Source organism: Helianthus annuus, chromosome 6, assembly GCF_002127325.2.
Source record: "Helianthus annuus cultivar XRQ/B chromosome 6, HanXRQr2.0-SUNRISE, whole genome shotgun sequence".
NCBI lineage: Eukaryota > Viridiplantae > Streptophyta > Magnoliopsida > Asterales > Asteraceae > Helianthus > Helianthus annuus.
The window spans coordinates 122513096-122585184 of NC_035438.2; the positions used below are offsets into that span (position 1 = coordinate 122513096).

A 72089-nucleotide genomic window follows, 5' to 3' on the forward strand; every position below is an offset into this window, starting at 1 on the left:
TGTGTCTGTTCCATGAGTCTGTTGCCCCCCTGCGTGCGCTTCCGATGCGAGTCGGGGTGTGACAGTGTTCAAGTTGGTTGAAATGAATATTGATGAGGTTAACAATAAAGAATTCTTTTCAAAACCTAAAAAATCTTTGGTTACATCTCGTCCTACCAGTTCGGGAAAGAAAGAGTGGGAAGGAAAGGGTAATAACAAGAAAAACAATTTTAAAAACAAAGGGATCGGTTTTGAGAAGAAAACGGCTAAGCAGGTGGTTAAGCCGAAAGAGAAAATGAATGATATCTTTGTTGCTGGACCGAGTGTAGATGATGAAAAGGACTACATCTTTAGTCCAAAGGCCGTGGACGATTTCAATGCAGCGAAAAAGTTGAAAGAGGAGACACTCAAATCAATTTTTGTCGAATATGACAGAAGAGTCTGTTATCGCTGTAATGAAATCGGGCACATGGTAAAACAGTGCTAGAAAGTGTTTGAGAAACCTGTTTTTCAAAAACCAATTGTTCAAAAACAAACTATTCAAAAACCAACTGTTCAAAAACCTCGACCAAAATCACCGATTGATACAAAAGGTAAAAAACCAATGGTTTCTCCGATTCGCATTCTAAAAAGAGGAGAATCTTTGAAGTCCAAGGATAAGCCAAAATCGACCTTCGAGATTGGTGAATCTTCCAAGTCTCATAAGACTTCAAAAATTTATCCTAAAACAAAAATGTTTGAAAACCAATCATGGGTTGCGAAGTCGAAACCATCTGTCAAGGTCAAAAAGATGGAAAATGCGTTAAAAATGAATCAAAGGTTTTAAAAGATGATGTTGTCGAGTTTGAAAATGAACTTGATATATTTCTTGCTAAGTTTCCCCCGATTAACAACAAAGTAAAACCAGTTGTGAAAGATGATGTTCCTAATGTCACATTTAACTTTCCTAAAAATGATGAGAAGTGTGATGTAGTATTTGGCACTGTTTCTGAGGTCAAAAAGTCATGGGCGTCATTGTTTGAATAAATTGATTTGATGTTTGCAGGGGCTGCCCAGGTCTATCCTTTCAAATTGGATCATGGAGTAGTGGTGCATCGAGACATATGACAGGGACGCTAGCTCTTCTTTACGACGTCAAATCAATAAATGGAAGTTATGTGGGCTTCGCCGGAAATCAAGGCGGGAGAATTGTTGGATAGGGAACGTTGACGAATGGTGTCATCTCATTCGAGAAAGTGAATTATATCGTAGAATTGGAAAGCAATTTACTTAGTATTTCGCAAATATGTGATAAATCTTTCAGTGTACATTTCACAAAGAACGAGTGTATGATTTTAAAACCAGGATTTAAAATCCCTGATAAGATGGTGTTGTTGCGCGCCCGCGGGAGAACGACTTATATATTCTTGATATGAGCGTTGCAACACCAACAACTCGTCAAAAACAATGTTTTGTGTCAAAATCAAAAGCAACGGAAAAAGAAACAATTATGTGGCATCGTAAGATGGGCCACAAACATGTTCGTAAAATGAATTTTCTAGTACACAATGATTTGGTAGAAGGTGTAAACTTAAAGAATTTTCAGTTGTCTGATGATTATGTAGCTTGTAAAAAAGGGAAGCAGACTCGGAAGTCACACCCACCGAAGATACTTAATACGATCAGGTTACCTCTTGAGAGATTACACATGGATCTCTTCGGGCCTGTCAATGTAAAGAGCATCAGTGGAGACTTGTACTGCTTGGTGGTGACTGATGACTTTACAAGATTCTCGTGGGTCGTGTGCTTAGAAAGAAAGGATCAAACTTTTGAGCCGTTGATGGTGTTGTTCAAGAAGATGGAAACGGTGTATAAGCTGCCGATCCGAAGAATTCGTAGTGACAACGGAACGGAATTCAAAAACAACAAAATGTACGAGTTTTGCAATGAGAAGGGAATTCTTCATGAATTCAGTGCGCCGTACACACCACAACAGAACGGCGTTGCTGAACGAAGAATCGGACCCTAATAGAGACAGCTCGAACAATGTTAGCCGATTCCAAATTACCAATCTTCTTCTGGAGTGAAGCAGTATTTGCAGCTTGTTATACTCTGAATCCCGTACTCACTGTCAAAAAGTACAAAAAGACATGCTTTGAGTTGCTGCACCGATACAAGCCGAATCTTGAATTTCGGGAGCCATTTGGGTCTCCGTGTATGTTTATTGATGAGAATGGAAAATTTGGTGCTACAAATCAAATGAGGGTTTCTTTGTAGGTTACGCAAGCCCGCTGAAGAGGGTGTTCGTACCGTGCCTGGGGAAAGTGATACAAGTTCAGCATGTGGATTATCAGAAGCACACTCCATCACCATAAGTTCCCGGACAAAGATTCCTGTTCGATTATGACAAGCTCTGGGAGTCGTTTCAACTACCGGTTCAGCCGAGTGACGAGGAACTAGCACTTCTGTACCAGTACCAGCAATATATGTCACAAGAGCAAGTGCCTAGACCGCTAGTGGTTCCTCCACCCACCGAGGGTACTCACAATGATGAAGCAGGACCGAGTGGAACAGCTCACGAACCACCAAAGGAACCAGCTCCAACATTTGACGATTCTGACGACTCAGAGGTGGAACCCGCTCCGACCTTTGACGAGGAACCAAATAATACTTCGACGGATGCTGTGGATCAAACCGTTGATCTTGATATATCGAACTTGCAATCGGAAGTGAATGTGCCTGACACCATGATGCCTAGAACTTTGTCTTACCATCCGTCAGAGCAAATAATTGGTGACCTGCAAAGTGGTGTCAAAACCCAAGACCAAATCAATCGAGCCCTTACATGTTTTTATTCTTCTGTTGCTCATTTGCAAGAAGAATTCTCATTAAAGTGTTTTATTTCGCAGATCGAGCCCAGAACTTACAAAGAGGCGTTAACTGAGGATAGCTGGGTTAATGCTATGCAAGAAGAGTTGTTACAATTTGAAAAGCTGGGTGTTTGGAGACTTGTCGATCTGCCACAGAATCAAAAGTTGATTAAAACAAAGTGGGTTTTCAAGTGCAAAAGGGATGACAGAGGAGTCGTGGTAAGAAACAAAGCACGACTGGTGGTACAAGGCTTTAGTCAGCAAGAAGGAATCGACTACGATGAAGTTTACGCGCCTGTTGCTCGACTCGAGGCAATTCGGATCTTCATGGCGTTTGCGTTATGGAAAGACTTTAAAGTGTACCAGCTGGACGTCAAATCTGCCTAGCTTTACGGAAAAATCAAAGAAGTGGTGTATGTGGGACAACCGCCGGGGTTCACAGATCCACTACACAAAAACAAGGTCTATCTGCGGGACAAAGCGCTTTACGGACTACACCAGGCCTCGAGAGCCTGGTACGAGACGCTTTCCCAATATTTGTTGGCCAACGGGTTTACAAGAGGGACAGTAGATAGTACTTTATTCACAAAGGAAGTGGTAGGACATTTGTTGATCGTGCAGATTTATGTTGACGATATCATTTTCGGTTCCACCAACGACGATCTTTGTAAAGAGTTTGAGAAAGTAATGAAGAAAAAGTTTGAGATGAGTTCGATGGGGGAGATGAAGTTCTTCCTCGGGCTGCAAGTGGAGCAGATGCCCGATGGAATCTTCATCCACCAAACGAAATACGTGAAGGACGTGCTTGACAAGTTCGACATGACTGAATGCAGTCCTGCAGCAACCCCCCTTGCACAGAACCACGGGATTTATCCAGACGAAAGTGGAGTGAAAGTGGACGAGACATTGTACCGGTCAATCATTGGATCTCTGATGTATCTCACTGCTTCCCGTCCAGACATCATGTACCCGACATGTCTCTGTGCCAGATATCAGTCGAGCCCGAAGTAGTCACACCTGACGATTGTCAAACGTATCTTACGGTATTTGAAAGGCTAGCCAAGCATCGGCCTGTGGTATCCTCGCTCGGGTGACTTTTCCCTATCAGGTTTCGCTGATTCTGATTTTGGAAGCTGCAAGCAGAATGCAAAGTCCACCACTGCTGGGTGTCAGTTCTTCGGAACTCGACTCGTTACCTGGCAGTGCAAGAAACAAACCGCAGTGGCGCTTTCTACATGTGAGGCTACGTTTCAGCCTCCAGCTGTTGCTCACAGATCCTATGGATCCAACAGCAAATGCGCGACTTTGGTTTGCAATTCTTGGATACGCCGATATATGTGGACAACGAAGCAGCTATAAACATCACTAAAAACCCGGTTCAGCATTCAAAAACGAAACATATCGAAATCCGTCATCACTTCATCCGTGATTGTCACGAGAAGAAGTTAATCCGGAGTGAGCACATACACACTGATGATCAGAAAGCTAATTTTTATACAAAACCCTTTGACAAAAAGAGTTTTTGCTATCTTCTAAAATTGAATGGGTTAAAGAATCTGAGTTCTGGGAGGGTAGTAGAATGTGAACCCGAGGAGGGCGGCGATCAGACGTGAACCATGTCGTGTTGTCAAATTTCTGTATAGTTTGTTTTCTGCTTTTCGATAAAAACAAAAACACAAAAATATGTTTTTCTTTTTAGGGGGAGAAATTCGTAGAAAAATACAAAAACATGATAAAATACAAAAATCCAAAAACATTAGAAAACTTGAAAAATGAGTTTGTGTAAAATAGGGGAAATGATAGTACATCAGCTAGACGGACACAGTACGCTAAAGAAATGTAACGTTTAAAATGCAATTAAGCAGTCTCGCTAAAGATGTGCCGGTAGGTTTTTGCAAAATCAGTAGATCAGTTTGGGATATAAACCTAAAATTTACTTGCTTTTACATGGGGAACACCTCCAGGATATATGGGTAACCCCTGAAATCTCGTTTGAAAGGTCCTTTATTCTGAGATACTAGGTCTTTATGCTTAGTGATATCTGGGGTATTATCCCGGGACTTCTGCTGTATGGAAATACTGACCTAGTCCCCGGATAATACTTTACGCACATGCTTTACTTGTAAAGCCTCCCCTCAGCATAAAAAATGATTAAACATTGCAAAATGATAATCATGTGCTGTTGTAAAGAAGATCCCCAAAGGGGACCCACCAAAGTCGAAGCCGTCATCTCTCTGCGTATACGGAAGTATCGACCTGAGCTCTCACGGCCCTCGTAATTCACCCCATTACAGATATCATCTAGGTATACTCACCTGTAAGACTGAATATTGGGATCTGGATACGGGAGTATATTCTGAGGTGGGACACATGTAGAGGTTTAAGTCTTAAAACACTAATTTCGTATCCCAGACAGATTGAAAGTTCTGTGAGAATTTAAGAGGATCAGTATATCGGCAATCTACGCGAATTGTTTAAGGCTTAATATGAAATAATAGCTTAATGGTGCTTGTGTCTTGTCAAATGCTGATATGATCCCCTAACACGCTCACAAAAAGATTGTGTGTACATATTTCAGTTTATCCTGTTAAAAAATCCAAAAAGATTTTATTTGTTCATCTTGTTTTCGACAACCGACATTGGGAATCAGACGATCAAAGTCTTGTGCAGATCATGTCTGTTTGATGAGGGTTGGGTAAGCATGAGATACTGAACTGTGAATGGTACATGTGTGACAGATTGTAAAAGTGTTTGAAAGTACAACAAGTTCGAAAGTTCATTAATTTGAACTGTTTTCAGATCAAAAAGAAAGCGTACTTCATAATCAGGTCAACCAAGGTCATTAACTTGGACTTGGTAGGCCAAACAGTTGACCAAGGTCATTAACTTGGACTTGGTTAACTGGGTGTGTAGGTGAACAATCAGAAAAGATTAAAATGTTAAAAGTTTGAAAATAAATTTCTGATTTCGCTCTAAAACACAAGTTTCACAACAACCATCTGATTTCGCTCCTAATCTCATTAAAAACTAATTTCGCTCCTAGATGCTTCAAGATCTGATTCCGCTCGTAGCTTCTAAGTGATTTCGCTTGAGAGACCAAATGGGCCATTTCGAGCGGAATCAGACCACATATAAAAGGGTTGTTGATTCCGCTCCTATGTCACTTATCCTATTTCGCCCCAACTGTTTTCTCTCTCAGGCGACTACGAGCGAAACCCCCAAAACATCATGTTCTAAACGAATTGCTGCCTGTTTTTCTTTAGATTTGTTGTTAATAGTTGGCAATCACAACTATTCAACATGGGCAAGGTAGTTTGAGACCTGATTTGTACTAGATTTACGTGTTTTCATGCCTGTCGGTGTCTGTCATGAACAAAACATAGTTTTAGGGTTTTAAACTGTTAAAATTGAACAAGATTTCATATCATTGTTGTCGGTTTAGTGTGTAGATCATAAACTTGTGTGTTGATTGTTCCAGATCTGAGTGGATCACAAGTTATCGATGAACTGTTGCTACATACTTAGATCTAGGGTGTATTTGTTGATGTAAATGAAATCAAAACATACCCTTTTGGTCGGAATTAACAGATTAAGAGTATAACATGTTCAATTTTATGATCTGATGATGGTTGAGAGGTTAATTGTGATTCCGCTTATAATTAACTTTGAATGTTGATTCCGCCCCAAAGCGGATATTCTGATTCCGCTCCAGATGATGAGATTTTGATGTTCTGATGATTTCGCTTCTAAGTGAACAATCTAATTCCGCTCCTAGAGTAATTTTTGTGATTTTGCTTCTAAGTGTCAACCTGATTCCGCTTCTAAGTGTCAACCTGATTTCGCTTATGAGTAAAAAGTTGATTTCGCTTCTATGTGTATGACCTGATTTCGCTTGTAAAATTTAAGTCATTTCTTGTGATTTTGTTTGTAATTGTTTTGATGCTGAAATTTTCTAAGTGTTTGACTCAGTATGTATTTGGTTGATTTGCAGGGTTCAAGTGTTATATTTAATCCACTTCACAACAGTTGTTGTGACCTTGATGTGGAGAAAAATACAGAATTCGCAAAGTTCAGCAGTATCTTGGAGTTCATGGGTAGAATCCCTATTCAAAAAGCTTTGACTGATCAACGTCCATTGTACAAGTCACATATTAAACGATTCTGGAAGCATTCAAAGTATGATGAAACAAACAAAGCAATTCATTAAATTGTGAAGGTGCATAATGAAACGAAGGAAATTGTTGTTACTGAGGCACTCATTCGTGAGGTTGTGAATTTTCCGGACGATGCAGAATCGCCAACAAAGTTTCCAGAACGGATGGTCAAGGGTTGTATGCTCAGGATGGGATATGTGGGTGCATTGAATGTTGGAAATTATTTGAAGTCAAAATTCCAGAAACCCTACAAGTTTATTATTCATTGTATATTGATGTCACTTAGCCATACCAAGGGAAGTTACGATACAATGCGCGATTATCAGATGAACATGGTCACTGCATTGGTGTTGGACAAGAAATATAATTTCTCACACATTGTCTTTCATTATATGGCCGAAAATATTACTACAAAGAGTCGAACTTGGACTTATCCAAGATTTGTGCAGATGCTGATCGATCATGCATATCCAGAGATTGAATGTGATTTGAAGAATGATTTGTTAGTTCAATCACACATGAGCAATGATTCTCTCAAACAGCTTGGTAGATATCACCCAAACCATCCAGAACCAAAGATAGTTGTTGAATTCTTCGGATTTATAAAGGATGCGAATTATGTTGATCCTGATCCAGTTGATCATCAAAACTGGAGAAATGCAGAAGAGATGAAGGAAGCAGCTTACGGTGATGAGCTAAAGACTCTTGAGGAGTTCAAAACCACCCGAAATGACTGGTTTGTCAAAGAAACTAGGAGGAGAGGTAAGAAGGTTACTCCTAAATCACAGGAGGGTGAGGGGTCTTCATCGCAGCCAAAGAAGAAACAAAAGAAAGTGACAAAGACGTTATTGGTTGATGAACCTGAGGTAGATGAGCCGGTTGTTACTGCGAAAGAAGATCTGTATGCTGATATTGATCAAGTGATGCTTAATGTTGATGATTTAGTGTCTGAGCAAGTAGCTAATGTGGAAGCTGAGAAAGAGAAGGTTCTTGATGATGTTGAAGGTGATGATGTCAATAAAAGTACAACAAGCTCTTCGAGTTCTTCAGATGATGAAGTAGATGAGACTGGACGTCTAACAAGAATTCAAGAGGCTACAGAAAAGAGAAACAATTACGGAAGAGGAAGAGACAGGAGAAAGATGATGATGCCTATGTTCCATCTCCAGAGCACGTTTCTGAATCACAATCACCTTCAAGCGGCAAAAAGAAACCATGTGCAAAGAAAGGGATTGTATCTCCGAAAATCAAGAAAGTTACTACAAAGATTACAAAGCCGAAGATTGTGTTGAAGAAGAAACCAGCCAAAGAACCCAGTAAACCATCAACTCCACCACCTGAACCTACACCAATACAATCACCACCACATCAAACACTTCCACAACAACCAACACCTCCACAACAACTTTCACTAACAAAACAACCTACTCCACCCAGACAACCATCACCATTACATCTTTCATCACTACATCTCTCTCCACCACAACAACAAACCTTGCTCACTTCCCAAGAAATATTTCAAACACCACCACTCACTCAAATTCAACTAACTCCTGGTTCTTCTGGCTACAGAGGTCTTCACATTCCTCCGGATAATCTTGAAGATATTGGAGATTTTGGCTTTGCAAACGATGAACAAGTAAAGAAGTTAGAAAAGAAGATGGATGACGTGTTGAATGAAAACAAAGTAGTTGCAGCAGAAAGCAAGAAAGTTGCTGAACGTGAAAAGATTCTTGAAATAAGCGTGAAGAAATTAGAGTCTGACAACAAAGCCTTGTTAAAGAAGATTGATACCGATCAAACTGAAATTGATTTTCTGAAGGTGCGAGTAGCTGAACTTAAAGAAGAAAAGGCTCGCAGAGATGAGCAGAACAAGTATTTCGAGATGAAAAAACAAAGAGCTTGAGGCTGCAAAAGCATTGAAAGAGCATGATTTCTACATGTTGAACAAAGTTGTTGAGAATATGCTTGGAACGTCAATTGAACAAAGATTCGAAGAGATACAAGTTGAAGAGTTTAGGGCAAACGCCAAGCCGAGATTGACGAACAGATGAAAGATAAGGGTAAGGGTGCTGAAAGCGGTGTGGCAGTTGTTGAGAGATCAATTGTTCCATCTCTAGTCATTGAGAATCCAGTTCCTATATTTTTCATATCAGCAATCTTCGAAGAACCTGTAACACTGGAAGATCTAGCTGCTGATGACGATGAGGAAGATGATGAGGAAGATGATGATGATGATGAGGATGATGGTGAAGAGGGTGATGACGAGGAAGATGACGATGATGAGAAAGTATTTTCTGCTAGCAGTCATGCATTCGACATCAACTACCAACCAGAATACGAGTATAAGTATGTAGAGGATGCTGATATTGTGACAACCCTCACAAAACCAGGTATCCGTACGACTTAATTAACTATTAATTGTTGCCTAATTACTGTGCTTAACTGAGATTTCTGATAAACTGCTACTTGATTGTTGATACTTGTACATATCTGCATCATACTTTGATTTTTCCGTCACTGCATTATTTACTTACTGAACGCTAGTGACAAACATGATGCACAAAAGCACAGTAGCATTTGAACGGATAACCTATGGAACATGCTGATATAGCCAGCATCAGGCAAACACTGCCTCTAAAGGCCTGTATGAGCCAGAAATATTTTACTGCACCCATAGTGTGTGTAAGGATACAAGGGTTGTATAATTGTGTCTCTAGGAATAAGATATAGAGATTGGATGTGCCTAAAACGTACTCTAAGCACAAAACACGGCATTTTTATCAACATACTAGCTTCTAGCTAATTAATAAAGTGCCAAGACATGAGGAATTATTCCTGACACTTTGCAGAATAAATTGTGTCGCTAAAAATATTATTTACAACGCTTAAAGGATTACTTAAGCACTTTAACGGAATACTATCCGACCGAACAACCGGACTATACCCGGAACATAAAAATATTGCCAGAAATATTATTGGTATTTTTCTGAGCCAGTTAGGGTCCCTGATTACCCTAACACCCGCTTTATAACGCATTAAACAACTAACGGGGTTAATCCCTAAAGTTAACCGACTTAACCAAACTAAACTCTAACTGAACGATCAAGATCCAACCGGGTGACCCCACCCCCCTTAGGGCCGGTTTGGTCCCTTTGGAACTAGAGCGTACACTTTTTAATTATTTAATTTGATTTCGTGGATATCTAGACTTGTAAACCGATGGACGATGATCCTAATTTTTCTCTATATAAACACACACTCACACATAGAAATCACATCCACCCAACTTCACTCTCTCTCTTGCTCTCCTCCCTCTTCTCGGCCGTAACCCACCCCCACCACACCTCCATTGTCGGTTTTTGATCTAGCCATTCCAAGTGCACACCAGTGTCGGGGATCACGTACGAGGAAGCTTGAAGCAAGCGGAAGCTAAAGGACCACGTTCATTTGCTTTTATCCACGCCGTTTTCGCCAAAGATCTTCCCTAGCCCCGAGCTAGAGGTATAACATTTAAAACTTGTTCTTGAACGTATCTAAAGTGGTTAAAAGGATTTTTAACGGTTAAAAGTCGGTAATCCATCTTTTGAATCTAAAAAGTCTACTAAAAATCGAATATTGTTGGTTAAAAGCATATAACGCGTGTAAAAGTCGTAGTACTTGAATATGTTGATTGTTGAGGCCCGATCTACGTCGTGGTGGCTCTTATCATCGTTTAACCCGACTTTGTTAAGATCCCGAATCTTGACATACACTTGTTTCTTTTGTACGAGGGTTAAAAGGTGAAACTCCACCACACGGGGAAACATGAACTTGTGTAAAAGTGTTTTGACATGAAAAATAGTATTTAAAACGAGCCGATCTACGTATGTACAAGTGGTACATTCGTAGAACCAAGTGTCGAGAAAATCATGTTTTTATATAAGTTGGATAACATGTTTACAAAGGTGATTTTTATAAACTACAAGTGTATAAACACTTGTGAAACGAAAGATCCGACAAAATAACAATTTTTATAAAAATTGTCGGGAAGTTGTAAAGAGTGATTTGCTCCAAAAACGGGGTTTTTGCAAGACTAAACTATTTTATACATAGATCCACTAAATGTAACGAGATCTACACAATAGTTTTAGAAAAACTACAAGTTCATGTAATAATGTGATTTTACATACTAGTCTACAAGTTTGAAGTGTTGAAACTTGTGTAATGTGTTGGAAATTGATTGGTTGATTTAAAGAAATTGTTGAAGTGATTTTGTAGAAGAAAATGATACGCTTGAAAGCGTGGCCACCTCCAGTTACAGGGGAAACTCTGGCGAAATTTTTCTAAAAATCTAACACTTAGAATTATTTACAAGTGTTAAACTATTTTGAAATGTTTTCAAAATATATTTCGCCATGACTTTATTTATTAAATAATCGGAGGTGGGATTTTCACAAAAACTAAACGTGATAAATATTTATTCGATAAATATATTTTTCATCACACTGTTTATGATTATTTTGTGAAAATATATAAATATTATTTTTAGAGTAAAAATAATATTTACAAACTTTGTCGAACCCAAAATAATACCAACGCCTTCACGACAAACATATAAGTTACAACGGTAATTACTATTACCACTTAAATCGCCAAAACGTAACTTACGCCTTATACGGAAATATTCATAAATGCGGATATTGTCAACGTATTATTTTGGAAAGTATTATGTAAAAAGAAAATATTTTATTTTTGAGAAAAATAATTATATTTTGGAATGAGAAATAAAATATATTAAGTGAGACTTAATATTATAAACACGCATGTATTAACTCCCAAATCCTTGGGAAGGAGATTTTCTACCAAGTATATACACGGAACGGTTGTCTAACTGTTTCCCGAAAATGTAAACTATAAAGCTAAGGCACGGCCATCCGTCTAATAGAATTAGCACATGTAGGTCGTTGCGCAACAGTTGGATATTTGGATTACTTGGTATTGTGACGCACTCACTGTGAGTTCATGTCCCCCTTTTCTCTTAACTGTTTTCAGTTTTATAAACTGCGGGGGTGAAATACATGTTACTATGATTATGAATACTTGATACATGGTATGGTTAGCGTAAGGAGGTTTGTTACTCAGATCATGTGAGTGGGTAGGCACAACTTGAGGCCATTAATCCTCGTAGTAGGACCGAGGGACAGGAGCGGTAGATCTATCTGGGTGTAGCGAGCCCAGCCCCAGGTCCAGCATAACGGACCTCGGGGTGACTTAGTGCCCGACGCATAAATCCGCTAGGTTTTAGTCATCCCTACTTGCACTTCACACATATCAATGGCCTTGCAAACCATTGGTGATCTCTTTTTCCTTATTTGCTACATACCAGGTTTTTGATAAAGATAAAGGTTTGTTTACGCACTTTCGCATGAACTCGCTCAACATTATTGTTGATTTTTCAACTTACATGTATTTCAGGAAATTAACGATCTGGCGCGGTATGGCTTGTTTTCCGCTGCATTAGGCCCGAGGTCATCCAGGGTTCGAGGCTTGTGACTCTTTCCTGGACAAGTCACAGTCCCTGAACCATGTTTACTTTAAGTTTGTATTTGTAATGTTTAGACAAGGTTATGGTTGTTGGGTGTTAACCCATTAAGACAATGTTTTACTATTTTATTTTAATGGATGATCTTGCATATTTTTTTTAATTCATATAGCTTGTTATGATTAAGCTATGGTATTAAGAAGTCACACCAAATTAACCACGCTTCCGCAAAGCCAGGGTGTGACAGCTTGGTATCAGAGCTCTGATCATAGTGAACTAGGATTCCTTCTCGAGTCTAGATATGATCACTAGGGCTCTCACGAAAACATTTTTACTGCATACCACTTAAGTCCAGATCCAAAACCTTTTTATAAACAAATGTTGAGCATATTTTATTTATTATTTTTAGGCTCAGTCTGGGAGGCTGAGGCTCGGTCTGGGAGACTGAGGCTCGGTCTGGGAGGCCGAGGCTCGATCTAATGGATCGAGGTAGTTGGCTAGTGGGACTAGGGAGTCAGTCTGGGAGGCTGGGAGAATTTGCTAGTGGGACTAGGGAGTCAGTCTGGGAGGCTGGGAGAATTTGCTAGTGGGACTAGGGAGTCAGTCTGGGAGGCTGGGAAAGTTTGCTAGTGGGACTAGGGAGTCAGTCTGGGAGGCTGGGAAAGTTGGCTAGTGGGACTAGGAAGGACAGTCTGGGAGGCTGGGAGGCTAGTGGGACTAGGAGAATTATGTGACTATTATTTGGTAACTTATGTGATTACCTGATTTACTGATTATTTGTGCATACTTGTGATTGTGTTACAGACACATGGATACATCAGGCACCGGAGACTCAGATACCACTGGACCTCTACCCATAGTGTCGGATGACATTGTGTCATCGGAGCGTGAGGTGCATACCTCAGACTACACGAGCACGGATGATGATGACTTCCAGCCGTTCGCTCTACCCGACGGCATTGATGAGCATACTGATGACTCCTTGCCCTTCGCTTTACCCGAGGGTGCCTATGAGCCTATTGATGGCGATCCTGCTGAGTATCTTCCCCTTGTTGTGATTCCAGCTCCGATTCCTCTTGCTTCTTACCCAGCACACGAGCTATTACTAGACGCCGAGGCTGACGGCGACATTGATCTCTACGAGGACGAGCCTTTTGAGGACGAGGTTCCTGATGCAGCCCCTTTACCCGCTGGCGGTCCCTTGATGATTGCTGATGCCCCAGCTGGAGACTCGCAGGTTCACTCACCAGTCCCAGACTCTTTTGAGTCTGTGGCTTCTGCTCCGTCTCACGAGGTGAGCATTCAGCATTTTGTTCATGACTCGGACCCTGATCAGGCATCTTCTGCCGCCCCCATTCCGAGCCTTGTATTTGAGCACGACGATATTGAGGATTCCGATCCCGTTTTTCCTCCAGGATTTGATCCTGACCGCGACATTGAGTATATTCCTATGGACCATCATATGGAGGACCCTGTTGATCCCGTCAATCCTATTGATCCCTTTGATCCAGAGTTTGATTTTGACATGGCTTTTGACGACCCGGAGCCTACCGTAGCCCCAGAGCAGGCAGCTGCTTTCGATCCTGTTCATGAGCATGACTTGGTACATGCTGACGTTCCTGTTGAGCCCGTTTTGGCAGACCCGCCTATTGGCGATCTTCCTATTGATGATGCCCCTTTGCTAGTTGCTGATCATGCTGTTGATCCTTTTGTTGACCCACCTTTGATTGCTGACGTCCCTGTTGACCATCATATTGATCATGTTGGTCCTGTCGTTGCTCCTTTTGATCCCGTACCCATTGAGCCTGAGCACGCTCTATTTGTAGAGCATATGGTTCCACCTGATGAGGAGGCTCAGCACGGTTGGATACCGGCTGACGAGGATGTTCCACCGCTTCCACCACATCACACTGAGGCACACCATACCGATTTTTCATTTCAGATCCCACAGTCTGTACCTCCAGCAGGGCCTGGAGAGGGCTCTTCAGCCCACCCTTTTGGTCACATACCGATGCCTATGCCTTTCGTACCTCAGATGACACCTGTTCCATCCACTGTTCATGTAGCACCATTCGATCCCACCAGCATGCCACTGCTTTGGTCATCTTCCTCACCGATGCCACCCACTGATCCATATCATCCATTCCATATGGGACATACCATAGAGGACGTCTTGATGTCCTTTGTCCATCAGCATGATTCCCATACACAGCGACTCCAGGAGCTCGAGAGAGCTCAGCTATCTTTTGGTCCATATCTTGGTCAGACATCTTCATCTTTTCAGCCTTTTCGATCATTACCTCCTGACTATGCTGCCCGACTTATGACCTTGGAGCAGCAGATTGCATCTGTTATTCGCACTCAGCAGGCGATGGAGGAGGACTGGCTTCACTTACGCCGCTTACTCTACGCTCACTTTCCCCCTCCTCCACCCCCATCCGCATAGGGCTCATTGGTGCCATAGTGGTAGGCGATGGTGAGACGACCGCGATTGTGACTGCACAGCCTTTTGGAGACCATCTGACGATACTGATTTTTGTTGATATTTGTTGATGCACTGGATGTATGTGACACTGATGTGATATTGTTTTTGACAGGGGTGATGTAGCCCTATTTGATTTGTGATTGTATGATACAGTGACGTACTGATACCCTTACCACATTATGGTCTCGATATATATAACAATCGCCGTATTCTCACCATATCTGATTCACTTGATTGCTTATTTATGTTTTGGGACATGGGATGTTGTATATATGATATTTGCAACATGGGATGTTGGGACATGGGATGTTGTATGTATGATATTTGCAACATGGGATGTTGGGACATGGGATGTTGTATGTATGATATTTGCAACATGGGATGTTGGGACATGGGATGTTGTATGTATGATATTTGCAACATGGGATGTTGGGACATGGGATGTTGTGTGTATGATATTTGTGACATGGGATGTTGGGACATGGGATGTTGTGTGTGATATATCAATAACATGAGATGTTATATGCTATTACTATTACTATATACGTATGATTATTATGGCCTAATCGACGTACGCATCTTTAGAAGATGGCACCAAGACGTCAACCACAGCCGATGACCACTACTCCTGAAGAACTACAGCAAGTTATTGCTGCCGCCATTGCTCAATATGCTGCCTCGCAAGGAGGACCAAGCGGAAGTAGCTCGAACATCAACGGCAACCAAAATCCTCCTCATGGTAACCCTAAGTCATTAAGACATACCATGGCCTAAATGGATTCCTTTAGCAGATGCTAATGCCGTTCCTATGATGTAATGTATGTGCAGGGTGCACCTACAAACAATTCTTGGACTGCAAGCCCATAAACTTCGACGGCACAGGTGGTGCTGTTGCTTTCGTCCGCTGGGCAGAGAAGACCGAGTCCGTACTTCGCATGAGCAAGTGCGCATTGGATCAGCAAGTCACCTACATCTCAGGGCTATTTGTGGATGGAGCCCTATCCTGGTGGAATCTACAGGTTCAGACCCTTGGCGAAGCCGCAGCTTACGCACTGACCTGGACAGAGTTGAAAGAGCTCATGCGCAAGAAGTACTGTTCTCGCGCTGAAATTCAGAGGTTAGAGACCGAATTCTGGCACCTAAAGATGGAAGGTTCCAAGATAGCTGAGTATGTCCAGAGGTTCCACGATTTGTCGCACGTGGTACCCTACATGGTTACACCGGAGTTCAAGAGGATTGAACGCTTCATCTGGGGATTAGCTCCTCAGATAATCAGCATGGTGACTTCTTCCAAACCTGCAACCATCACGGAAGCCATTGATCTGAGTGTGGCTCTCACCGAAGAGGCGATTCGGTTGAACAAGTTTGATGGGGTTGAGCCCAAGAAGAAAGAGACTCATGTGGAGTCATCTGGTGGTAATAAGCGAAAGTTTTCGAGTTTCAAGCAGAGCACCGGGATGGTGGTTAAGAAGGGAGAATCGAGTGCGCCAGCTCAGGATTCAGCTGGTGGTAGAAAGAAAGGGAAGGGATACATGGGTGCACATCCCAAGTGCAACTCATGCCAAAAACATCACTCTGGTCGTTGCAGCCTGAGAGTTTGTGAATCATGTGGGAAGACTGGTCATACGAAGGATTTCTGTTGGGCTAATGCAGGCCGGGGAGGCCAAGGAGGAAATGGGAATAGGAACAACCGTGGTGGTGCTGGGAACCGCCCACAAGGAAACCTGGGAGGTGATGGAAACCGTGCCAACAATGCTAACCAAGCAGGCGCCATGAATCGGAACCAGGGAAACCATCAAGTTGGAAACAATGGTGGAAACGGGCAGAGGCCCGGATGTTTCAACTGTGGAGATCAAGGGCATTATAAGAGGAATTGCCCAGAATTAAACTAGGCACGCGGAAGAGTGTTTAACATGGAAGCCAGGGAAGCGCGCCAGGATCCCAACGTTGTCACTGGTACGTTCCCTGTAAACCAACGCTATGCATCCGTTTTGTTTGATACTGGTGCCGATTATAGCTTCGTATCGCTAGAATTTAGAAACATGCTTGGTTTAGCCGCTAGTAAGTTAGATATTCCATACTCGATCGAATTAGCGAATGGGAAGTTAGTAGAAGCTAACGAGGTGATTCGAGGTTGTGTAATCGAGCTGGGAGAGCGTGAGTTTGCTCTCGATCTACTACCAGTCCAGTTGGGAAGCTTCGACGTGGTAGTAGGGATGGATTGGTTATCGAGTAACAAGGCAGAGATAGTTTGCCACGAGAAGATTGTTCGTATCCCGACCGATGATGGTGAGACCATTGTTGTTCATGGGGAGAAGCGTGAGACGCCGTTAAGGATGATTAGCTGCCTGAAAGCAAGGAAGTGTTTGAGGAAAGGATGTGTTGCTTTTCTAGCACACATTGTGGATAAGAAGGCTGCTGAGCTAAAGATCGAAGACATCCCTGTCGTGAGGGAATACCCAGAAGTCTTTCCAGAAGACTTGCCTGGCTTGCCACCTCAAAGGCGAGTGGAGTTTCGCATCGACTTAGTTCCAGGCGCTGCGCCTGTGGCTAAGGCACCTTACAGACTTGCTCCGTCTGAGATGCAAGAACTGTCGACACAACTTCAAGAGTTGTTAGACAAGGGATTTATCCGACTAAGCTTCTCGCCTTGGGGAGCTCCAGTTTTGTTTGTGAAGAAGAAGGACGGTAGTTTCCGTATGTGCATCGACTACAGAGAGTTGAACAAGCTGACAATCAAGAATAGGTATCCCCTGCCAAGAATCGATGATCTGTTCGACCAGCTTCAAGGTTCAAGCTTCTATTCAAAAATCGATCTTCGATCTGGATACCATCAGCTACGGATACAGGAAGAGAGTATTCCGAAGACAGCCTTCAGAACTCGATATGGACACTACGAGTTTCTGGTTATGCCGTTTGGTTTGACAAACGCACCTGCAGTGTTCATGGGTTTGATGAATCGAGTTTGTAAGCCGTACTTGGATAAGTTCGTGATTGTATTCATCGACGACATCTTGATTTATTCGAAGACAAAGGCTGAGCACGAGCAGCATCTTAGAGCCATTCTGGAGCTACTAAAGAAGGAACAATTGTACGCCAAGTTCTCTAAGTGTGAGTTTTGGCTACGTGAGGTGCAATTCCTTGGGCACGTGGTGAATGGAGATGGAATCCACGTGGATCCCACAAAGATCGAGGCGATCAAAGATTGGGAAACGCCAAAAACGCCAACCGAGATTCGGCAATTCTTGGGTTTGGCTGGCTATTATCGAAGGTTCATCGAGAACTTTTCAAAGATCGCTCAACCGTTAACACTCCTCACGCAGAAAGATAAGAAGTTTGATTGGGGAATCAAACAGGATGAAGCGTTTCAGACATTGAAGGATAAGCTTTGCAACGCGCCAATCTTAGCTCTACCAGAAGGTACTGACGATTTCGTGGTATACTGCGACGCATCGCGTCAAGGATTGGGTTGTGTGTTGATGCAACGTCAAAAGGTTATCGCCTACGCATCACGCCAACTGAAAGTGCACGAAAAGAACTATACCACTCATGATTTGGAGCTAGGCGCAGTGGTCCTTGCTTTGAAGATCTGGAGACACTACCTTTACGGTACAAAGTGTACAATCTTCACAGATCACAAGAGCCTCCAGCATATATTCAACCAGAAGGAGTTGAACATGAGGCAAAGACGATGGGTCGAGTTGTTGAACGATTACGACTGCGAGATCAAGTATCATCCAGGGAAGGCGAATGTGGTCGCTGATGCCCTAAGTCCTAAAGAGAGAATCAAGCCCATAAGGGTTAGGGCTATGGAAATGATAATTCAGACCGACCTTTCCTCACGCGTTCGTGCAGCACAGAAGGAAGCTTTCAAGGAGGGAAACCGTGAGGAAGAATATCTCCGTGGGATGGAGAAGATATTGGTGCCAAACAAGGAAGGAATGTTGTGTTTTGAGAAAAGGATTTGGGTTCCTCTGTTTGGTGGTTTAAGACAGGTTATCTTTGATGAAGCTCACAAGTCGCGGTACTCTATCCACCCTGGAGCGGATAAAATATACCAGGATCTCAAGGATTATTACTGGTGGCCCAGGATGAAGGGCGATGTTGCTATTTACGTGAGCAAATGTTTAACTTGCGCCAAAGTTAAGGCGGAATACCAGAAGCCTTCAGGACTTCTGCAGCAACCGAAAATTCCCCAGTGGAAGTGGGAAGAAATCTCCATGGATTTTATTACAAAGTTGCCAAGAACGCCAAGAGGCCATGACACTATCTGGGTGATAGTGGATCGCTTAACAAAGTCAGCACACTTCTTACCTCTCCGCGAGAAGGATAATACAAGCAAATTGGCTGAAATCTACATGAGAGAGATTGTTACACGCCATGGAGTACCTCTCTCGATTATTTCTGATAGAGATGGGAGATTCGTATCGAGGATATGGCAATCCTTCCAGGAAGCTTTTGGCTCAAAGCTGAATATGAGCACAGCTTTTCACCCGCATACCGACGGTCAAAGTGAGCGGACGATTCAGACGTTGGAGGACATGCTGAGAGCATGTGTGATGGATTTAGGCGGTAGCTGGGATAAGCATTTACCCCTGGTTGAATTTTCATACAACAACAGCTACCACACCAGTATTGGTGCCGCGCCATTCGAAGCGTTATATGGGCGCAAGTGCAGGTCGCCGCTCTGTTGGTCTGACGCAGGCGATAAACAATTAGTAGGTCCCGATGTAGTTCAGGAAACTACAGATAAGATTGCGCAAATCCGAGATCGCATTAGTGCGGCTCGTGACCGTCAGAAGACCTACGCAGATCTGAAAAGGAAACCTCAGGAGTTTGAGGTTGGGGATATGGTTTTGTTGAAGGTATCACCCTGGAAGGGTGTGGCACGCTTTGGGAAACGTGGTAAGTTGAATCCGCGCTACATTGGTCCTTTCAAGGTTTTGGAAAGAATTGGGACCGTAGCATACAAGTTGGATCTACCTGCCGAACTGAATAATGTTCACGATACATTTCATGTATCCAATCTGAAGAGAAGTCCAACTCAAGTTAACGTTGCCATTCCTACCGACGAAATTCATATTGATGACACGCTCCACTTCGTTGAAGAACCTGTTGAGGTCACGGATTGGAAAGTAAACAAGACCCGCCGGAGCAGTGTCAAGCTCGTCAGAGTTCGCTGGAATGCTAGACATGGTCCTGAGTTCACCTGGGAGCGTGAAGACCGAATGAAGGAGAAATACCCCCACTTATTTCCTGAGAACCCTGCTTCTACAAGCAGAATTTAAAATTTCGGGACGAAATTTATTTAACGGGGGGAGAATGTGACAACCCTCACAAAACCAGGTATCCGTACGACTTAATTAACTATTAATTGTTGCCTAATTACTGTGCTTAACTGAGATTTCTGATAAACTGCTACTTGATTGTTGATACTTGTACATATCTGCATCATACTTTGATTTTTCCGTCACTGCATTATTTACTTACTGAACGCTAGTGACAAACATGATGCACAAAAGCACAGTAGCATTTGAACGGATAACCTATGGAACATGCTGATATAGCCAGCATCAGGCAAACACTGCCTCTAAAGGCCTGTATGAGCCAGAAATATTTTACTGCACCCATAGTGTGTGTAAGGATACAAGGGTTGTATAATTGTGTCTCTAGGAATAAGATATAGAGATTGGATGTGCCTAAAACGTACTCTAAGCACAAAACACGGCATTTTTATCAACATACTAGCTTCTAGCTAATTAATAAAGTGCCAAGACATGAGGAATTATTCCTGGCACTTTGCAGAAGAAATTGTGTCGCTAAAAATATTATTTACAACGCTTAAAGGATTACTTAAGCACTTTAACGGATTACTATCTGACCGAACAACCGGACTATACTCGGAACATAAAAATATTGCCAGAAATATTATTGGTATTTTTCTGAGCCAGTTAGGGTCCCTGATTACCCTAACACCCGCTTTATAACGCATTAAACAACTAACGGGGTTAATCCCTAAAGTTAACCGACTTAACCAAACTAAACTCTAACTGAACGATCAAGATCCAACCGGGTGACCCCACCCCCCTTAGGGCCGGTTTGGTCCCTTTGGAACTAGAGGGTACACTTTTTAATTATTTAATTTGATTTCGTGGATATCTAGACTTGTAAACCGATGGACGATGATCCTAATTTTTCTCTATATAAACACACACTCACACATAGAAATCACATCCACCCAACTTCACTCTCTCTCTTGCTCTCCTCCCTCTTCTCGGCCGTAACCCACCCCCACCACACCTCCATTGTCGGTTTTTGATCTAGCCATTCCAAGTGCACACAAGTGTCGGGGATCACGTACGAGGAAGCTTGAAGCAAGCGGAAGCTAAAGGACCACGTTCATTTGCTTTTATCCACGCCGTTTTCGCCAAAGATCTTCCCTAGCCCCGAGCTAGAGGTATAACATTTAAAACTTGTTCTTGAACGTATCTAAAGTGGTTAAAAGGATTTTTAACGGTTAAAAGTCGGTAACCCATCTTTTGAATCTAAAAAGTCTACTAAAAATCGAATATTGTTGGTTAAAAGCATATAACGCGTGTAAAAGTCGTAGTACTTGAATATGTTGATTGTTGAGGCCCGATCTACGTCGTGGTGGCTCTTATCATCGTTTAACCCGACTTTGTTAAAATCCCGAATCTTGACATACACTTGTTTCTTTTGTACGAGGGTTAAAAGGTGAAACTCCACCACACGGGGAAACATGAACTTGTGTAAAAGTGTTTTGACATGAACAATAGTATTTAAAACGAGCCGATCTACGTATGTACAAGTGGTACATTCGTAGAACCAAGTGTCGAGAAAATCATGTTTTTATATAAGTTGGATAACATGTTTACAAAGGTGATTTTTATAAACTACAAGTGTATAAACACTTGTGAAACGAAAGATCCGACAAAATAACAATTTTTATAAAAATTGTCGGGAAGTTGTAAAGAGTGATTTGCTCCAAAAACGGGGTTTTTGCAAGACTAAACTATTTTATACATAGATCCACTAAATGTAACGAGATCTACACAATAGTTTTAGAAAAACTACAAGTTCATGTAATAATGTGATTTTACATACTAGTCTACAAGTTTGAAGTGTTGAAACTTGTGTAATGTGTTGGAAATTGATTGGTTGATTTAAAGAAATTGTTGAAGTGATTTTGTAAAAGAAAATGATACGCTTGAAAGCGTGGCCACCTCCAGTTACAGGGGAAACTCTGGCGAAATTTTTCTAAAAATCTAACACTTAGAATTATTTACAAGTGTTAAACTATTTTGAAATGTTTTCAAAATATATTTCGCCATGACTTTATTTATTAAATAATCGGAGGTGGGATTTTTACAAAAACTAAACGTGATAAATATTTATTCGATAAATATATTTTTCATCACACTGTTTATGATTATTTTGTGAAAATATATAAATATTATTTTTAGAGTAAAAATAATATTTACAAACTTTGTCGAACCCAAAATAATACCAACGCCTTCACGACAAACATATAAGTTACAACGGTAATTACTATTATCACTTAAATCGCCAAAACGTAACTTACGCCTTATACGGAAATATTCATAAATGCGGATATTGTCAACGTATTATTTTGGAAAGTATTATGTAAAAAGAAAATATATTATTTTTGAGAAAAATAATTATATTTTGGAATGAGAAATAAAATATATTAAGTGAGACTTAATATTATAAACACGCATGTATTAATTCCCCCATCCTTGGGAAGGAGATTTTCTACCAAGTATATACACGGAACGGTTGTCTAACTGTTTCCCGAAAATGTAAACTATAAAGCTAAGGCACGGCCATCCGTCTAATAGAATTAGCACATGTAGGTCGTTGCACAGCAGTTGGATATTTGGATTACTTGGTATTGTGACGCACTCACTGTGAGTTCATGTCCCCCTTTTCTCTTAACTGTTTTCAGTTTTATAAACTGCGGGGGTGAAATACATGTTACTATGATTATGAATACTTGATACATGGTATGGTTAGCGTAAGGAGGTTTGTTACTCAGATCATGTGAGTGGGTAGGCACAACTTGAGGCCATTAATCCTCGTAGTAGGACCGAGGGACAGGAGCGGTAGATCTATCTGGGTGTAGCGAGCCCAGCCCCAGGTCCAGCATAACGGACCTCGGGGTAACTTAGTGCCCGACGCATAAATCCGCTAGGTTTGAGTCATCCCTACTTGCACTTCACACATATCAATGGCCTTGCAAACCATTGGTGATCTCTTTTTCCTTATTTGCTACATACCAGGTTTTTGATAAAGATAAAGGTTTGTTTACGCACTTTCGCATGAACTCGCTCAACATTATTGTTGATTTTTCAACTTACATGTATTTCAGGAAATTAACGATCTGGCGCGGTATGGCTTGTTTTCCGCTGCATTAGGCCCGAGGTCATCCAGGGTTCGAGGCTTGTGACTCTTTCCTGGACAAGTCACAGTCCCTGAACCATGTTTACTTTAAGTTTGTATTTGTAATGTTTAGACAAGGTTATGGTTGTTGGGTGTTAACCCATTAAGACAATGTTTTACTATTTTATTTTAATGGATGATCTTGCATATATTTTTTAATTCATATAGCTTGTTATGATTAAGCTATGGTATTAAGAAGTCACACCAAATTAACCACGCTTCCGCAAAGCCAGGGTGTGACAGATATGTATGATAGGGTTGAGGTTGAGGATTGCACAGATGATGAGAGTGTAAGTGAAGATACTTCTCAGTATCCTACGCTGATGGAGTTCTTTACTGAAGAGAATAGAGATGAGTTAAGACGGAAAGTAGCTGATATCTTAAAAGATAAAAATTTCGATGGTACTCTGAAGGATATGCAGAAGGAAGAACGGCAAAAGTGGTCTAAAAACAGTCACGAGAGAAAATTCAAAAGGCCTTTGAAGTTCTATCAGAGAGATCGAAGCATTTCACTTGGTGACATAATTAGCTGGGGTTTCCTGCCTCATGTTAATGCATATGCGATCAGAAGGGAGTTTGGAGTGCAATACTTTGAACGTTTATATGATATAATGTTGAGGAGCTGTCGAAAGTAAGAACTTTAGAGTATCCAGTACAGAAAAATGATGTCGCAATGTGGGGGTACATAAAGTTTGAATCGTTGAAGGATTTTCGACACTGGAAACCGCATTATCCAAAGAGAGTGCAGAGGATAGATCCGGTAACAGGGGTTGAAGAAACGATACTTAATGTTAAAAAGCCAAAGACGATGAAGAATGTACCAATGCCGAAGATGGAGCAGGAATTTTATAAAGGCTTCATGGGCTGGGTATACAGATGTATCTCTACAGAAGTTGTGATTACATACAGAGCTGGAAGTGAGATAAGAGAGATACATGTGTATGACCCGATGTGGTTAGTGAACTGCTCAGCGAAAGATATTGAATGTTTATTCATTAACAAGATTCACTATCAGGCTAAAGATAAAGAGCAGGCGATGCAGTTTCAAAGAGTTGCTACTCTTTGCTTTCAGAAAGGTATAAATTCTAAAAGTAAATGGAAGTCAACTTGGTGGTCGCTTGAAGAGAAAGTAAAGAGGAAAGCTGAACGTGAACGTAGAAAGCTTGAAGAAAATAGAGGAAAATGGATGAATATTCAAGCTGAGGAAGAAAAGAAAAGGAAGAAAGAGAATGACAGAGTGAGGAATTTGCTTAGGAGGAAGCCTAAGTCAAGGGAAGAAAAGTTTAAGTCACTCTGAAGACCCGAAGACAAGACTGAAGACTGCGGCTGTATCCAAGGGGGAGTTTGTTGGTGCACGAATGTCTAAAGCCTGCGTCTTAGTCTTAGTTGAGCATGTATAGGGTATAGGGGTCAGAAATGATAATTATGTATAGTATAGGGGGCTTTTTGAAAGTTTTGTGGTTTAATGTCCTGATTCCGCTCCTAATGAGATTATGTCATTTGGAGCGAAATCACTTGTTTCTGATTTCGCCCGAAATGACACAATGTCATTTGGAGCGAAATCAGACACCTATATATAGTGGTTTGTGTTTTCTCATTTGTATCTGAATGTCGACCGTGTAGCCGAACTGCTGCCGAATTTTTCTGAGAAAGTTTAATGAGAAAACGTGTTTAAAGTAATCTGCATTCTGTTTCTACTCCATTCTACTTTGATTCAAGTTGTTTGTGTATTTCCGCTGCATAAACAGTGGTGTTTAGCTCAGATTGACTCATTTGATCGTCAATAATGATCCTACAACTTTGAATAAAATTATTCTTGAAAACCAATTACTTATAGAACAAAGTTTAGATCAAAGAGCTAAAATCGAGTTCTATGAAAATGAAAGAAGAGATCTTTACAAGAAAATCAATGATAAAGAAATTAATGTAAGAGGTTTTCAAGAAGCAAAAGAATTTATAAATTTCATTGAGTCCACTCCAAAGAACAAAGGAGAAGGTTTGGGTTATGTGAGAACAAATAATAGGAAACCCATTGTCTTTGTAAAAGCAACTCAACAGATTTCTGATAAATTTTCATCAGAATCTGATTCTGAAACTTGCAAATCAACATGTTCTGAATATTCCTTTGATAAGCCAAACTTTGAACCAAAAATAAGTGAACACAATCAAGAGTTTGTAAAAACTCCAGAGGCAGTTCACTTATCTTTTCAAAATTATCCCATCATTCCATCACAAGAATCTATATCAGAAATTTCTGATGAATCTTGTATGTGTGTTGACATACTGAAGCTTGTTCAACAACATCTCCAAAAGAAAAAGAAAATTTTTGTTAGTGGCTCAGCATATAACAGAAATTCTGATGAAAGGTCATTTAGAAGAAATAATAAGACTAAAATATCATCAGAAAGAGTACCCAAGCATGCCTGGGTACCTAAAACCCTCTAACCATTCCATTTCAGGACCATCATGTGCAGCAGATCTAGTACTGCGACTCAAGAAACTCCAAGCACATGACTGGGGATAGGATCTTACTTAGCAACTTTGTCTCAAAGCTGGGTAAAATGGTGAACTTTGGAAATGGAGTGAAAGGGAGGATCATGGGATACGGATGTATCAGATATGGATGTTTGACCATTGAAAGAGTAGCCTATGTTGAAGGCTTAAAGTATAATTTGCTGAGCTGTGGTCAATTTTGTGACAAAGGTTTTCGGTAACATTTTTACTAGAAAAATGCTTGCTAATAGGTATGGATGATAACAAAATATATTTAAGTGGCAAAAGAATAAGAAAATCAATTTACTACTTTGATTTCAAAGAAGAAAATGAACATCCAAAATTATGTTTATTTTCAAAAATCAACAAAGGAAGTAGTTGGTTGTGGCATAAAAGGTTGGCTCACTTAAATTTCAAAAACCTAAGCAAACTAGCAAGTAAGGGTTTGGTAAAAGGATTACCTTTTATATCCTCTAAAAAGGATAAAATTTGTGATGCATGTGAGATGGGAAAATCCAAAAGAAGCTCACATAAATCAATTTCTGAATCTTCCATTACACAAAATTTGGAACTTTTACACATGGATTTGTGTGGACCCATAAGTACAGAAAGTTTTTCTGGAAAGAAATATATACTAGTAATAGTTGATGATTTTTCCAGATATACATGGGTTGAATTTTTTAGAAAGAAAAGTGAAACACCTGATCTGATCATTAATTTTATCAAGAAAATTGAAAACCTGTTAAAATTAACAGTCAGAAGGATCAGATCAGACAATGGGATAGAATTTAAAAATTCAAAAATTGAGAGCTTTCTTGTGAGTAAAGGAATCTCTCATGATTTTTCAGCTCCCAGAACCCCTCAACAAAATGGGGTTGTTGAAAGAAAAAATAGAACCTTAGTAGAAGCTGCCAGAACAATGCTTGCCTATGCCAAAATGCCCACTCACTTTTGGGTAGAAGCAATTGCAAATGCATGTTTTACTCAAAACAGAACCCTTATCAATAAAAGGCTAAACAAAACACCTTACAACATTATAAATGGAAGGATTCCAAGTGTAAAATTTTTACACACATTTGGTTGTAGATGCTTTGTTTTCAATGATTTTGAAAGCCTTGAAAAATTTTACAGAAAAGCAGAAAAAGGTATTTTTCTTGGATATTCTTTGTCCTCAAAAGCTTATAGAATCTTCATTCTTAACACAAGGACAATCAGAGAAAGTTTATGTGTCTCATTTGATGACTCATCAGAAACTGAGGTTTCTGATGAATACATGAAAGAAATAAATTTTTCTGACAAACAAGAAAATTATGAGCATCTCTTTGAAATGATATCTGAAGATTTTCTAGAACATGATAAATCTCTCACATATAAATCATTAGAAATATCATGTACTAACCCTGCAGAACAAGTGAATAACACATCAGAAAGTCAAAATTATGGTGCATTACAACCAACAGAGGCAACTGAACAGGGGGAAACTTCAAATCCATCAGAACCAATAATTGTTCACAACAAGTTAAGATGGATCAAAGGGCATGTTCATTCTGATATCATTGGCAGTCCATCTGATGGCGTGAGAACAAGATCTACAACTGCACATGAATGTGCATATGCTGGGTTCTTGAGCAAAATAGAACCCAAATCTGCCAAAGAAGCTCTGAATTGTCACACCCCGGCCGCGTAAAACAACAAACCGCGGCGGAAACGCCGGGGAGGTGAGTGGCGACAGAATTATTGTTTCAACAACCATGGCAATTAAAGTTATGTATTATTAAAATTTAAAGTTACATTGTCTTTGAGTTCAAACTAAACTAACATAATAACTGTCTTTTAAGTCACTAAGGCCCGAGTCCGCCTAAGTGAAGCACAAGCATCATCATGCATTAGCACCTGAAACACATGTAAAAATAGGTACGTCAGCATAAAAATGCCTGTGAGATACATAGGTTTTGTTTATGCAGATTCATGACTTGTATTTGAAAGGAGAGTTTAATAAAATGTAGTCATGAACCTTGTAAAATGTTTTCCTTTGTAAAACCATGTGAAAATCAATGAAAATCAAATGATGATGAAATGATAATGCATGGTTAAATGAATAACCAAGTAAAAGTGAATTTATATAAAATATGTAATTTGTTAAACAATGTCATGTTTATGTATGAAATGTTTCATGTATTGCCCAAGTGGTTTATATAACGCAACGATGTATAATACGATAAAAGCACTTATTTATAGGAAGTACCAGCGGCGTATCCACCATGCTTTTATCATATGTCACATAGCCCCGTTACATAAGTCACTTATCGATAACCAACCAAAATGTCTTGTTCCATGTTAAAATGTGTATGTGTAAACCGTGTACGATGTCATGTGTATCAGGTATAACCAATGAAATGCATAGCAAGTAGGAAATCATCTGCTTAACTATGTAATGATGTCTAATGTAAAAACAAATGTCATGTATGGTGAATAACTAGAAGTTACTCAACCCCATAGAAAATGTACAAAACATGTTTTTGAATAAACCTAAGTTTAAATCAAATGTTATGCTTTGCAGAAAAACGATGCTTTATGATTACAAACATTTATGCAGTAATGTTAATCGCATACATTCAAGCCTTGAGACTGTGGCGACAAACCTTTAAACGAATTAAAGGTTCATCTAAAGTTATGTAGTCGGATTCTGTCATCCCCAACTTCCAAACAAACCCAGGAAGTCGGAAACGGGAGTTGTCAATTCCTATGGTACCATTACATAAGTCCGAGCGGCATAGCTAATGTTAATGAATGTATTATTGTCCCGATTGAACATACCAAATGTCATAACCAATGTAGCATGTGAAAACCATGTACTAGGAATGCTAAGTAAACATGCCTAGTAGAAATGTTCATGTAAAAACAATGTGCTAGCATGCTCAGTAAACATACATAGCAGAAACGTCATGTAAAACAATGTGCTACATATGCTAAGTAAACATATGCAACAAATGTGTAACAAATCAATGTGCTAGCATGCTTTACATACATAGCAAAACACAATGGAAAGCATGTACTATATGTGTACTAGGTGAAAGTAGCATGTTTATAAAATCATGAAATGCACGAAAGTAACATGTATGTACATGTGTATCACCCCAAAATATTTGAAAACGGTAAAAGAGGGGAACTATGTACTCACTTGGGATTGCTAATTAGTCTTGAGAATAAGACCAATTTAAGCTCCAAGGGTCACGGAATCAACCGACACCTAGTATAGGTAACTATGTTAATAATCGGCTCCTAAATCGGGAGATAGGATAGAATGAGGTTCTATAAATCAAATGAGTAATTGAACTCATATGGTATGATTTATTAGTCCCAACATTCTGATTGGAAGGCCTACCTAAGTGCTTTTGACCCGTTTCGACACATTATGGTAACATAAGCTACTATAAGGCGTCGTTAGCGTAAAACTATGATCGGATGGTTAACTATGTGCTATGTCAAGTCTTACATGCCCAATTATCCCTAAACATGTTACTAAATCAGATTACATGTCAAAATTATGTTCACATAGTCAAAATACGGATTTATGCTTCAAAAGGGCATTTTGGTCATTTCCTATGGGCATACAAGCTAACAAGCATATGACTAACCAATCCTAGGTGATCATAAGGTTATAACCTCAGTGGTTATTCCCTATGAAACTATGATCATTAACTAAACTTGGTCGGATCCTAAAGATCGACCAAACGGGTCGGGTTCGAAAGTGTAAGCGGTTGTTTATACCGCTTAACTTACGACCCTAAACAAGCACAAACTAATAGTGTCGAGTTAGACATGTCAAAACATGTCTAACCTACTGATTTGGTATCAAAACAAAGTGTTTTGATACCCTAAAGTAGTTCCGAGGCAAAATGCGTGCTAAAACGCATTTTGACCGAAACTTTGACTCGACACTACAACTAGCTAACGTGGAAATCAGCAGCTATAACTACGAAGGATTATAACTATTGTGATTACAATCACGTTTCAAAGTTCAATTGAACTTTGACTTGACCAATTGATGGTCAAAACCGAAAGTCAAACTGTTGGCCAAACTGTTTGACTTTCTGCTTAAACATAAAGAACAAGCATGAAAGAAGACTTACAAAGGGTCCTAGCTATCTTTTCTACAAAGAATAAAGTTCCAAGCAGATTAGAAAGCTCCCAAATCAGATAAGAGATGAGAAATGAGAGGAATGAGCAAAGAATTGAGGAGTTTGGCCAACTATTTATACTTGTTGGTGATCAACAAGATCATGACAAGTGGTTTGTTTAGCCATTAAGCAATGAATCACAACCATACAAGTGTTAGGAGCAGGTGCAAAGCCTTGGAGAGGTGGTAACTTGGCTACCACACAAAGAAATTGCAAGATTGGCCCCTGAATTTACAAACTGATGCTGAAAACAAACTTTCTGCCCAGATGTGATCGTTGCGTAGCGCGACGAAATAGGCAGGGGATGGTCGCACTACGCTACCATGTGTCTGATTAAGCAAAGTTTCAAAAATGACAGAAATGGTCCCTACACGTGTTTAAGCTTGTTTTTGACGTTTTTAACCTCCGTAAAGTCATTTTCAAGGCTCCACAAGGTCGTTAAAGTGTAGGGGACCTGAAATATGCTCGAAAACATCTCGGATGTCGGTTCGTTTGGTCGTACGGTCACGTTGTTCGGTTATTTACGACGAAACTCGAACGGATGCGAAAACGAACCAAATTAAGCGACGAATGGAATTTTTGCATGCCGAAATACTAAAATAAAAATATTTTAGTGTGTACAAAAATTTTGGATGTCCAGATGTGTCCAAAACGTAAGATATGCGCGAAAATGCAAACTTACGCCGTTTTTGACACTTTTAGTCCCTGTAAGATCATGTAAGCATGTTTTCGCACACCGAACCTATCAAAGCTTATTTCTAAGCCATGTTTAGGTTATTTATGGTATGTTTAACTTATGATCAAGTTCCGGACTATACGTTGCCTTACGAAACGGCGGACTTTTGCAAGTTGACGCAAATAGTCCCTGAGAGCGAATAAACTTGTTTTTGCCATACCAAAGCCTTTAAAACTTATTTCTAAGTTATGTAAAGGTCATTTAAGGTATGTTAAGTTTATGATGATGTTCCGGAGTGTTTGTCGCGTTTTACTGATCGTGTTAACGCATCAGTTCACGTATAACTTTCCAGAAAGCGATATAGAGTTCAAAATCGATCAAAAATCAACATGGGCACAAAACCAAACATAAATGACAAACATTGGGATCAAAACACACTATTTTATTAATATTGTATTGTTCAGAGTTTGTAAAATGATATCACAAGCACAGATGTCACAGTCTCCCCTACTTCAGGAAATTTCGTCCCGAAATTTATTTAGAGGAAACTTGTGAGAATAGATGCGGATATTTCGCTTTCATCTGATCTTCACGTTCCCAAGTAAACTCTGGGCCACGTTTAGATTCCCAGCGAGCTTTGACCAATTTAATCCGCTTGCCTTTCAACTGTTTAAACGAACGGTCCACTATCTCCACAGGTTTCTCAACGAAGTGCATTGTATTATCAACACGAATTTCATCAAGTGGTATGTGGAGGTTCTCATCAGCTAAACACTTTCTGAGATTGGACACGTGGAATGTTGGATGAACATTTCCAAGTTCAGGAGGTAGCTCAAGTCTGTAGGATACTTTTCCGATTCTTTCAACGATCTTAAATGGTCCAACATAACGAGGTGCAAGTTTTCCTTTCTTCCCAAATCTAATCACACCTTTCCAGGGGGATACCTTGAGTAGGACGTGATCACCAACTTGGAATTCCAAGGGCTTGCGTCGTCGATCCGCGTAACACTTCTGACGGCTTCTAGCTGTCTGAAGGTTTTCACGAATCTTCTTGACCTTATCTGTAGTCTCTAGAATGAGTTCAGGTCCAGTAAGCTGAGCTTCACCTATCTCATTCCAGCAGACCGGTGAACGACATTTTCGACCGTATAAAGCTTCAAAAGGAGCCATATTGATGCTAGAGTGATAACTGTTGTTGTAAGAGAATTCGATCAAAGGTAGATGCGAATCCCAACTACCACCAAAGTCAATCACACACGCTCTAAGCATATCCTCCAGTGTCTGGATTGTTCTCTCAGATTGACCATCTGTCTGCGGATGGTACGCTGAGCTTAAATGAAGTTGAGTACCCATGGCAGATTGCATGGTTCTCCAAAAGCGAGACGAGAATCGAGCATCTCTGTCTGATATAATGTTCAAAGGAACACCATGTCGAGATACAATCTCATCAACATATATCTTGGCAAGATCGTCAGCAGATAGACTCTCACGGATTGGCAAGAAGTGTGCTGACTTTGTAAGACGATCAACAACAACCCAAATGGCGTCATGACCCTTCTTAGTGCGCGGTAACTTGGTAATGAGATCCATAGAAATGTTTTCCCATTTCCAAACCGGAATCTCTGGTTGCTCTAATAATCCAGAGGGATGTTGATGTTCTGCCTTAACCTTAAGACAAGTAAGGCATTTTGAAACATATAAGGCAATGTCTTTCTTCATACCCGGCCACCAGTACTGGGTTCGAAGATCCTTATACATTTTGTCTGCACCAGGATGAATAGAATAACGAGACTTGTGAGCTTCATCCATAAGCAAAGTGCGAAGATCGTCTATACTTGGGACCCACAAACGGCCCGTGTAATAGAAAATCCCAAAATCTCTTAGTTCAAGCTCAGGATTAGTATGACATGGTAACTCTTTACCCATCAAGTCTTGTGCAACACAAGTATGTTGAGCCTGAATTATGCGAGATTGAATGTCAGATCGAACCTGAACACAATGAAGCTTGACACGTTCCTTACGACTTAATGCGTCAGCCACGACATTCGCTTTACCAGGATGGTAGCGAATTTCGCAATCTTAGTCGTTTAGGAGTTCAACCCAACGTCGTTGCCTCATGTTTAGTTCTTTCTGATTGAAGATATGTTGGAGACTCTTGTGGTCAGTAAACACTACACACTTTGTACCGTAAAGGTAGTGTCTCCAGATTTTGAGAGCAAAGACTACTGCACCTAACTCAAGATCATGAGTTGTGTAGTTTTTCTCGTGCACTTTCAGCTGTCTTGATGCATAGGCTATAACTTTGTTTCTTTGCATAAGAACACAGCCTAGGCCTAAGTTGGATGCATCACAGTACACGACAAAGTCGTCGTTACCCTCGGGCAAAGATAGAATAGGTGCATCACAAAGCTTCTGTTTCAAGGTCTGGAAAGCTTCTTCCTGTTTGGATCCCCACTCAAAAGGTTTGCCTTTCTGAGTTAAAGCAGTGAGAGGAACCGCAATCTTGGAGAAGTTTTCTATGAAACGGCGGTAGTAACCCGCTAGACCAAGAAATGAACGAACCTCGATAGGAGTAGTAGGAGTATCCTAATCCTTAAGCGCACTGATTTTGGCGGGATCTACATGAATACCTTGTTCGTTGACGATGTGCCCTAAAATTGAACTTCCTTAAGCCAGAATTCACACTTGGAGAACTTGGCGAAAAGTTGTTCTTTCTTTAGGAGCTCCATAGTAAGACGAAGATGTTGCTCATGATCAGCTCGAGTCTTAGAATAAATCAAAATATCATCAATGAAGACGATAATGAACTTGTCCAAATAAGGCTTACAAACCCTATTCATCAAGTCCATGAAAATAGCAGGAGCATTTGTTAAACCGAAAGGCATAACAGTAAACTCATAATGACCATATCGAGTACGGAAAGCTGTCTTGGGAATATCTTCTTCGAGAACTCGAAGTTGATGATACCCAGAACGTAGATCAATCTTTGAAAAGCAAGTAGCACCCTGTAGCTGATCAAAGAGATCATCAATGCGAGGTAAGGGATATCGATTCTTGATGGTAAGCTTGTTAAGCTCACGGTAATCGATACACATCCTAAAAGATCCATCTTTCTTTTTCACAAATAGGACAGGAGCACCCCAAGGTGAAAAGCTTGGACGGATGAATCCTTTGTCAGATAGCTCTTGAAGCTGCTTAGACAACTCTTGCATCTCAGACGGTGCAAGACGATAAGGTGATTTAGCAATGGGATTTGCACCAGGTACAAGATCAATGCGGAACTCAACTTGGCGCACAGGGGGTAAACCAGGTAATTCTTCAGGAAATACCTCTGGATAAACCCGAACAACAGGGATATCTTGGATTGTCTTACCCTTGCCTTTATCCTCTACGACATGTGCTAAGAAAGCAACATATTTCTTGCGTAGATAATTGCGGGCTTGGGTACATGACATGAGTTTAACGGGTTTCTCCCCATGAACTTCTAAGATCTCACCAGTCGAAAGCGGTATACGAACCAACTTCTCAAAACATACCACCTCAGCATGGTACTTGGATAACCAATCCATTCCAACTATAACATCAAAGCTCCCGAGTTGCATCGGTGTGAGGTCGATAGGGAAAAGATGGTCATTGAGATTCAACTGGCAATTTCGAAGAACAGAGTCGAGGACAACAGGTTCACCACTAGCTACTTCTACTGTCAAGGGCTTTCCTAGTTTTGTTCTAGTCATCGCAAGCAAATGCTCAAATGCTAAGGACACAAAACTCTTATCGGCACCCGAATCAAATAGAACAGAAGCAGGATGGTTGTTAACATGGAACGTACCGTTCACCACTTCGTTATCCGCACGCGCCTCATTTGCATTCAGATTAAAAGCTCTACCACGAGCTGGTGCCTGATTTGCATTTGCCAACCTCGGGCAATTGTTCCTATAGTGGGTCAGATCCCCACAGTTGAAACATGAACCAGGCGGAAAGTGAGGTCGTGCAGGATTCTGGGCAGGGTTTTGCACTACTGGGTTTTGAGCTGCCTGATTCTGATTAGGAGCAAAGCGGCAGGTGTTTGCAAGATGACCAGACTTGCCACAATTCGTGCAGATACGGCATTGCATCTGTGGCTGGTGGTGGCTGTTACATCTGTTGCACAGAGGTGCATTTCCCGCATACTGCCTCTTGGCAGCAGGTTGTACAGCCTGATTCTGTGCTGCCTGATTGGTAGCAGCCTGGTTAGTCTGAGCAGTGACCGCGAAATTCTTGGAAGCCTTACGCTTCCTAGATTTCTTTGAAGACTCAGCAGCCTTCTTGCCCTTACTCTCCTTGGCGCTATCAGACTGTTTCTGTTTCTTATCACCCTTCCTGTGGAGTTTACCCTTCTTGATTTGGGATTCAGTAAGGGTAGCAGCTAGCTCAATGGCCTGTCGGACGGTAGTAGGGTGACTGCCAGTTACAATATCCTGAACATGATCTGGCAAACCGTCTATGTACCTCTCAATAGCCTTATCCAAAGGCGTGACCATAGTCGGACAGAGCAAGCTTAACTCCTCACATCTGTCAGTGTAAGCCCGGTGTTCACCACTGACTTGCTTCAGATCATTGAACTCATCTTCGAGTGCCCTCTGCTCATGTCGAGGACAAAATTCTCTCATCATGAGAGTCCTGAGTTCCTCCCAAGTCTGACCCAAAGCAACATCAGCACCTCTATCTCTCATTACCCCATTCCACCAGGTAAGAGCCCTCTTCTGGAATACACTCGAAGCAAACTCGACCTTACGGTTGTTCGGACACTGAACATGGCGAAACGTGCTCTCAAGACTCTCAAACCACTGGAGAAGCCCAGTTGCTCCTTCAGTACCACTAAACTTGAGCGGTTTTGTAAAACCCGTGAGGATCTATCAATGATATCAATCTGAACTTGTATAAGCGCGGAATTCAAATACAAGTCGATTCAAGAACAATATAAGATCAAATAATAAACAATCAATATAAAAGACAAACCGAAACTTGCATTCAACTAGATCGATGACTGATACAAGATCGGATGGAACTCGGTTCCAATTGCTTGTGTCGCCTGTCTTCTACTCGTGACCAACAACCCTTAATCAATAGATTAAGGGTGTTTATATACTAGACATATGGACCGAATACTAACCTAGGCCCATGCAACACTTATCTAGCCCAACCCACAATAAATAACCCAAAACATAATAAACTAATAACAAGATCAACCCCTAAACGTTGTTAACCTACATGAATAAACCTTCAGGTTCCAACAATCTCCCCCTAGGTTTATGCATGCAGGTTCTTCTGTCTTCAGCTGCTTTGATGACCACCACTCATATTATCCTTGTATCCACCAAATCCCCGCTTATGAATATGCATAACAGAGGCTACTGCAGACGTCCACCCCTTAGCAATTTCTTCATACTTTTCAGTGGCTCTTATTTGGTTGCTCGCCAGCACTTCAATATCTTCAACTGCAAGATTCAACAAATCAATCTGATCGACCAAACAGTAGCTTTCATCTCCATCACAAACAATCACAGCTTGACCAAGACGTTCATTATACGCCCAAAAGTGCATTGTCTTCAGCGCCCCTTTAGGAATCTTTCTTACCAAAGGAATCGTCTTTTCTTTGTCAGTAGCGGGCCAGTGCACTATCTTCATCCGCTTGTTCGTATATGGATCCCTGATTCCTTTCGCTGGTTTAACAGTGGTATCTGCTGTACGCATCGAGGGAAAACCTTTGGCAACTTCCCTTTTCAATCTCTCGAAGAATACATGACCAGGTCCATTAAGCTTATCATCCACATAAGGTTTATTTACCAAATCTGTTAAATCTACCTTAGTGAATGACTGAAATTGCCCTGAACGCTTGTACCATTCGACCGGTCCAACTTTTCTCTTAATCCACCATCTGTTACGATCATGATCATAACCCCAGCTAACAACCCCAGATCGATTCCCTTTCTTGTCGTAGAGAGTTTCACCAACATCCATCAAATGATGTGTAGCATGTGCATCTTCATCATCAGGATTTGCATTTTTGTTCTTCAGAATTACAAACTCTCTCTTCTTCTTCAACCTCTCTGCTTTCGCTTTCTCTGCTTCTGGATCAGTAACCCTTTCAAAGTACCTTTCCATAGCAGCAGCCTTTTCAGCATTATCTTTCTCAAAAGCTTTCTTTCTGTTCTCTACATCAGTGGGATCAGAAAATTCTTGACCAAATTTCTTTTCAAGCTTGCCTCGCAGATCATAAACAATATTGAACAATAGACCAACATCTCCCTGCAGTTGCTCAATCTGTTGATCTTTCTTCACAATGGTGTCTTCAAGTTGTATGATCTTTGCATCTTTATGAATAGAATCTTGTTCGAGCACAACCAAACGTTTCTTCATTTCTCTCATACTTATAAACTCATCATCATCACTGGAATCACTGTCGAAAGGCATTCTGAGCGGTTCAATAGGCCGTTTACCACTTGAACTGCCCGGTTCTTCATGAATAGTACCAGAAGGTCCAGCACTAACATTTCCAGAAGGCCCAGCTTCAGTGTGAGCTTCAATATTAGATACAGCTTCAGTTTGAACTTCAACATTAGGCACTGCTTCATTTTGAGCTTCAACATTTGCCATAACTGTATCATCACCTTGAGTTCCAGCATCAACCTCAAAGAAGTTATCTGTAGTGGTGGTGGTGTCATCAACATTCCTTTCGAAATCAAAATCATATAATCCTTCAGCATCATCAGCAACAGTTACGGATTGATCTTTGCTTTGTTCAATAAACATTCCGGGTCTCGGATCCCGTCTTTTCCTTTTTAACGGAATAGCATCAGAATCCCGTGAGCTTTCTTCTGGCTCTTCAGTAGATACTGACAGATTGGTAGGAGGATTACCCATCGTGTCAGCCACTTTCTTTAACAACATAGCCAAATTCTCAGCAGAAATCACCGGATTAACTGTAGAAACAGCATCAGCATTGACTTCAGGAGGAAGTTCAAAGTCATCATCATCAGAATCACATGCAATCTCAACACCTTCATCGTCAGAGTTAATAGTGATACGCTCTGGCTCTGGCTCATTTTCAGTTCTCCTTTGAATGTCATGTTCTTCAGCAACTATGGCACGTGCAGGTACGGCTAGTGCCCTGACTGGATTCTCAACAACATCTTCGGTCTCTGCAAACTGACCGGACTTCTCTAACTCAATCAAACCCTCAAACTTCTTCTCTGTTCCTTTCTTTGTTGTAAGGGTACCAAAGCAGGAAGGACCCATGGGCTTTAACTCCAGCGTGTTACCCGATCTCTTCAATTCAGGATAACGAGCATTTAGAATCATCTGCACAAATCTAGGATACATCAAAAACTTATCCTTTCGTAGCCCAATAGCATTCCTTTTCATTGCTTCTAGAACGTATCGTGAATAGTTGAACGGCTCATTTGTAATCACGCAAATCAATGCAGCCGTCTGCGTTGTGTTTAGTTGATCAATTCCCCCTCGGTTCTCTGTCATGCACAACAGGAACATGTGCAACAATAAACGCCAGTACGGATGAACAAACTTCTTAACCAGAGGAGGAAATCTTCCTTCATAGCTTAGTCGTGGCAAAATAGCTTCAATCGTTCCAGCAGCAAGCTCGATTGGATCCGTTTCCTGATCATTGAACTGCAACACATCCCTGATAACCTGCTCCGTCACAATAATCTTTGTCCCTTCGATTTCAGCAGCTATAGCTCCTTTTCCTTCAATAATTTCCACCTTTGCAGTCTTCCAAAAATCTCGTATAAGACTTTCATACACAACCGGATTGTCTCGAAGAGCGTGAACAATACGGCATGTATTTAGGCCTTTGATCAAAGACGTGAACAGTTGCTTGTGCTTTACAGGTGGAGGTGCCAAATATGCTACTTGATTGTGAGACGCGATAAACTTTAAGTCCATTTTTCTGCACGTCACACACAACATATAAGTTTCCATTTACAACAGTGACAAAAATTAAAAATAAAACAAACACTGTTACTGTTCACTCGAAACCATGAGTCGCAACCAGGATAACTGAGTCGCAACCAGAAGATTGCGAGTCGCAATCATGAGTCGCAACAAGACAAAATGAGTCGCAACCATGAGTCGCAACAGGCTAGAATGAGTCGCAACCATGAGTCGCAATCTCGAGGTTGCGAGTCGTAATCATTGGTTTCGAGTCCTGTTGTTCTTGATTGCGACTGGAAACTTCATCGGAAACTTCAAAAACTCATCGGAAACTTCATCAGAATCTTCATATCTTCATCGGAATCTTCATAGATTCGCCGGAATCTTCAACAATCCTGCAAAATCTTGAATAATGACGTCACATTTACCTGTTGATGATCTAACTTGATTGCGAGTCGCAACCGGATTTGAGTCGGAATCTTGATTGCGGCCGGAATTTCGAGAGAGAATTTGAACGAGAATGCGAGTGAATAATGAAGAATGACTCGTAATGTCCTTTTATATGATCCCTATTTCTCATGGGCCCAAGTCTGTTGGGCTTGGGCCTTATGGACTTGGGCTCAATAAAATGATTTTCAACACTTGGGCTCAAAGAATGGTTTTTCAAAAATGTTTTCAACAAACCCAATTAAAAAAATCTGATTTTCCAATAATAACCCATTAAACCCATTGAGCATTATTTTGCAAAACAAAACCTAAAACAAAAATAAATAATAAAATATTATTTACAAAAATAAAAACAGGAAATTTGCAAAGATATTCAGGGATCAAATCACAAGGTTTCGGGCATGACTTCACTTATCAACACTGATCTACTAGAGGATGATCTAGACGATTGTCAGTATATTTGTCCTCTTAAACTCATCTCCCTAGATCTTTTCCATATAACTGCCTGTATCTCTTTTTATCATGTTTTGATATTTTTAATAATGAGCACCCAAACAAATACTAATCAAATCCCGGAATTATGCACAGCTCACTCTATCATGCAAGCAGTTTCCCTACCACATATTTCACAAGCCCAATCCAAATTTCTGAAATCTTAACTGGGAATAGGTTGAGAAAAGAACAGAATAGATCTTAGATGGAGATGATATAATATACAGATCAAATGAGTTTTCTCAATTTGATATAGGTTTATTGGGTTTCTTTTGGGCACTAGAGGGCCTCTTTCGGGTGTTAATTGATCTACAGATCGACAACGTACAGCTAGGTCAGCATGTATCTGGATGCAGCAGAAGCTGACGTTGCCTAGCACCTCCAGGTCAGCATGTATCTGGATGCAGCAGAGGAGGTACACGACTTTTTCAGATAAGATTTCAGAATCAGACCAAAATTGTGTGTATCGGGAAAAGCATACAAACATTCAAATAGACATGAGCTAATTCCAAGTGATTTTCTTTTCTGAGGTCATGTACTGGTTTAGTTCTGAACAGAAACAGATATTGTTTCCAATCTTAAGGATAGAGCCTACCAACACATCATACTAGAGTCAAACAATTTCGATACTGGTCTTACATGAGTCAGCCCTTGACCATAAAGTGAAAATTCATTTCATTTCCCAGTCCAGCCATACTTCCTTTTGAAACTCTTTTTGTATTTTTTTAATTTTTCAATGTTTTTGTATTTTTCGATTTTTCAATGTTTTTGTATTTTTCGATTTTTCTCCCCCTAAATTTGTGCATAAATAAAAACTACCTAAGAATAGAAAACTTTATGAACAAATTTACCTACGAAAAACAAGACAAAACAAAATATGCTCAATCAGTAAAACGGATCATTTTTAGAAAATCCACAAGCACTCTGAATTTCGAGCTGCTGACAGGTTTAGTGAACAAATCGGCAGCATTTGCATCTGTGTCGATTTGTTCAAGCGTAATCAGACCTCTGTCAAAACAGTCTCGAATGAAATGAACTTTAATATCAATGTGCTTGGTTTTGGAGTGAAAAACAGGATTTCTAACAATTTGTATTGCAGCATCATTATCGTAGTAAATAGTAGTGTTAAGATATGTCAAACCATAATCCTGCAATTGATGTTGCATCCACACCACTTGAGAGCAAGAAGCAGAAGCAGCAACATACTCAGCTTCAGCTGTGGATATCGCCACCGTTTGTTGTTCTTGCACTGCCAAGAAATGAGCCGATCACCCAAAAATTGACATCCCGCAGAAGTGGATTTCCTGTCACTGTCAGTACCTCCAAAATTGCTGTCAGAGAAAGCAAACAAGTCAAAATTGGAATCTCTCGGATACCACAGACCAAACCGAGGTCGGCCTTTTAGATACCGAAAGATCCGTTTAACAGCAATAAGATGAGAAGTTTTAGGATTAGCCTGATAGCGTGCACAGTTGCAAACAGCGAACATGATGTCCGGACGGCTAGCTGTGAGATACATCAATGACCCAATCATTGACCTATATTGACGTTGATTTACAGACTCTCCTTCTTCATCTTCAGTCAACAATGGTCTCTCAGCCATAGGTGTCTCAGCAGGCTTTGCATCCGTGAACTTGAACTTTGCCAGCACATCATCCACATACTTCCCTTGATGAATCAGAATTCCTTGCGAACTCTGCTTGACTTGAAGGCCCAAAAACAGAGTCATCTCCCCCAGAGCACTCATTTCAAACTTTTTCTTCATAACTTTCTCGAATTCCTTGCATAGATCCTCGCTTGTTGATCCGAAAATAATATCATCAACGTAGATTTGAACCAAGATTTGATCACTGCCTACCCTCTTGATGAACAGAGTCTGGTCAATAGTGCCACGTGTATATCCATGAGCCAGCAGATGTTCTGTTAGGGTGGCATACCAAGCTCGAGGAGCCTGATGTAACCCATACAGTGCCTTGTCTAACTTGTAGGCATAATCAGGATGATCTGGATGCACGAATCCTGGCGGTTGCTCGACAAAAATTTCCTCCTTCACATCTCCATAGAGAAACGCGGTCTTGACATCCATCTGATAAACAGTGAATCCCATATATGACGCGTACGCCAAAAAGATCCGGATGGCTTCAAGTCGTGCAACCGGAGCATATACTTCATCATAATCCAGTCCTTCGATTTGCCTAAATCCCTGAACCACCAGTCTTGCTTTGTTTCGAACGATGACACCTGCAGAATCCTGCTTGTTTCGAAATACCCATCTAGTTCCAAGCTTACGTTTTCCTTTTGGCAACTTGACAAGCTTCCATACTCCAAGTTTTTCAAACTGGTTCAACTCTTCATGCATAGCATCTACCCAGCCAGGTTCCTGCAAAGCTATATCAATGGTTTTAGGTTCAATTTGAGACAGATAACAGGAATATAAGCAAGTATTAATGACTCCCGATTGACTCCTGGTCAAAACTCCTGCATTTACAGGACCAATCACATTCTCGATTGGGTGATTGCGTTGAACGCCTGTTGGTATAGCCAAATCAGGTACAATCTCCTCTTGAGTGGTGGTGTTGCTACTCTCCCCCTCATCAGGTACACTAGTAGTGTGAACTACAGGTGAAGTAACAGTACAATCCTCAGGAATTGGATCAGGAAACATTGCAGTGTCACTGGTTGATGCACCTTCAGGGGATTGATTAACCATCGGTGTCAGTGTAGGATGTTGCGTGAACACCATTCCCGGTGGATCAACAGTATGATGCTTCACATTTTCTTCCATCTGTGCTTCGTCCTCTGTATCTTCAAACGACAATGGTTGTTTTGGAACTGATTCACCTGCAACTGAAACATCACTTGACAAAATGTTAAATGATTTAAACAGAGCAGAATAATCATATAACCAATCTGGACCGACTCTAGCGTCCGTAGCATTCTCTTCAAGCCATTCGATGTTGCACGACTCAACGACTTTCCTAGTTACTTTGTTGTATACCCTATAAGCAGAGCCTTTAGCATATCCAACAAAGTAACATTCGTCACCTTTGACTTCAAACTTTCCATTTGAGTCCATTAGTAATAATACACATGGACAACCAAAAATACGAAAGTGTGAAACCGAAGGTTTATGTCCTTCCAGAATCTCATAAGGGGTTTTCATGTGACGTTTATTAACTAAAGCATGATTCTGGATATAACAAGCCGTGCTAACAGCTTCGGCCCAAAAGAAGCTAGGAAGCTTTGAATCAGCCAGCATGGTACGTGCTGCCTCAATTAGAGTACGATTCCTTCTTTCAGCCACTCCATTCTGTTGTGGAGTGCGAGGCGCACTGAACTGTCGATCAATTCCCTTTTCACTGCAGAACGTATCCAAAGTAACATTCTTGAATTCTGTCCCATTGTCTGATCGAATAACCTTCACCTTAGTACTCGCTTGATTTTCAGCCAATGTAATAAACTGTTTCACCAGTGCAGCAGTTTCGTTTTTGTGACTGAGAAAATACACCCAAGTGTAGCGAGAGTAATCATCGACTATTACTAGACAGTAAGCTTTCTTCCCGATACTCAGCACATTCACTGGACCAAAAAGATCCATGTGAAGTAGTTCGAGTATAGCTTTTGTTGACGGTACTGGTTTAGTCTTGTGAGGTTTTCGATGAGCCTTTCCTTTCGCGCAAGCAACACACTTTTCCACCAACATGAAATCCTTAATTGGAAGATCTCGTACCAATTGACCTTTAGCTAGACGATTCAGATTTTTCATATTCACGTGCCCAAGTCGACGATGCCACAAAAGACCATCATGCTCTGAAATCTTCGAAAATAAACAAGTGATCTCTTCACACGGTTTCTTGTTCATATCAATGACGTATGCATTTCCTTTTCTTTCAGCAGTCATCAAGAACCAGTCTTCTGGAATAACAATCCCAGGCTTAAGTACATGACATCCTTTCTTCGTAAAATGAACTGAATTCCCTCTATCACAGATCTGCGAAATACTTAACAGATTGTGCTTCAGTTCTGGAACATAATTGACATTTTCAAAGCTGAGAAAACCGTTTTGAACAGTTCCTTTCAACGTGATTCTGCCAGATTCACCTCCCGCAAATGAGACATATCCACCATTAAATTCTTTAACATTCATAAGTTGGGATAAGTCTCCTGTCATGTGCCTGGAACAGCCACTATCCATGTACCAGAGGCGCACGGTAGTCCTCCATAGCTGTTCCTGCACGAGTAGCGGGATTAGTTAGATTTAGGAACCCAGCCCATAGTGGATCTGGGTTTTCCTTGAGCATCGAAATACGTTACTCTCTGCCAAACTAAATTTTCTTTGTTTAGAAATTTTGAGACATTTCTGTTTGCAGCCTTTTGATGATATGACTTCATTGGATTGGATTGCATGCCATTGACCTTAGGTTTCCAAAACTGTTTTGACCAGTTAGAATTTAAACTTTCAAAAGCGTTACCAAAAAAATTTCTCCGATTACGCTGAAAATTTGTTTGTCGGTTCTGATTATGGCGTTTGGCTGCATTCCAATCCTGATCAGAAGGTCTAGTCCTATGATGATCGTTGTTCTTCATCGTCTTAGTCCAAGCAGACTTCATAGACTCCGAACATTGAGATCGATTAGACGTAACTTTCTGATTTCGCCCTGATGGTTTCTTGTCTGGTGTCCTTGGGAGTTTACCACAATTTCTGGCAATGTGACCGGCAATGCCACAGTTAAAACATGTTTGACGTTTCACTTTTTGAACATTTTTGACATTAGGACTCTGCTTGTTCGATTTCGTGTGATTCAACGTTTTAGTTTTCTGACCATGTTTGACTTGTGGTTTTTCTTTAATCAAATTTTCTTCTGATGATTTCACCTTTTTACCAACCCCCTTTTCCTTTTCACTTACTCTTGATTCCGAATTTGAACATGTATGAGCTTCATCCAAATGCGTTTTATCAACACATTTATCATCTGAAACTGATTCAGGTTCACTTTCCGAGCAAGAAGAAGTTTCAACAATATGCTCTTCCTTAATGCATTTATCGAGTGAAACTGATTCAGGTTCACTTTCTGATCCTGAAGAAGTTTCATCAACATGCATTTCCTCAGAGCATTTACTTTGTGACACCGATTCTGATTCATTTGTTAATTCGGTTTCCAATGGGGTCCCACTAGATTCAACATTAGGGACACCCACTGAGACAGATTCAGAAGAAGAATCAGGATACACTTGATTTTCTTGAGAAATAGTTTCAGTGGTTTCACTGAATGCATCCTTAGGGACCGCACCTGTAACATTATCACAAGCTGAAACATTTGATATGTTAGCATCACAAGCATTAGCTGACAAACAATCATCACCACACATATTGTTCAAATCATCCACACAAACATTATCAGTTTTGCCCAAAACAGCAGGCTCACAAGACGAAACAAACGCAGAAAACGACGCAAACAAAGAACTAGTAAAAGCAATGTCAGACTCAGTTGGTTCAGAATAATGTTCAAAATAAGGTTCAGAAACGTTTGAAATAATAACTGGTTCACTCCCATGAACATCATCACATCTTACTTCAGAGCTATCATCTGCACATGACAACGAGATGTTAGGATCAATTGTGCCTTTAGGGACAAACTTTAAAGGCGAGGACTTTTGTGGCTCAACAGGTTTGTTGTGAACAGACGATTTGCTAGATGAGCCATAGGTCATTTTGCTTTCATTCAAGATCTCCTCCTCAGACATTGGCAAATAAGTGTAATTGTTATTGTATGGAGGAGGAGTCTGATTGTAACCCAAACCCGACCCTTTCTTTTTAGAGTAAGCCAATTGTTCATCACACAGATTTTTTACTAACTTACTGGAGGAATCAAATTTCTTGATGTTTAATTGATTGATTTGGTATTTGTCTCTTACATTCTCCAGTTCCTTAGTTACTTCACATAATTTTTCTTTGACTATCATGAGTTGGGCTTTAGCTACACTGACATCGTCCTTTAGTTGAACGATGTCCTTACGCTGAGCTTCGATTTTCTCTTTGAAAAGTTTTTCATTTTTCGTTAAAGTGAAATTTTTTCTTTTAATTTCATTGTAATCTTCGATTAGCTCAGCGTTGTGTATTCTATAAGCCTCAACACGTTCCCTACATTCAGGAGTGCAGAAAACTGAGATTACCTCTTCTTTGGTGAGACCTTTGACAGGTGCTGACAGGATTTGAGTCATGAAAGCGAAATCGTCAGCAGCAGTCTCTTCCTGTGGCTCAGGGTCATGCTCGTTTGAGGTCATGAAAGCAATGTTAGAAGTTGCAGCTTGATTATCTGGAGCTGATATGTTCAGACGCTCAATATCAGAAGACCAGTCAAAGTTGACATTTGGCTGCACCACCAGCGCTTGTGCTAATCCCTGCGGCTGTGGACTTCCAGAAGCAGCTGCATCTGCTACACTTGTAGTGGACACAAGAGCCCTTTCTCGATTAGGAGTAGCTGGTTGAGCAGGAGTTGTAGGAATTTGATCTCTGTTCATGGGTGACTTCGGGCAGTTCCGAGCATAGTGTCCTTCCTCATGACAGTTGAAACAGCGAAGATTGAAGGGCACTTTAGAAGCTCCATTCCAAGCGTTACCCCACATGTTTTTACCCGTTCTCTTCACAAACTTTTGAGCTCTGAATGCCGCCATTGCCATTTGCCAGGTGATATCCATTTCTTCAACATCATCTGGATGAATCTGCGACAAATCATCTTGACTCCACTTTGGTGGATCAAGCTTCCCTGCAATAAAAGCGTTCAAACAGTTGATTACAGAAGCTGCTATGTCTAGCTTTTCCTTTGACTGACTTGCGAAGAATGCCATCATCTCATTGTTCGTAGAGTGAGCGGAAGCAGGGGCAGCAGCAGATGCCTTTCCAGCATTTTGAACTGAAGCTGGAGAAGCTGGAGAGACGATTTGATTTGAGGATCCAGATTGAGAGACAGAGGAAGTATTGCGAAACATCTGAAAGCCTCCTTGTGATAGAAGAGCTGTGTTGCTGTCGCTAGACGTGGTGGGAGCAATTGAGAAACCAGCAGCCAGCATGCTATTCTTGTAGTTAGTCTCTCTCTGCTTATCATCCAATTCACAAGCTTTGATGTGTGAAATCATTTCTGACAATGTACATCTTGCAAGATCTTTGGTTTTCTTAATCATGGCCACATGATGATCCCAACTCTTGGGCAGTGCATTTAGGAGTTGTCTGTTGGTGGATGCGTTTGAGGTGTGAATTTCTTCCATTTGCATTTGAGTCACCAGTTTAACAAACCTTTGAATCTGATTATCCACTGTCTCACCATAAATACAGTTGAAGTTGTTGAAGTTTTGTTGCAGCAAGTTCCTTCGACTTTCTTTCATGTCTTCATTCCCTTCATACACTTCGACCAGAGAATCCCACAATTCCTTGGCAGATTTGCAGGTGCGAAAACCCATGGCAATATTGTCACACCCCCAAAATCCACCTGCGGAGTATCACCGCTTGGGAGCGTGACTGACCAGGATCAAGCCACCAATCATATTGAACATGCATATAGTATTAAGTAAGATAAAAGAAAACCATCCGTTCAATACCAAAGGTGTTCAAAACATGTTATTGTTTTAAAGTGTAGCGGAAGCATAGTAATAATCCAACAATAGTAAATAGTTCAAATGTTATAATAGTTCAGCATAGAAACCACGAATCCTTGTCCACAACGACCCGCTTCTCCAGTGCAAGCTCCAAGTACCTAACGATCTGCAAGGCATGTAACAGAATGGTCAACAAACTAGTTGAGCGAGTTCACAGTAAGTAAATGTGTAACAGTAAATAACAGGTGGCTCTACAGGGCCGATAGTAAGTTGTGCTGGTGGGGGCTTCCCATGTTAAGTGACCACTAGACTGTTCGTATTATTATCCCTGTTCTTCGTCCGAGAACAGAAGTGTGTATAAAGTGTGCGTAGGTTTTACGCACGTATCCTTCGTAACCTGAGGATAGAAATAAGTAATGCGTACACGTAGGTTTTACGTGCGTATCCTTCGTAACCGAGGATAGAATGGCATGTGAACCCGTAGGTGTTATCCCAACCTACGTAACCGTCCTGACATCCGAGGACATGATAGGTGACAGTCTAGTAAAGCATATGTACGTTCCTTTCAATAACAACCTTTAACCCATTCCCACAACCCGGGAATCCCATGCCTTAGTAGGAGTGTGAACTCACCTTGGTTTGCTCGGTATGCTAGGTTATGCACTCACAAGTAATTAATCACGTCCTAGTGTATGCACGTATAACAAATCAGTTCATGTTCGCAATGATTCGCATGCAATACAATGTTCACGTAACAGTCAGTTTGTACGTCGGCGCACACGTACCATTTCCTAGTTACTCATCAGCTAGTGCACACAATTACAAATGTAAACATTCATCATCAAGCATGGCATGTCAAATAGTTCATGTATACATTCCATCCTTCGAAGGATGTTTATAATTGCTACTATCCTTCGATCCACTGCTAACTTTCGACACATCAGTGATCTTTCGACACTTACAAGTTTTCACAGTTATCTTTCGGACTAGTTGGTATGTTTCGTACCATCAGTCATCTTTCGACCTAAGGTATCTTTCGGTCAACTTAATTATGTTTCGGTCATATCTATCCTTCGGTCAATGCTATGTTTCGACTACAAGCATCTTTCGACACTACCTATGTTTCGACAAACAGTATCTTTCGATCAATCAACAGTTACGTTTTCACAATCAGTTACGTTTTCACAGGAACAGCAACCCTAATCATCTATACAGCCGTCATCATCATCATTACCAAATCATCAGAATCATTTAGCACATCTAATCATAACGCAATCATCCAGAAATCATTGTCTAGCATGAACCTAGTTTAAACGTATCACGAAACCGGTTAACGCACATTAACACATCATCAAACCCTATGTGAAATCTATATCGATATTCCATCGTATTCAAAATCATAATATTCAGGCATGTATCAGTTCAGGTTACATCAACAATCAAGAACACACTACACGTGAACACATACGCATAAACGAACGATCGAATCAAATAGATTTTACTAACCGAAATGAGGGTTTGGTCGCAAGGGTCTCCTGTGGTTACTAGCTTGCCGTCACAGTTTGGAGAGCTCTAGGGTTGGGAATATGATAGAAAATGACAGCCGGTACATGTTGATACGTACTTATACGTATTACAGAAATGGGCCAAGCCCATTGGAAGGACTGGGCCGAAACATATCGAAGGATATGTTTCGTGCTCGAAGGATATGTTTCGGGGTCGAAGGTTATCCTTCGTGGTCCTTCGAATCCTTCGAACTACATGTCATCCTTCGAGGGCTAGGTTAAAGTTAATATTATAATAATAACAATTCTAATATTATTTTCTATCACCACAAATAGTAACATATAGGCAAAACGACAATATATTCTATTAACACACAACTCGTATAATTCAAGTCCACAATCCAACAACTAAACAGTCAAAGTCAAAGTCAACGCGCAATAAATGCGAAAGTGAAAGTCAAACACTCGAGTTGTCACATTATCCCCAACTTAAAAGAAATTTCGTCCCGAAATTTGGTACGCACTTACTGAGGAAGCTAGGTATCGTTCACTGGTTTTCCTGGGGTGTCACATCATCCCCCCGTTGATTTGGAATTTCGTCCCGAAATTCAGTAGTAGTAGCTTCAGTCTCAGAAGTGGATACATTGGTTCCGAATAGCTGGGGGTACTTTTCTTTCATCTGGTCTTCGCGTTCCCATGTATACTCCGGGCCACGCTGGGAGTTCCAACGAACTCGAACAAGAGGGATTCTCTTGTGTTTGAGGACCTTAACATCCCGGTCCGTGATTTCAACTGGTTCCTCGACGAACTGCAACCGCTCGTCGATAGTGAGTTCCTTAAAAGGAACTATAAGGGTCTCATCTGACAGGCACTTCTTCAGATTTGACACGTGAAATACATTGTGAACTGCACCGAGTTCAGGAGGTAGGTTTAATCTGTAGGCTACCTTGCCAATCTTTTCTAAGATTTCGAATGGTCCGACGTACCGCGGATTCAGTTTGCCTCTTTTACCAAAACGAACCACACCCTTCCAGGGTGAAACTTTTAATAAAACCCGGTCCCCGACCTCAAATTCCAATGGCTTTCTACGCTTGTCCGCGTAGGCTTTCTGACGGTCGCGCGCTGCCGCCATGCGTTGTCGTATCTGTGCTATCTTTTCTGTGGCGTCCACAACAATATCTGGACCCGTAATCTGACTATCCCCCACCTCTGCCCAACAGAGAGGTGACCGGCATTTACGTCCGTACAATGCCTCGAATGGAGCGGCTTGAATGCTGGTATGGTAGCTATTATTGTATGAGAACTCCACCAAAGGGAGGTGCTTTTCCCAGCCGTTGCCGAAATCGATAACACACGCTCGAAGCATGTCTTCTAGAGTTTGAATAGTTCGCTCAGACTGCCCATCTGTCTGAGGATGATATGCTGTGCTCATGTCTAATCGTGAGCCGAAAGATTTGTGCATCGCTTGCCAAAGCTCTGACGTGAATCGTGCATCGCGATCCGAAATAATAGAGGTGGGCACTCCGTGCCTCGAAACAACTTCTTTCATGTAGATGTCTGCTAGGGTAGAAAACTTATCCTTTTCTTTGATAGCCAAGAAGTGAGCAGACTTTGTGAGTCGATCAACGACCACCCAGATAGTGTCATTCCCACGCTGGGATCTAGGTAGGCCAGTAACAAAATCCATGGAAATTTGCTCCCATTTCCATTGTGGTATTTCTGGTTGCTGAAGTAGGCCTGATGGTTTCTGGTACTCGATTTTAACCCTTGCACAAGTTAAACACTTGCCGACGTAAGTTGCGATAAGAGCTTTCATGTTTGGCCACCAATAAGTTGTTCTGATATCGTGGTACATCTTATCCGACCCTGGATGTACCGAGTAGCGAGACTTGTGCGCTTCATCCATCACAAGTTCGCGTAAACCGCCATACAGTGGGACCCAAATACGCCCCGTTACATAGTAGGCGCCGTCTTCCTTTTGTTCCATTTGTTGCCTTGTACCGCGCAAGGCTTCAGCCTTGACGTTTTCGGGTTTTAGTGCTTCTATCTGAGCTGCTCGTATCTGTGCAGGAAGACTGGACTGAATGGTAAGCTGTAGCGCTCGCACGCGCTTAGGTAGAGAGTCTTTCCGACTGAGGGCATCAGCCACAACATTGGCCTTGCCTGGATGATACTTGATGGCGCATTCGTAGTCGTTCAGAAGTTCAACCCATCTTCGTTGACGCATATTCAAATCCTTTTGCTTAAGAATATGCTCGAGACTCCTGTGATCGGTGTAAATCGTGCACTTGGTACCGTACAGGTAGTGTCGCCATATCTTAAGCGCGAAAACAACAGCTCCCAGCTCTAAATCGTGCGTCGTGTAGTTCCGTTCATGAACCTTGAGTTGCCGAGAGGCGTAAGCAATAACCTTATCCCGCTGCATCAATACACAACCAAGCCCCTGTATCGATGCGTCACAATAAACCACGAAGTCATCTGTGCCCTCTGGCAATGAAAGAATAGGTGCGCTGCAAAGCCTATCCTTTAAGTACTGAAAAGCGGTCTCCTGTGCATTACCCCATCTGTAAACGACACCTTTCTGTGTAAGCATAGTGAGTGGTTGCGCGATCTTTGAGAAGTCTTTAATAAATCGCCTGTAGTAACCCGCCAAACCCAAGAATTGGCGTATTTCTGTCGGTGTACGCGGTGCTGGCCAGTTTCTGATCGAATCAACCTTGGATGGATCGACATGAATCCCATCCTTGTTTACCACATGGCCTAAGAAGTGGACTTCACGAAGCCAGAAGTCGCATTTTGAAAACTTTGCGTACAGTTGCTCGTTTCGAAGAAGTTCCAAGATAACGCGTAAGTGCTGCTCGTGCTCCTCCTGACTCTTGGAGTAAATCAAAATGTCGTCGATGAAAACGATGACGAACTTGTCGAGATACGGTTTGCACACCCTGTTCATAAGATCCATGAAGACTGCAGGTGCGTTTGTAAGCCCGAATGGCATGACCAGAAACTCGTAGTGACCATAACGAGTTCTGAAAGCAGTTTTGGAGACGTCCTCATCCCGGACTCTCAGTTGATGATACCCTGACCTTAAATCGATCTTGGAATAGTAACACGACCCTTGCAACTGGTCGAATAAGTCATCTATGCGTGGAAGAGGATAACGGTTCTTCACCGTCACCTTGTTGAGTTCACGGTAGTCGATGCACATCCTGAACGTACCGTCTTTCTTCTTCACAAATAACACTGGAGCTCCCCAAGGCGAAGAGCTTGGACGAATAAAGCCCTTTTCCAAGAGCTCTTGCAGCTGCTTCGACAGTTCTTCCAGTTCGGTTGGAGCTAAACGATATGGTGCGCGGGCTATTGGCGCTGCTCCAGGTGCCAATTCGATCTGAAACTCGACTTGACGATGAGGCGGTAAGCCTGGTAAATCTTCAGGAAACACCTGAGGGAAGTCACGTACAACTGGGATATCCTCCAGCTTCTTTTCCTTTGCTGATGCATCAGTAACGAGAGCCAGAATGGCAGTATGCCCCTTTCGTAAACATTTCTGCGCCTTCAAGTAAGAGATGATGCCAACCACAGCACCACTCTTGTCGCCCTGAACTTCGAGAGGTTCTTGACTGGAGCGAGGAATACGAATAACTTTTTCCTTGCATAAGATCTCTGCGTGATGTTGAGATAACCAATCCATGCCGATGACGACGTCGAAGCTACCCAAGACTATGGGTATAAGATCAATCGTGAAAGTCTGACCCGCTAGAACAATGCTACAACCCTTGACTACCTGTGTGGCTTCTACACTTTTACCATTGGCTAGTTCTACGACGTGTTTGGTGTCTAGGGGTGTTGGTGTACGTTTTAATAATTTACCCATTTTCAGTGACATATAACTTGTATCAGCACCCGAATCAAATAAGACAGTAACATAAATATCGTCGAGAAGAAACTTACCCATAACCACATTGGGATCATTCACTGCATCTCCTCGACCCAACACAAATGCTCGACCACGAGCTTCATTGCCGTTGTTGTTGTTGTTGCCCCCATTATTGTTGTTATGGTTCCCGTTGCCCTGATGGTTGTTGTTGCGGTTCTGGTTCAACTGTGGGCAATCGCGTTTGAAGTGACCTTCAGCCCCACACTTATAACACCCCCTGTTGCCCTGTTGCTGATTCTGCTGATTCTGTGGAGCTGGTTGCTGAGGCTGCTGATTCTGATTTGCAGGGCGAGCGCTTCTACAATCTTTGGCCTCGTGACCCATCTTTAAACACCTTTGACAACGGCCCTTATTGCACTGGCCGCTGTGATGCCTGTTGCAGTTGTTACACTTTGGAAGGTTTCCTCGATACCCTCCCTGTCTGTGGCTGCTCGATGAGTGCTGACTGGGACTTTGGTAACTATCCGTCTTTCGCTGCTGAGACTGTGACTGTACCGATGCTGATCCCTTGCTAGAATCCCCCTCCCACTTTCTCTTACTTTCGCTGGGAGTAGCAAGTGTAGTAGTAGCAGTAGCGGTAGCACTGATACGCTTTGGCAGTTTGCCCTGGTCTACTGCCTGATCTGTGATGCGATGAGCGAGACGCTGGATTTCCTGGATGTTGTTGAGGTTAGCCGAGGTAACGTGGCTCTGAATCTCTGACGCGAGCCCCTTGAGATACAACTCAATTCGCTTGTATGGAGGGTCCACCATAGTTGGACATAACACAGCCAACTCATTCGATCTTTTGGTGTAAGCTTCGATTTCCGAACCAACCATTTTCAAGTTATACAACTCGTCCTCCAACTTGTGAATGTCTTCTCTAGTGCAGTATTCCCTCTTGATCAGTTCTTTGAATTCATTCCAGGGTGTGGCGTTAGCAGCTGCCAACCCTAAGATCTGCACTTGTGCGTTCCACCAAGTGAGCGCAATCCCTTCAAGTGTGCCAGTGGCGAACTTCACCCTGCGAGCCTCAGGGCATTCACACATTTCGAAAACCGACTCGAGCTTTTCAAACCAGTGGAGGAGTCCAACTGCCCCCTCCGTGCCACTGAACGAGCTAGGACGACAGTCCATAAAATTCTTGAATGTGCACCCAGGTTGTTGCTGAGCGGGTTGACCTATTGTGTACGAACAGGGCAAAGTTAAGTACAAGAATTAATGTAGGATCTAAAGATCCTAGTGTCTATATTGCAGGGTGTACTACCTGCTTGGGCGGCTGCAACTGCCGCAGCAACGAGAGCCTCTAGCTGGGCTTGAGTCATGGTAATTCGTGCGGCCATTGATCTTCACATCAAAGGCAACATAAGTGAGAAAGGTTCGCGAATAGTGCGATGACAGAAGAGTGTAAGCACATAAGTATTCTCAAGCAATAACAAGTTGTGAGCAAGGTAATGTAAGCATACTACGAGCAAAGTTCTATGCAAATTCTAGCATGTAGGCAATAAACATAAACCTTATTACCTAGGGAGTTGAGTCTTGCACGTGGAGCGAAGCGTCGTTGTGGATCGTTGAGAGCACTGTTCTGGTTATAGTCTGGTTTTAATAAAAACGTTTTCCCATATTAAAACCAAGTTCTCTATAACCAATGGCTCTGATACCAATCTGTCACACCCCCAAAATCCACCTGCGGAGTATCACCGCTTGGGAGCGTGACTGACCAGGATCAAGCCACCAATCATATTGAACATGCATATAGTATTAAGTAAGATAAAAGAAAACCATCCGTTCAATACCAAAGGTGTTCAAAACATGTTATTGTTTTAAAGTGTAGCGGAAGCATAGTAATAATCCAACAATAGTAAATAGTTCAAATGTTATAATAGTTCAGCATAGAAACCACGAATCCTTGTCCACAACGACCCGCTTCTCCAGTGCAAGCTCCAAGTACCTAACGATCTGCAAGGCATGTAACAGAATGGTCAACAAACTAGTTGAGCGAGTTCACAGTAAGTAAATGTGTAACAGTAAATAACAGGTGGCTCTACAGGGCCGATAGTAAGTTGTGCTGGTGGGGGCTTCCCATGTTAAGTGACCACTAGACTGTTCGTATTATTATCCCTGTTCTTCGTCCGAGAACAGAAGTGTGTATAAAGTGTGCGTAGGTTTTACGCACGTATCCTTCGTAACCTGAGGATAGAAATAAGTAATGCGTACACGTAGGTTTTACGTGCGTATCCTTCGTAACCGAGGATAGAATGGCATGTGAACCCGTAGGTGTTATCCCAACCTACGTAACCGTCCTGACATCCGAGGACATGATAGGTGACAGTCTAGTAAAGCATATGTACGTTCCTTTCAATAACAACCTTTAACCCATTCCCACAACCCGGGAATCCCATGCCTTAGTAGGAGTGTGAACTCACCTTGGTTTGCTCGGTATGCTAGGTTATGCACTCACAAGTAATTAATCACGTCCTAGTGTATGCACGTATAACAAATCAGTTCATGTTCGCAATGATTCGCATGCAATACAATGTTCACGTAACAGTCAGTTTGTACGTCGGCGCACACGTACCATTTCCTAGTTACTCATCAGCTAGTGCACACAATTACAAATGTAAACATTCATCATCAAGCATGGCATGTCAAATAGTTCATGTATACATTCCATCCTTCGAAGGATGTTTATAATTGCTACTATCCTTCGATCCACTGCTAACTTTCGACACATCAGTGATCTTTCGACACTTACAAGTTTTCACAGTTATCTTTCGGACTAGTTGGTATGTTTCGTACCATCAGTCATCTTTCGACCTAAGGTATCTTTCGGTCAACTTAATTATGTTTCGGTCATATCTATCCTTCGGTCAATGCTATGTTTCGACTACAAGCATCTTTCGACACTACCTATGTTTCGACAAACAGTATCTTTCGATCAATCAACAGTTACGTTTTCACAATCAGTTACGTTTTCACAGGAACAGCAACCCTAATCATCTATACAGCCGTCATCATCATCATTACCAAATCATCAGAATCATTTAGCACATCTAATCATAACGCAATCATCCAGAAATCATTGTCTAGCATGAACCTAGTTTAAACGTATCACGAAACCGGTTAACGCACATTAACACATCATCAAACCCTATGTGAAATCTATATCGATATTCCATCGTATTCAAAATCATAATATTCAGGCATGTATCAGTTCAGGTTACATCAACAATCAAGAACACACTACACGTGAACACATACGCATAAACGAACGATCGAATCAAATAGATTTTACTAACCGAAATGAGGGTTTGGTCGCAAGGGTCTCCTGTGGTTACTAGCTTGCCGTCACAGTTTGGAGAGCTCTAGGGTTGGGAATATGATAGAAAATGACAGCCGGTACATGTTGATACGTACTTATACGTATTACAGAAATGGGCCAAGCCCATTGGAAGGACTGGGCCGAAACATATCGAAGGATATGTTTCGTGCTCGAAGGATATGTTTCGGGGTCGAAGGTTATCCTTCGTGGTCCTTCGAATCCTTCGAACTACATGTCATCCTTCGAGGGCTAGGTTAAAGTTAATATTATAATAATAACAATTCTAATATTATTTTCTATCACCACAAATAGTAACATATAGGCAAAACGACAATATATTCTATTAACACACAACTCGTATAATTCAAGTCCACAATCCAACAACTAAACAGTCAAAGTCAAAGTCAACGCGCAATAAATGCGAAAGTGAAAGTCAAACACTCGAGTTGTCACAAATATTAGGACCCAAACCCATGGTCAAGTAAGAGAAAGCTCGATCATCTTCTTCAACAATAAGCACATCATCTTCAGTGTATAATTCTCGAGGCTTCTTTATTTTAACATCAGGTTCTGTAGGACTTTCCATCATAATTTCCCTAGGTCCCCTCAAGATGCTGCGCCATAGCTTGTAATCTTTAACCTTAAGATGTTGTTCAAAGCGCCACTTCCACTCGGGAAAGTCATTGGCATCAGTTAGCCTAGGAATGCGTGATGTGGTTCCAAGCTTTGAGTCCAGTTCTTGTTGTTGAGTTAGGGCAGACAGTTCACTGTTGTTTGACGACATGGTTACTTAATTAATTGGTTAATTAATTGATTAATTTAATTAAGTCCAAAGTCAACAGTCCAAATTGTCCGTAACACACTGTCGTTGCGAGTCGAAACGAGGTTGCGAGTCAAATTGATGTTGATTGCGAGTCGTAATGAAGATGGTTGCGAGTCAAATCAACTGTGAATACGAGTCGTAACCAAAGTGGTTGCGAGTCGTAACAAGGCAGGATGAGCCGAAACCACGGTTGCGAGTGAAGATCAAACAGCTGGTTGCGAGTCGTAACTGGGCAGGATGAACCGAAACCAAGAATGATTGCGAGTCGTAACTGAGGCAGAATGAACCGAAACCAGCAACTGTTGCGAGTCGTAACTGAAACGAGATGAGCCGCAACTGGGTGATTGCGAGTCGAAACCTGCAAAACAATAAGTGATAAGACCTGTTTACTCGCAATCCCGACTTTTCAGCAATTTCCAAAATTCAAAGATATTGTAATCTTTGAATCTGTTGAAACGAAATCCCGAAATTTCAGCAAACACCAATACTGAAATCAACAAACCAAAATCAGTGATTTTTTTTTAATGAATTTGTCAAGAACAGTCGATAAAAAATCTGCAAACACTCAACAAACCGGATCAGTAATATATGCAATTTCTTGAATCCGATTGATATCAAACCGAGCCCTTGAATGGCTTCAATGGCTCTGATACCAATTGTAAAACCCGTGAGGATCTATCAATGATATCAATCTGAACTTGTATAAGCGCGGAATTCAAATACAAGTCGATTCAAGAACAATATAAGATCAAATAATAAACAATCAATATAAAAGACAAACCGAAACTTGCATTCAACTAGATCGATGACTGATACAAGATCGGATGGAACTCGGTTCCAATTGCTTGTGTCGCCTGTCTTCTACTCGTGACCAACAACCCTTAATCAATAGATTAAGGGTGTTTATATACTAGACATATGGACCGAATACTAACCTAGGCCCATGCAACACTTATCTAGCCCAACCCACAATAAATAACCCAAAACATAATAAACTAATAACAAGATCAACCCCTAAACGTTCTTAACCTACATGAATAAACCTTCAGGTTCCAACAGGTTTAGCCGAGTTAAACTATTTAAAGTTGCACGGAGCAGGTGCATTAACATTGTTATTGGTGGCTTGGTTTATTTGAGTTATGAGACCGGGTAGCATAGCAGCCATCTGCTGTGCTATAATAGCTGCCAGTTCGGCATCAGGTTGGGGAACGTTACGTCGAGGAGGCATTCTAAAAGAGGAAACATGAGAGAAAACGAGTGAGATGTTGTGATGAAAAGATGAGATAACAATAAAATTGACAAAAAGCAAGGAAGGTGGTCATTTGTTTGTTACCACAAAGCAAACAAACAACACACAGTGACAAATCAAAGTAAATGAGTCATAATAATGTATCGCGAAGACATGCTCGCCTATAAGTGAACACTCACCCCAAGAGTTCCCAGGTAAGAGTGACTGGTCCGATACTGCGGATTTGTACGAACACTCTAGCCTTAGACAGAAAACTCAGGGTACAGGCATTCACTCTTCCAGTTTGCACGTGTTCACATTATTTAGACCCAAAACTTTGACGAGATTTTGAAAAATTGGAAGGCACAAGGCCAAAAAGAAATCATCTAAGGATAGATGATTGATCCCAAAATCATTTTGGAAATTGTGTTCAAGTTTTGGTAATCACCTAAGGATAGGTGATGTGTATTGTTTTAAAATCTAAACACAAGTAAACTTGTGTTAGGGTCCTAGAAAGTTATAGTCTAGGTCAAAGCATTGCTAATAACCTAATTCCCTATAACCATTGGCTCTGATACCAACTCTTCTGTTACACCCCGGCCGCGTAAAACAACAAACCGCGGCGGAAACGCCGGGGAGGTGAGTGGCGACAGAATTATTGTTTCAACAACCATGGCAATTAAAGTTATGTATTATTAAAATTTAAAGTTACATTGTCTTTGAGTTCAAACTAAACTAACATAATAACTGTCTTTTAAGTCACTAAGGCCCGAGTCCGCCTAAGTGAAGCACAAGCATCATCATGCATTAGCACCTGAAACACATGTAAAAATAGGTACGTCAGCATAAAAATGCCTGTGAGATACATAGGTTTTGTTTATGCAGATTCATGACTTGTATTTGAAAGGAGAGTTTAATAAAATGTAGTCATGAACCTTGTAAAATGTTTTCCTTTGTAAAACCATGTGAAAATCAATGAAAATCAAATGATGATGAAATGATAATGCATGGTTAAATGAATAACCAAGTAAAAGTGAATTTATATAAAATATGTAATTTGTAAAACAATGTCATGTTTATGTATGAAATGTTTCATGTATTGCCCAAGTGGTTTATATAACGCAACGATGTATAATACGATAAAAGCACTTATTTATAGGAAGTACCAGCGGCGTATCCACCATGCTTTTATCATATGTGTGACACCTGTGTCACTTCAACCATCAAACAAATGCCAAACCAAGGAAATATTGTATTTCATACTTGGGATTTGTATAAATATGTGTATGCTTTGCACATATCAATTCTTGTTCAATTTCATACTCTACAACGCTTTCTGGAGAATTATACGCAAACTGGTGCATAAACGTACTCAGTTTAATGCGACAAATACTCTGGGAGACCATCATACACTTAACATACCTTAAATAACCTTTACATAACTTAGAAATAAGTTTTGAAGGCTTTGGTATGGCAAAAACAAGTTAATTCGCTTACAGGGACTAAACTTGACAAACTGCGAAAGTATGCCAATTTGAACTGTAACGAACATTCCGGAACATGTCCATAAGTTAAACATACCATATATATCCTTTACATAGCTTAGAAATAGGCTTTGAGGGGTTTGGTATGCTAAAACAAACTTTTGGATCATTCAGGGACTAAAAGTGTCAAAAAGTGCATAAGTTTGCACTTTCGCGCATAACTCATGTTCTGAATACATCCGGACATCCAAAAATTTATGTAAGCATCCTTATATTATGCCTTAGTGTTTGGCATGAGAAAAATCCATTTGTCGCGTCATTTGGATCGTCTTTCACGCTTATGCGCATTCCGTCGTAATTAAGCGAACATCGCGATCGTACGGCCAAACGAACCGACATCCGACATATTTTTGGGCATGTTTCATGTCCACAATGTTTAGGCATCATTTTAGGGCCTTAAAGATGGCTTTACAGGTCTTGAAAGGGCTGGAAATGGCTTAAAAACGCAACAGGGGCCAAATATGTAAATTCTGCAAGTGGTGCAGATCAGAGGGGCCAGGCGGCCCGCGTAAAGATTGCCCAAAACATGAGGCGGGCCGCGTGAACATGTCTGACAGAAGATTTTGCATTTAATGCAGAATCTGGCCTTTCGTTCGATCAAGGGGCGATGCCTTTTCACCCAACGAAGAGCCAAGGGTCAAGTTCACTGAACTTATCCACTTGGACACATGTACGCACGAGATCAAGGCACGATATTCGATAAAACGATCCTAACGGTTCCACTTTTCCTATAAATACCCCCCCCCCTTTTGTGTAAAAATCACAAAATCAGATCTTAAAGCTCTAAGTTGAAACCATTGTTTCATACCTGAGCTATTTGGTCTTGATTAGCACTCGGGGACCCTCCGTAAGTCTTCTTTCGCTCTTTTATTCGCTTTTCGAGTCCGAAAGTCAATGTTTTGTTGACTTTCTGCATTGACCAGCTTATGGTCGATGCGAAGTTCATGGAACTTCATAACGTGAGCGTGATCACGATGGTTATAGTCCGTAGTGACTATACCTACTGATCACCACGTTAACTAGGCCCAGTGACGAGTCGTAGTTTCGGCCAAAATGCGCATTCTTGCGTATTTTGTAACCAAACTACTCGTGGGCATCAAAGCCGTTTGTTTTGATGCCAAACTTGTTTCTAAACTTAGTTAAGCATGTTCTAACATGCTTAGCTCGTCACTTTTAGTTTAGTGCTTATATAGGGTCGTAAGGTAAGCGATTTAAACCATCGCTTATACTTTCGAACCCGACCCATTTGGTCGGTCATTAGGACCCGACCAAACACATTAGGTGACCATAGCTATAACCTTCCGAGGTTATACCGTGTGGTCGCAATGTTAGGCGTCCCGAACGCGTTCTACGCGAACGACGCGTTAGGGTAGCATAAGCTACCTAAACGGGTCGTGATGGACCGTAAGCACTTAGATTAGGTTTTATTTTAGTATGTAGGCTTTGCTAAGCCATATTACACGAGTCTCCATACTCGTTTGGTTTACGAACCTGCGTACTGTCCGATCCTTCCGATTTGGTCCGGTATATTAACATAAGCTACCTATTAGGTGCCGTTGATATTCCGTGATCTTTAGCATTATCCGGTTATTTTACAAGGAATCCAAAGCAATCTCAGGTGAGTACATAGTTCCCCTCTTTTACTGTTTTCTGAACTGTTTTGGGGTGAAGCATGTGTACCTATCTGTTATTTTCATGATTTCAAAGTATAATTGATTATACATGATAGTATTCATCTTTTGACAAACTAAATGACTATCTATGGTTTAAACACTGATTTCTCAAAAATTACAAAAGTAATTGTTGGAATAGTACTTATTTTGTTCACCAGACCGATTGGTAGTATGATATAGCGCTATAGGACTAGACACCCCATTCCTGTTGTCATGGAATGTCTGAAACCAATTCGTTTCTCCATCCAAATAGGGATTTCCTTTGTGGTATCCCTATAGTCTCAAAGGTGTAGTTTGATGCACCAGGTCTGAATGAATTCTTAAATCGCACCTTTAAAGTATATTTTGATATACTCCCAAAAAGTATAGTTTGATATACTCTCATGTGTGGTGTTGTACAGAACCAACATATATTTTGTAATCATCCAAAGCATATTTTGATATGTTATTTACAAACCAAGACATAGTTTAATATGTTATTTATCACATCCAAAGCATATTCTGATATGTTACTTACAAAACTAAAGCATAGTTTAATGTGTTATTTATAAATCCAAGGTATACCTGTAGTATACTACTGAAAACTATTATTTTGAACAACTAAAGTATATTTAATATACTATCTATCAAACGATTTGGTTTTGGTTAGTGTTTAGATAACAGAACGAGTGTAATGTGATGAAAACATGGTAGATACGCCGCTGGTACTTCTTATATATAAGTGTTTTCATTGCATTACATACCGTGGCGTTATTTAGTACACTTGGGTTAACAATATTGGAACTGAAATATATTTTAATATATTACTTATTCAACTTTCTTAAAACCAAGGTATATTTTATATATACCATAAACGTTTTATTAAAACATTGTTTTTCAAACAAACTTAACATATACAAACTCATTTTACATGGTTATTCAGTTAACCATACATTATTCTCTTATTTATACATATCATCTGATCCTATCGTTTTTCAAATGATTTACAAGACAAAGCAAAAATACGAGGTTCATGACTAAACATTTTCTCAAACTCAAGTCATGAACTCCGTTTTCACAAAACCTATGTATCTCACAGGCATTTTTATGCTGACGTACCTATTTTTACACATGTTTCAGGTGCTGTCTTGAGATGATTGTTGATGCATGCTACATTTAGGATGGACTCGTGCCTTAGCAACTTTAAAACTTGGAAGATCATAGTTGTACTTATGTGATTGTAATAGAACAACGAGTTCATTTAATCAATAAAACAATATTTAAATTTCCATGTGTTATGAAACAATGATTCTGTTACAACACTCCCCGACGTTTCCGCCACGTTTTGTATGTTCTACGTGGTCGGGGTGTGACAGAAAAGTTGGTATCAGAGCTCATGGTTATAGGGAATTAGGTTATTAGTAATGCTTTGACCTAGTCTATAACCTTCCTAGGACCCTAACGCGAGTTTACTTGCGTTTAGTCATAAAACAACACCGTCACCTATCCTTAGGCGACGACCGCAACAAGAACATAAATTTCAAAACCGCTTTGAAAACTAATCATCTGTTCTAGGATGATTGATTACTAGGTTTTGAACCCTCTGTTATAAGGTTTTGAACCCCTTTGAATTTTCAAAACTCTCGTCAAAGTTGGTCTAAATATTGTGAACACATGCAAACTGGAAGGGTGGGTGCCTGTACCCTGAGTTTTCTGTCTAAGGCTAGAGTGTTCGTACAAATCCACATAATCGGACCAGTCACTCTTACCTGGGAACTCTTGGGGTGAGTGTCCACTTATAGGCAAGCATGTCTTCGCGATACATTATTTTTGACCTATTTGCTTTGATTAATCACCAGGTCGTGTGTTGCTTTGTAGTAACAGACAGACGGCCACTATCCTTGCTTTCATCAGATTTGTTCCATCTCATTCTTTTCGTCTAATTCTCTCACTCGTTTCCTCTCATGTATCCTCTTTTAGAATGCCTCCTCGACGCGACAATCAGATGGCGAATGCCGAACTGGCGGAAATCATCGCGCAACAAATGGCTGCTGCCTTCCCAATTCTTTATGCTCAAATAACTCAAGCCATCAACAACAACAACAATGCTCCATGCAATTTCAAGATTTTTAACTCAGCTAAACCGCTCAAGTTCAATGGTTCTGAGGGAGCAACTGGGCTTCTTCAATGGTTCGAGAGCATTGAGAATACTTTCCGTCACGTTCAGTGTCCTGAAAATCGCAAGGTCGAGTTTTCTTCGAGTGTGTTTCAGAAGAGGGCTCTTACATGGTGGAACGGGGTTATGAGAGACCGCGGTGCAGAGGTTGCATTAGCACAGACTTGGGCCGAGCTTAGGGCTCTTATGATGAAGGAGTTCTGTCCTCGTCATGAGCTTAGGGCTCTAGAAAGGGAATTTGATGATTTAAAGCAAGACAGTGGGGAACATCGAGCCTATACTGATCGCTATGAGGAATTGAGCTTGTTATGCCCTACTATGGTTACGCCTCTGGATAAGGCGATTGAGAAATACATTGATGGGCTTCCTGACGTAGTTCAGGACATCGTTACTGGCAGCAACCCTACTACTGTCAGACAAGCCATTGAATTGGCTGCCACTCTGACTGAATCCCAAATCAGGAAGCGCAAGCTGTTTCGGAAGGGCGACTTAAGACCATCTGACAAGACTGCTCATGTGGAACCAAAGGAAGAAAGTGCTGAGGTGTCCAAGAAGAAAAAGCGCAAAGCCTCTCAAAGCTACGCTGTAACTGCTCAAGACAAACAAGTTGCACCAAACCAGACAACACAACCTCGTAAAAGACAAAACTATGTTGGTACAGCACCGTTGTGCAACAAATGCAACCGTCATCATCTAGAGCAAGAGCAGTGTCACAAATGTACCCACTGTGGGCGGTTGGGACATTTGATCAATGTTTGTCGTTATGCAAATCAAACTGCTGCAAACCCTGCTGCTGTTCAAGCACGGTTCCCTCCAGGGTCATGTTATAACTGTGGTGACCTTACCCACTACAGGAACAATTGCCCAAGGCTTGTTAACATACCTCCAGCGCGTGGACGAGTGTTCAACATCAATGAGGCAAACATTAACAATGATGCAGCAGTGAACAATTAGTGTTTTGTATTTCCTTAGTTGCTATCTTTTGACACTTCAAGACAATTCCGTTGTTACATAAATAAAGATTTGTTGTTTTTATTTCTGCAAAATTTATGCGTTTGTGTGAATGCTTGATGCAACTTTATGATGTCAACCCAAAGACAAACTACTCGTATGGTTCTGTCATATTATGATCACTTGTGATCTCCCCAAGAACCTTAAACTCTCGTTTCTTTTAAGAAACAAAGTCAAACACTTATTGAGAATCCCTCTATCTTTATAGATAGATCTTCATAAATCGTTAAAGTGCCAAATGAAATCCATAGGTTGGATTCCTAGTGTGCCTTAATATCCATACCTAAGGATAACAAAATAAAGAATCAAGTTAACTAAATTTGTGCTTATGCATTTTCTTACATGTTTTGTGGTTGTATGTGATCCATCCAAATCCTCATAGAATCTTTCATATCTTCATACGAGAGATTCATAATGGGATATCCAAAGATACTATCTTAAACCCTCAATGGATTTCAACAGTGTAGTTAAGTCACTCGGGTTATAAAGTATTGTTCTATAATTGGACCTCTTGAAAGGTCTGCTTAAACAGATTGATTTTGAAAATCTGATTAGAAATATCATGTGATGATATAAAAATGATCCCTTAAGCGGTCTATTTAAAGAGATCGTACGACGGTCTAGTTAAGAAGATCATGTGTTGATCTAGTTAAAAAGATCGTTCGTTGATCGAATTAAAAGGATCCTTTGGTGGTCTAGTCAAATCGCTTCATATTTATTCAAGAAATTTTTCCTACGGATTATGAAATGGACTGTGCGGACTGTGCAAGGAATTACGTAATTATGGAGGCCTACATAATTATGGAATTCAGTGCACAGGAACCACAGGAAGTTTCATCATGTGTTAAGACCTAGTGACAAGAATAATGATACGGGAGAAGTCTCGGACCTCGACCAATGTCATTTATTCTCACACTCCCCCAATTCTGATCTCAATCACACACCAAGTTTTCCTATGATAAGCCTTCATAAGAAACGTTCGTCAATCAGTAGTTCAAAATTTCATGTTTTACTATTTCAAGGAATTCACTCTGAGGGTTAACAAATTCGCTAACAATCCTAACATGGCCCAGAGTTTTACCTAAGGGTTCAATGGATCTATTATAAGGCGAAACCTTCACAGCTGTCCTCACGAGTTTCCTCTAGAATTAAATTTCGGGACGAAATTTCCTAAAGTAGGGGAGACTGTGACACCTGTGTCACTTCAACCATCAAACAAATGCCAAACCAAGGAAATATTGTATTTCATACTTGGGATTTGTATAAATATGTGTATGCTTTGCACATATCAATTCTTGTTCAATTTCATACTCTACAACGCTTTCTGGATAATTATACGCAAACTGGTGCATAAACGTACTCAGTTTAATGCGACAAATACTCTGGGAGACCATCATACACTTAACATACCTTAAATAACCTTTACATAACTTAGAAATAAGTTTTGAAGGCTTTGGTATGGCAAAAACAAGTTAATTCGCTTACAGGGACTAAACTTGACAAACTGCGAAAGTATGCCAATTTGAACTGTAACGAACATTCCGGAACATGTCCATAAGTTAAACATACCATATATATCCTTTACATAGCTTAGAAATAGGCTTTGAGGGGTTTGGTATGCTAAAACAAACTTTTGGATCATTCAGGGACTAAAAGTGTCAAAAAGTGCATAAGTTTGCACTTTCGCGCATAACTCATGTTCTGAATACATCCGGACATCCAAAAATTTATGTAAGCATCCTTATATTATGCCTTAGTGTTTGGCATGAGAAAAATCCATTTGTCGCGTCATTTGGATCGTCTTTCACGCTTATGCGCATTCCGTCGTAATTAAGCGAACATCGCGATCGTACGGCCAAACGAACCGACATCCGACATATTTTTGGGCATGTTTCATGTCCACAATGTTTAGGCATCATTTTAGGGCCTTAAAGATGGCTTTACAGGTCTTGAAAGGGCTGGAAATGGCTTAAAAACGCAACAGGGGCCAAATATGTAAATTCTGCAAGTGGTGCAGATCAGAGGGGCCAGGCGGCCCGCGTAAAGATTGCCCAAAACATGAGGCGGGCCGCGTGAACATGTCTGACAGAAGATTTTGCATTTAATGCAGAATCTGGCCTTTCGTTCGATCAAGGGGCGATGCCTTTTCACCCAACGAAGAGCCAAGGGTCAAGTTCACTGAACTTATCCACTTGGACACATGTACGCACGAGATCAAGGCACGATATTCGATAAAACGATCCTAACGGTTCCACTTTTCCTATAAATACCCCCCCCCCCTTTTGTGTAAAAATCACAAAATCAGATCTTAAAGCTCTAAGTTGAAACCATTGTTTCATACCTGAGCTATTTGGTCTTGATTAGCACTCGGGGACCCTCCGTAAGTCTTCTTTCGCTCTTTTATTCGCTTTTCGAGTCCGAAAGTCAATGTTTTGTTGACTTTCTGCATTGACCAGCTTATGGTCGATGCGAAGTTCATGGAACTTCATAACGTGAGCGTGATCACGATGGTTATAGTCCGTAGTGACTATACCTACTGATCACCACGTTAACTAGGCCCAGTGACGAGTCGTAGTTTCGGCCAAAATGCGCATTCTTGCGTATTTTGTAACCAAACTACTCGTGGGCATCAAAGCCGTTTGTTTTGATGCCAAACTTGTTTCTAAACTTAGTTAAGCATGTTCTAACATGCTTAGCTCGTCACTTTTAGTTTAGTGCTTATATAGGGTCGTAAGGTAAGCGATTTAAACCATCGCTTATACTTTCGAACCCGACCCATTTGGTCGGTCATTAGGACCCGACCAAACACATTAGGTGACCATAGCTATAACCTTCCGAGGTTATACCGTGTGGTCGCAATGTTAGGCGTCCCGAACGCGTTCTACGCGAACGACGCGTTAGGGTAGCATAAGCTACCTAAACGGGTCGTGATGGACCGTAAGCACTTAGATTAGGTTTTATTTTAGTATGTAGGCTTTGCTAAGCCATATTACACGAGTCTCCATACTCGTTTGGTTTACGAACCTGCGTACTGTCCGATCCTTCCGATTTGGTCCGGTATATTAACATAAGCTACCTATTAGGTGCCGTTGATATTCCGTGATCTTTAGCATTATCCGGTTATTTTACAAGGAATCCAAAGCAATCTCAGGTGAGTACATAGTTCCCCTCTTTTACTGTTTTCTGAACTGTTTTGGGGTGAAGCATGTGTACCTATCTGTTATTTTCATGATTTCAAAGTATAATTGATTATACATGATAGTATTCATCTTTTGACAAACTAAATGACTATCTATGGTTTAAACACTGATTTCTCAAAAATTACAAAAGTAATTGTTGGAATAGTACTTATTTTGTTCACCAGACCGATTGGTAGTATGATATAGCGCTATAGGACTAGACACCCCATTCCTGTTGTCATGGAATGTCTGAAACCAATTCGTTTCTCCATCCAAATAGGGATTTCCTTTGTGGTATCCCTATAGTCTCAAAGGTGTAGTTTGATGCACCAGGTCTGAATGAATTCTTAAATCGCACCTTTAAAGTATATTTTGATATACTCCCAAAAAGTATAGTTTGATATACTCTCATGTGTGGTGTTGTACAGAACCAACATATATTTTGTAATCATCCAAAGCATATTTTGATATGTTATTTACAAACCAAGACATAGTTTAATATGTTATTTATCACATCCAAAGCATATTCTGATATGTTACTTACAAAACTAAAGCATAGTTTAATGTGTTATTTATAAATCCAAGGTATACCTGTAGTATACTACTGAAAACTATTATTTTGAACAACTAAAGTATATTTAATATACTATCTATCAAACGATTTGGTTTTGGTTAGTGTTTAGATAACAGAACGAGTGTAATGTGATGAAAACATGGTAGATACGCCGCTGGTACTTCTTATATATAAGTGTTTTCATTGCATTACATACCGTGGCGTTATTTAGTACACTTGGGTTAACAATATTGGAACTGAAATATATTTTAATATATTACTTATTCAACTTTCTTAAAACCAAGGTATATTTTATATATACCATAAACGTTTTATTAAAACATTGTTTTTCAAACAAACTTAACATATACAAACTCATTTTACATGGTTATTCAGTTAACCATACATTATTCTCTTATTTATACATATCATCTGATCCTATCGTTTTTCAAATGATTTACAAGACAAAGCAAAAATACGAGGTTCATGACTAAACATTTTCTCAAACTCAAGTCATGAACTCCGTTTTCACAAAACCTATGTATCTCACAGGCATTTTTATGCTGACGTACCTATTTTTACACATGTTTCAGGTGCTGTCTTGAGATGATTGTTGATGCATGCTACATTTAGGATGGACTCGTGCCTTAGCAACTTTAAAACTTGGAAGATCATAGTTGTACTTATGTGATTGTAATAGAACAACGAGTTCATTTAATCAATAAAACAATATTTAAATTTCCATGTGTTATGAAACAATGATTCTGTTACAACACTCCCCGACGTTTCCGCCACGTTTTGTATGTTCTACGTGGTCGGGGTGTGACAATATGTCACATAGCCCCGTTACATAAGTCACTTATCGATAACCAACCAAAATGTCTTGTTCCATGTTAAAATGTGTATGTGTAAACCGTGTACGATGTCATGTGTATCAGGTATAACCAATGAAATGCATAGCAAGTAGGAAATCATCTGCTTAACTATGTAATGATGTCTAATGTAAAAACAAATGTCATGTATGGTGAATAACTAGAAGTTACTCAACCCCATAGAAAATGTACAAAACATGTTTTTGAATAAACCTAAGTTTAAATCAAATGTTATGCTTTGCAGAAAAACGATGCTTTATGATTACAAACATTTATGCAGTAATGTTAATCGCATACATTCAAGCCTTGAGACTGTGGCGACAAACCCTTAAACGAATTAAAGGTTCATCTAAAGTTATGTAGTCGGATTCTGTCATCCCCAACTTCCAAACAAACCCAGGAAGTCGGAAACGGGAGTTGTCAATTCCTATGGTACCATTACATAAGTCCGAGCGGCGTAGCTAATGTTAATGAATGTATTATTGTCCCGATTGAACATACCAAATGTCATAACCAATGTAGCATGTGAAAACCATGTACTAGGAATGCTAAGTAAACATGCCTAGTAGAAATGTTCATGTAAAAACAATGTGCTAGCATGCTCAGTAAACATACATAGCAGAAACGTCATGTAAAACAATGTGCTACATATGCTAAGTAAACATATGCAACAAATGTGTAACAAATCAATGTGCTAGCATGCTTTACATACATAGCAAAACACAATGGAAAGCATGTACTATATGTGTACTAGGTGAAAGTAGCATGTTTATAAAATCATGAAATGCACGAAAGTAACATGTATGTACATGTGTATCACCCCAAAATATTTGAAAACGGTAAAAGAGGGGAACTATGTACTCACTTGGGATTGCTAATTAGTCTTGAGAATAAGACCAATTTAAGCTCCAAGGGTCACGGAATCAACCGGCACCTAGTATAGGTAACTATGTTAATAATCGGCTCCTAAATCGGGAGATAGGATAGAATGAGGTTCTATAAATCAAATGAGTAATTGAACTCATATGGTATGATTTATTAGTCCCAACATTCTGATTGGAAGGCCTACCTAAGTGCTTTTGACCCGTTTCGACACATTATGGTAACATAAGCTACTATAAGGCGTCGTTAGCGTAAAACTATGATCGGATGGTTAACTATGTGCTATGTCAAGTCTTACATGCCCAATTATCCCTAAACATGTTACTAAATCGGATTACATGTCAAAATTATGTTCACATAGTCAAAATACGGATTTATGCTTCAAAAGGGCATTTTGGTCATTTCCTATGGGCATACAAGCTAACAAGCATATGACTAACCAATCCTAGGTGATCATAAGGTTATAACCTCAGTGGTTATTCCCTATGAAACTATGATCATTAACTAAACTTGGTCGGATCCTAAAGATCGACCAAACGGGTCGGGTTCGAAAGTGTAAGCGGTTGTTTATACCGCTTAACTTACGACCCTAAACAAGCACAAACTAATAGTGTCGAGTTAGACATGTCAAAACATGTCTAACCTACTGATTTGGTATCAAAACAAAGTGTTTTGATACCCTAAAGTAGTTCCGAGGCAAAATGCGTGCTAAAACGCATTTTGACCGAAACTTTGACTCGACACTACAACTAGCTAACGTGGAAATCAGCAGCTATAACTACGAAGGATTATAACTATTGTGATTACAATCACGTTTCAAAGTTCAATTGAACTTTGACTTGACCAATTGATGGTCAAAACCGAAAGTCAAACTGTTGGCCAAACTGTTTGACTTTCTGCTTAAACATAAAGAACAAGCATGAAAGAAGACTTACAAAGGGTCCTAGCTATCTTTTCTACAAAGAATAAAGTTCCAAGCAGATTAGAAAGCTCCCAAATCAGATAAGAGATGAGAAATGAGAGGAATGAGCAAAGAATTGAGGAGTTTGGCCAACTATTTATACTTGTTGGTGATCAACAAGATCATGACAAGTGGTTTGTTTAGCCATTAAGCAATGAATCACAACCATACAAGTGTTAGGAGCAGGTGCAAAGCCTTGGAGAGGTGGTAACTTGGCTACCACACAAAGAAATTGCAAGATTGGCCCCTGAATTTACAAACTGATGCTGAAAACAAACTTTCTGCCCAGATGTGATCGTCGCGTAGCGCGGCGAAATAGGCAGGGGATGGTCGCGCTACGCTACCATGTGTCTGATTCAGCAAAGTTTCAAAAATGACAGAAATGGTCCCTGCACGTGTTTAAGCTTGTTTTTGACGTTTTTAACCTCCGTAAAGTCATTTTCAAGGCTCCACAAGGTCGTTAAAGTGTAGGGGACCGGAAATATGCTCGAAAACATCTCGGATGTCGGTTCGTTTGGTCGTACGGTCACGTTGTTCGGTTATTTACGACGAAACTCGAACGGATGCGAAAACGAACCAAATTAAGCGACGAATGGAATTTTTGCATGCCGAAATACTAAAATAAAAATATTTTAGTGTGTACAAAAATTTTGGATGTCCAGATGTGTCCAGAACGTAAGATATGCGCGAAAATGCAAACTTACGCCGTTTTTGACACTTTTAGTCCCTGTAAGATCATGTAAGCATGTTTTCGCACACCGAACCTATCAAAGCTTATTTCTAAGCCATGTTTAGGTTATTTATGGTATGTTTAACTTATGATCAAGTTCCGGACTATACGTTGCCTTACGAAACGGCAGACTTTTGCAAGTTGATGCAAATAGTCCCTGAGAGCGAATAAACTTGTTTTTGCCATACCAAAGCCTTTAAAACTTATTTCTAAGTTATGTAAAGGTCATTTAAGGTATGTTAAGTTTATGATGATGTCCGGGAGTGTTTGTCGCGTTTTACTGATCGTGTTAACGCATCAGTTCACGTATAACTTTCCAGAAAGCGATATAGAGTTCAAAATCGATCAAAAATCAACATGGGCACAAAACCAAACATAAATGACAAACATTGGGATCAAAACACACTGTTTTATTAATATTGTATTGTTCAGAGTTTGTAAAATGATATCAC

General features: G+C 40.7%; 1 protein-coding gene across 1 annotated transcript; it reads left to right on the forward strand.

Moving 5' to 3' along the window:
- Positions 1-9032: 9032 nt before the first annotated feature.
- LOC110933014 (nonsense-mediated mRNA decay protein 2-like) lies at positions 9033-24107 on the forward strand. The gene is made up of 2 exons (XM_022176257.1): positions 9033-9353; positions 23706-24107. The coding sequence occupies exons 1-2, from the start codon at positions 9033-9035 to the stop codon at positions 24105-24107; spliced, it is 723 nt and encodes a 240-aa protein (XP_022031949.1).
- Positions 24108-72089: the final 47982 nt, after the last annotated feature.

What these genes read in the sequence shown, in the direction of transcription:
- LOC110933014 (XM_022176257.1), top strand. Translation starts at nt 9,033, where the DNA reads ATGAAAGATAAGGGTAAGGGTGCTGAAAGCGGTGTGGCAGTTGTTGAG. An exon ending in ATGTAGAGGATGCTGATATT is followed by an intron (nt 9,354 to 23,705) that starts GTGACAACCCTC and finishes CCGCAAAGCCAG; the next exon opens with GGTGTGACAGATATGTATGA.